This window comes from Staurois parvus, unplaced genomic scaffold (genome assembly GCF_062004578.1).
Source record: "Staurois parvus isolate SC_StPar_1 unplaced genomic scaffold, SC_StPar_1.0 ptg000947l, whole genome shotgun sequence".
In the NCBI taxonomy this organism is placed as follows: domain Eukaryota; kingdom Metazoa; phylum Chordata; class Amphibia; order Anura; family Ranidae; genus Staurois; species Staurois parvus.
The window spans coordinates 545,683-606,630 of record NW_028318743.1 but is presented as its reverse complement, the minus strand read 5'-3'; the positions used below and the strand labels follow the sequence as shown (position 1 = coordinate 606,630).

At 44.8% G+C, this 60,948-nt stretch overlaps 1 pseudogene across 1 annotated transcript; it reads right to left on the bottom strand.

The window, feature by feature from the left end:
* Window positions 1–1,275: 1,275 nt before the first annotated feature.
* LOC149441790 (proteinase-activated receptor 1-like) lies at window positions 1,276–46,676 on the bottom strand (annotated as a pseudogene). Its single transcript, XR_016307296.1, has 6 exons — window positions 46,474–46,676; window positions 41,785–41,895; window positions 37,691–37,748; window positions 30,815–30,982; window positions 28,553–28,579; window positions 1,276–2,840 (listed from the first exon to the last, which is right to left on the bottom strand). The product of XR_016307296.1 is annotated as a proteinase-activated receptor 1-like (transcript).
* Window positions 46,677–60,948: the final 14,272 nt, after the last annotated feature.

The following is a 60,948-nucleotide window of genomic DNA, read 5'->3' as shown; positions in this document are numbered from 1 at the left end:
CGATCTGGAGTCATTTTGGACCACTCCTCTTCACAAAACTGTTTCAGTGTAGCAATATTCTTGGGATGTCTGGTGTGAATCGCTCTCTTAAGGTCATGCCACAGCATTTCAATGGGGTTGAGGTCAGGACTCTGACTGGGCCACCCCAGAAGGCGTATTCTGTGCTGTTGCAGCCATTGTTTTGTTGAATGACTTATATGCTTTGGGTCATTGTCCTGTTGCATCACCCATCCTCTGCGGAGCTTCGGTTGGCGGACAGATGGTCGTACGTTTTCCTGCAAAATGTCTTGATAAACTCTGGAATTCATTTTCCCATCAATGACAACTATCCATCCAGGCCCTGAGGCAGCAAAGCAGCCCCAAACCATGATGCTCCCTCCGCCATGTTTTACAGTGGGGATGAGGTTTTGATGTTGGTGTGCTGTGCCTTTTTTTCTCCACACATAGTGTTGTGTGTTCTTCCCAAACAACTCAATCTTGGTTTCATCTGTCCACAGTATATTTTGCCAGTAGTGCTGTGGAACATCCAGGTGCTCTTTTGCAAACTTCAAACGTGCTGCAATCTTCTTTTTGGACAGCAATGGCTTCCTCCGTGGTGTCCTCCCATGTACTCCATTCTTGTTTAATGTTTTCCTTATTGTAGATGTGTCAACAAAAATGTTAGCATGTGCCAGAGATTTCTGTAGGTCTTTAGCTGACACTCTGGGATTCTTCTTTACCTCATGCAGCATTCTGCGCTGTGCTCTTGCAGTCATTTTTACAGGACGACCGCGCCTAGGGAGAGCAGCAACAGTGCTAAACTTTCTCCATTTGTAGACAGTCTGTCTTACCGTGGACACATGAACATCAAGGCTTTTGGAGATACTTTTGTAACCCTTTCCAGCTTCATGCAAGTCAACAATTCTTGATCGTAGGTCTTCTGAGAGCTCTTTTCTGCGAGGCATGGTTCACATCAGACAGTGCTTCTTGAAACCAGTGAACCCCAAACAGGTGTGTGTTTTTTAAGGGCAGGACAGCTGTCAGCAACACATCCAATATCATCACACTGATTGGAGTCAAGGTTGGCTCACTCCTGGCTCCAATTAGCTCTGGGAGAAGTCATTAAGCTAGGGCCTCACATACTTTTTCCTCCCTGCACTGTGAATGTTTACATGTTATGTGCAATTAAACCATGGCAGCATATAATGTTTGTGTAGTATTATGTTTAGCAGACTGTGTTCTTCTATTGTTGTGACTTAGATGACGTTCAGAGCACATTTTATGCCCAATTCATGCAAAACTCCTCGTAATCCCAAGGGGTTCACATACTTTTTCTTGCAACTGTAGCTCAGTGATTTAGGTGATCATGAATTGGCCCTCAGAGGGAATTGATAATCACCTAAAGGACTGTTTTTGATGCACAGATGCATCAGGAAAGACGTACAACACATTCAGTTTTGTAAGAAGGTTTTTTTTCCATTTGCAACTGCCGCACCAAATTCCCTTAGAGCCGTTCATACCTCGGCCCCGGCCTCCAACCCTTCAGATAGTGTGAGTGACGTCATCGTGCCACCCACTGAGCAGTGCAATGAGCTGGAGAATATTCACCAAGCATTTCACACACCCGGCTCTACCAGGAGGAACACGAACATCACTCACACCTCCAGGAAACATCAGAAGCCGGGGCCAAGGTAGTATATGTATTTTAAAAACTTTATTTGTAATAAGGGGAGTAAAGTGGACCTTAAGCCATTACAGATCTTAGTGACATAAATGTTATTTGAACATTTGTTCAGGAAAATGACTGTGAGATGAAATATGGAGCCGTGTTCAAATAACTCATCCCATCTTATTGGGATGGGTGGATTAGGTCTCCTCTGGTCCTCTCTGGTTGCTGCTCCTTGTGTTTAAGGGAAGACTTTGTACTGGAGGGGGACAATCTTTCTTCCAGCGCAGCAAGCTGCAGACTTGCCTCTGACTGTGGGAGGATGCAAAGTAATAGATAAGAGGATCCAGACAACAGTTGATGCTACTGATACTGGAAGAGAGGGTGTAGGGAACATATAGAGAGGCATCGTAATGCTTCGACAACTTCACATAGTGAATTAAATAGATGACGTTAGTTGGGCCAAAACAAAGGACAAACACACTCAGCACAACCACGGTGAGGCGGATAGATCGTGATCTCTTATGTGTGCGATCAAATATTGATCTGCTGAGACTGCGGATGGTTCCAATGTAACAGAAAGTCATAATGAATAATGGAAAGAAAAAGAAAAGTGAGGTAAGAGAGGTGAAATAGTAAAAATAGAAATCAAGTTCAACAGCAAAGTATTGAATAACATGACATGCTGTGATATCTAGGATATTCATTTTCCAGGATTGATCTATCATGAGAAGAGGCACAGTGCTGGCCAATGAGATGACCCAGATGACACCACACACCAGCCAGGCTCGGGTCACTGTGCGCCAGGGGAGAGACCGCACCGGGTAGACTATGGCCAGGAAACGGTCCACGCTGATACTTGTCATGAGCAGGATGGAGCAGTACATGTTACAGTAAAATGCTGCCGTGACAAAGCGACACATTCCTTCTCCAAAGATCCAGTCATTTTCTAAGAATCTGTAGACAATATAAAAAGGCAAGACGCTAACAAGCAAAGTATCTGCTATGGCGAGGTTCAGCATGTAGACCACTGCCGGCTTCCTGACCTTCATCTTCACCAGGAATATAATGATCGCTATGATATTGAGAGGAAGAGCCACGAGGAACACAACAATATAGATCGACGGGACAAGCCTGGTCACACTCCAATGTCTGAAGGAAGTACTTAACTCCTGAATTATTTCATATTCATCATCTGGAAAAAAAACACAGAATATTAGCATTAATAAATAAGATAAATTTAACTTTTCTTTAAAGCAATGTAAAACCCCCAAACTAATAATGTAATAAACTGCAGCTTACCAATCAACAGATGTGAAAGAAGCTAAAAAGATCTCATGCCCAGGAAATGATAAATCAAAGTGCATAAAATGTGTACGTTGTGAAGGGCGCGGCGTCAGACCCCAACCCTTCTCACCAAACTCGTGACTGAAGGACTAGCCAATCTAAAACCACGATGTTACGTGCGTAACAATGCCACACCCAGCTGCACCCTGCACACCGATTTTCCAGCTAATTGGACCACAATCGACGTGCCGGCAGCCTGAATGCAAATGTTACTGAGTCAGGTTAATTACGCAATTAACCCTTCACACTGCCACCACCTCCTTTTTATACAGAGAAAGAGGAAACTCAGCAATACACTAGGATGATTGGTTAATCGACAGTATACCGCTATCTCTACAGACCGGTTATACAGAGGGTTAAACACTCATAGTAGCGCTCTTCAGCGACAGGGATCCGTAAGTTACATTCAAGAACTATAGAAACAGTTCAACACTTTCAGAAAGTAAGATTTATTACTAAAAGGTCAAAAAGGGTTCAGTAGAAATATTTACAGAAAAAGATGTAACCAATATATATATAAATATACAGAGCACAACAGCACAGCAAACAGATAACAGAAAGAAGTTTAGGTAAATAAGTACTTGCCAAATAAATGCCTGGGGTTAAGCAGTTTCGAGTCTGATGAGCTAAAAAGGGATTTCTGGTCTCGCACTCGGTTTCGTTGTTGCAGCGAGATTCTCCTTTGCTTTCTGTCTGCTAGATGTTATATCGCAGATGGTCCTCACTGCTCTGACTACACACAAAACATAACAGCTTCTATTCTACGCAAAATCAGCTGGGTGTCTCTTCCCACAATGGACAAGCCAAGCCTTATTTGGCAAAGAATTGTTAGGCAGGGGCTCAGCATCATAAGCTGATTGCATTCCTGAGGGAGGGGGAATGAGGGGATACATGAAGACTTATTAATACAGGGAGAGCCATGCCTGGCTCTTGTATGCACGACTGTGACATACGTATCTCACAGAAGTGAGTCGACTCCTCACATTTATGTAAATATTTGATTCTATCTTTTCATGTGACAACACTGAAGAAATGACACTTTGCTACAATGTGATGTAGTGAGTGCGCAGCTTGTATAACATGTAAATTTGCTGTCCCCTCAAAATAACTTAACACACCGCCATTAATGTCTAAACTGCTGGCAAAAGTAGAGTACGCCCCTAAGTGAAAATGTTCAAATTGGGCCCAAAGTGTCAATATTTTGTCTGGCCACCATTATTTTCCAGCACTGCCTTAACCCTCTTGGGTATGGAGTTCAACAGAGCTTCACAGGTTGCCACTGGAGTCCTCTTCCACTCCTCTATGGTGACATCACGAGGCTGATGGATGTTAGAGACATTGCGCTCATGCACCTTCCATTTGAGGATGCCCCACAGATGCTCAATAGGGTTTAGGTCTGGAGATATGCTTGGCCAGTCCATCACCTTTACCCTCAGCTTCTTTAGGAAGGCAGTGGTTGTCTTGGAGGTGTGTTTTGGGTCGTTATCATGTTGGAATACTGCCTTGCGGCCCAGTCTCCAAAGGGAGGGGATCATGCTCTGCTTCAGTATGTCACAGTACATGTTGGCATTCATGGTTCCCTCAATGAACTGTAGCTCCCCAGTGCCGGCAACACTCATGCAGTCCCAGACCATGACACTCCCACCACCATGCTTGACTGTAGGCAAGACACACTTGTCGTTGTAATCCTCACCTGGTTGCCGCCACACACGCTTGACACCATCTGAACCAAATCAGTTGATCTTGGTCTTATCAGACCACAGGACATGATTCCAGTAATCCATGTCCTCAGTCTGCTTGTCTTCAGCAAACAGTTTGCTGGCTTTCTTGTGCATCATCTTTAGAAGAGGCTTCCTTCTGGGATGACAGCCATGCAGATCAATTTAATGAAGTGTGTGGCGTATGGTCTGCACACTGTAACAGCGCAGGGCCCTGTCACAGGATAAAAGCAGGTAGAAGTGGTCTGGTAATGGACACAGGGTTTGCACATGTGTGAAATACAGAAGTGCAGAGTGCAGATTTTGAGTGGAGAAAACTGCTGTTGCAGGTTTCTCCGGATTTTGATATTTCTGGATGGGTCTCCGTAGTTTGGAGATTTCAAAGTGCTTTGGGAGGGAAGAAAGCTCCAATCCAGTGTCCAGAGTTTGAAGTCAACCAGCAGGATGAGGGCCCAGGTGCTCACAGCCCATATAATGATGGTTGGCTAAGAGTTGCAAGACAAGTGGAGTGCACTTAGAGCAGTGGCTCCCATTGAGTGTCTCTGTGTGAAACAGTTGCTGCATGCGTTAAAGGACTCCAAGGCTGTGTGCGTTAAAGGACTCCAAGGCTGTGTGCATTAAAGGACTCCAAGGTTGTGTGCGTTCAAGAGCTCAAGGCTGTGTGTGTCCAAGGGCTCAAGGCTGTGTGTGTTCAAGGGCTCAAGGCTGTGTGTTCAAGGAGTCAAACGCTGTGTGCTGGGACTAGCCAGTGCTCTGGAAGACCCATTTTAGCAGAGGTACTGCTAACCAACAGGGCTGATAAGGAGTAACTAGGAGGCTTGGTAAGTTTTCATCTATCTTTACCATTGGAGAAGAACCCCTGTGTGGGAAAGCTTATTTTGGACTTTTGAGGTTTTGTTTCTTGCCTTTTCATAAAAGTGGCCTCCCAAGACCTAAAAAAGTGTTTCTGACTAACGTGGACTCACTTGGAAAGCATCTACCAGTAGAGCTAATCATCCCCCATGTCACAGTACTGATAGGCTGATTCCCCAACCTCTGTAGCAATGCTGGCAGCACTCATATGTCTATTTCCCAAAGACAACCTCTGGATATGACGCTGAGCATATGCACTCAACTTCTTTGGTTGACCATGGCAAGGCCTGTTCTGAATGGAACCTGTCCTGTTAAACTGCTGTATGGTCTTGGCCACCGTGCTGCAGCTCAGTTTCAGAGTCTTGGCAATCTTCTTATAGCCTAGGCCATCTTTATGCAGAACAACAATTCTTTTTTTTAGATCCTCAGAGAGTTGTTTACCATGAGGTGCCATGTTGAACTTCCAGTGACCAGTAGGAGAGAGTGAGAGCAATAACATCAAATGTAACACACCTGCTCCCCATTCACACCTGAGACCTTATAGGAAAAAATTGTGCAGCGCTAAAATGGATATATATAAAATAAATAAATATAAATACCAAGGATGTATATAGTGCTAAATATCTGAATGACAGTGCTGGTATTTAATGAATATAACAAAGTGCTAAAAAATGCCCAAATAAAGTGCTTGTCAACCTAAAAATATGATGTCATAATGGATGATATATAAATAATAAATCATGAGCGTCCAAATAAAAGTTTCAATAAATATCAGTAATCCAGATAAGTGAATCTTGTTATCCCAATAGTGAACAGATAATCCGATGACGTACAGGGTATAGTAAAAATGCACACTCACCAGCTGCGCATTTTAAGTGCGCAGTATGTAATTAAGTAGTAAACATCCAGAGGTCACCTCTACGGTAGGATGGAATACAGCCTGGGATGGAAACCCTCCTCTGTAGCTTTGGGTGGTAAGAGGTCAGCCAGAGGTCCCCTTAAAGGTGAGCTGCAATATGGCCTGATGTGAATCTCCCTCCTCTGGGTACTGGGATGGTCACCTGGGTTCCTGAGGAATTAAATGCTTGGTACAGAGCAAAAAGGATGTTGCCCATAGTGTAGTAATTCAGGTGATAAATAAAGGGTTTTATTGAATAAAGATTAAAATCCAGACAATATCCTCGTTGTAAAAAGGACATGCAGCTTAAAAGCTGCCTAATACACTGACCAGCTGTAACGGACCGCCTGACAGTACCTCTATCAGTCCCCTGATACAGCCTCCCCAGAGTGCGGAGTCTAAGTAGCCTGCCCTGCACCTGACAGGTGCCGCCTAGGTCCCAGTGCCTGCCTAGTACTGTCAAGACGACGGGTGCGCCTGGGTCCTAGTGCCCTGCTACCTGCACGTCTTAACAGACGCCTACGCATGTGTAGACCCATGCGTCGCGATGGTCCCTGACACCAGCTGGTGTGTCAAGATGGCCGCCGGCCCTCCGTGATCCAGATGCGTGACGTCACGGAATGCAGGCTCTTCCTTAACGCGTTTCGTACCATGTACATTGTCAAAAAGGGTGTGCCATTATGGTAATCTATACATTTGTCCCACATTGTCTGCCAGCCTGTTTTTGAAGGTGTATGGATAGTGGCACACATGGACATATCTGGGGGCCCTGCCCTTTAGTTAGTCCATTTAGGAAAGAGATCTTTCAAATCATATCTACACTGTTCTTTATTATAATTCCCTCTCACCCTCTTCTAGTATTGCTTAATGTACAGCCTCTGCATTTACTTGGTTGAGTTCATAGAAATCATGGGGCCCCATACAGCCTACCTGAAAGGGGCCCCCCTTCCCACCACAGAAAATATCAACGTGATATTTTGCTAAATATACACTAAAATCATTATTAGCTGACACAAACACAGCTTAAATTACAACATTTCAGCTAAATCCAAAATATAAAACTGTATAGAGGTAATAAAGTTGTGTGTGTAAATGAGGTGTTGGGGCTCATTCACATGGACCATGTGCCCTGTACAGTGGGAATCAGTGGATTGTTCATGTGGATGGAGCCACCAGGAGCTGTGTGCAGGCAGCCTATGTTACACTATGGGGACACAGCGTCTGTATGAACACATCTGCAGGTCCTAATTTGAAAGGTGTGTGGGTGCGGGTGTACGGCCCCAAACATGAACAGAGGGCAATTGGGGCAACTCACCCGCACCTTCACATCTGACAGATTAAAACCTGAAGCTGTGTTCATAGCAGCTGCTGTGTCCCCATAGAGTAACAGGAGGCCCTAGCCACATGAACAAATCACTCATTCACATGGACAGTGTACTTGTGTGAGTGAGCCATTATTTTTTGTGTTTTTTCTTTTAATTTTTACAATGTTATTTTTTTTTAACTACTACTTTTAAGCATTTTTTTTTACACCAACCCTGTTGGGCAGATGGAAGTGCTCTGTACAGAGACTGTCTGTTCATTCACAAACTGATGAACAATAAACACAGTTTACTATGTTTCAGTTATGAATGAACATGGCACATAATTGGTAGCAATCACCCACTATGTTCATTGAGGAAAGAGGAAAGGAAGGTGTTGATAAATATGACATATTTACCAACCCCCCCTCCCCATCCTGACACAACCCCCCTGTATGCTTGCAGCAGCTGACAGCCAACGGGAGGGAGAGGAGAAGAAGTTGCTGCTGTGGAGGGGGACACAGGGGGATCTAGGCTGAGGAAGGGGAGAGTTGGATCCCGGACAGGGTCAATGATGAGAACTGCAAGCTGGCAGAGGAGACAAGAGAAGCCAGCTGTGCTGCAGGGGAAACTGTTGAGGGATTAGTTTTGCCCCCTCCCCTTTCTGATTATTGATTAATAAATATCCATAGAAGAAAAAAAAATTATAAAAAATATATATATAAATATAGTTAAATGATAAAAGGTTATTATAGGTAAGGGAACGGGACTGACCTGGAGTTGAACATAGAATACGACTAGCGCTAAGACTCAAATAGGAATCCTATAATGATACTAGATCTAAGCTATAGGCAAGGCTGGTGCTTCCACTAGGCAAACTAGGCAGCCATCTGGGGCGCACTGCCACCTAGGGGTGCCTGGGCACAGCACAGGCCGACACTCTCTCTGTGTGGGATGCCACCACATCATGAATGGTCCTTCAGCTGAGAGGAGGGGTAGCAGAGGGGAGGAAGAATGGACAGAGGAAAATGCCTGGTGTCTGGGGCCAGTGTAGCAGCTGAACTGCCACTCCTTCCAGTGTTCCTCTCAGACTCAGTCTCTAACTGCAAGCCGGCTGGTGGCTGCTGATCACTGTGGAGTTCCAGCCCTTCTCTTCCCATTCATCAGTGGAGGTGAAGCTGTGCCTGTGGATGATGGTAATGTCTGACTCTGATGTCTTTGTGTGAGTGTGATCCGGCATGCTGGACATCTATCACATGTACAATGTGTCAGTGAGTGACGACATCAACACAATCCCACAGCCTGCTCTTCTAGTGCCTGCTAGGCCTGCTGATCTGTGTCAGTATTGGTGGTGGTGTGTTGTGTCGGATCTGTCACTGTGTGGAATCGCTCAGTTCAGGTGTTCTCTCTGTGTGTGTGAGGGGGCTGGGCTGCCTGCTGTCACAGCACTTTATCTTCTCCCATTGCATCATCCTCCACTCACTGCCACCCTGCCACTGCCAGCCACAGATACAGTTCGTCTGTTACACTGATTTTGTCTTTAATATTGCTGCTGATGGCAACTTATGGCAGCTTATTTTTGCAAATTGAAAGAAATTTAACAGTTTCATTGTTTTATTGATTTAATATTTTCTACTGTTTTTTTAAATTTTTGGGGTTTTTTTAGGTGGGGGAGGGGGGGCAAGTAACTGGTCTTGCTTAGGGCGCAAAATAGTTTAGCATGGGCCTTGGCTATAGGTGATAGAAAATGAGAGTCATTAGCAAGATCAGTTGGTAGATGGTTAAATAGAAGTGGTTCAGCAGTGATACACTGATTTGTAGAGGGAAATGAGTCTGTAATGGGTGATGACAGTGTAAAGGGGGAGAAGGAGCAACGTTGCACTGAATAGGGGAATGAGAGATTTGTAGCAGTTAACTGAAGGGGGAACCAGCAGGCCCAGACTGGAACAAAAAAATAGGCTTGGGCATTTTGGACTGAGCAACCACAAGCCCAGGGACCCTTTACTTGGAGCCCGGTGGCAGAAAACCAGGGCCTGGTCACCCTGGTAATTCCGCCACTAGTGTCAGTAGGTTTTTATTTTTATTTAAATTTTATACAAATTTATATTTTATTATTTTTTTACATTACATTTTCACATTATAAGAAAGAAAGAAAGAGAGAGAGAAGGAAGGAGGGAGAGAAGGAAGAAGGGAGAAAAGGAAAGAGGGAAAGAAAAAAGGAGGGAGAGAAGGAAATAAATAAGGAAGGAGGGAAAGAAAAAAGGAGGGAAAGAGGGAAAGAAAAAATGAGGGAAAGAGGGAAAGAAAAAAGGAGGGAAAGAGGGAAAGAAAAAAGGAGGGAAAGAGGGAAAGAAAAAAGGAGGGAAAGAGAGAGAGAAAGAAAAAAGGAGGGAAAGAGGGAAAGAAAGAGAGAGAGAAAGAGAGAAAGAAAGAGAGGGAGAGAGAGAAAGAGAGAAAGAAAGAAACAGGAAGAGAGATAGAGAGAGAGAAAAAAGAAAGAAAGAAAGAAAGAAAGAGAGAGAGAGAGAGAAAGAAAGAAAGAAAGAAAGAAAGAAAGAAAGAAAGAAAGAAAGAAAGAAAGAAAGAAAGAAAGAAAGAAAGAAAGAGAGGGAGAGAGAGAAAGAGAGAAAGAACGAAACAGGGAGAGAGGGAGAGAGAGAGAGAGAGAGATGGAAACAGGAAGAGAGAGAAAGAAAGAAAGAAAGAAAGAAAGAAAGAAAGAAAGAAAGAAAGAAAGAAAGAAAGAAAGATGGAAACAGGAAGAGAGAGAGAAAGAAAGAAAGAAAGAAAGAAAGAAAGAAAGATGGAAACAGGAAGAGAGAGAGAGAGAGAGAAAGAAAAAGAAAGAAAGAAAGAAAGAAAGAGAAAGAAAGAAAGAAAGAAAGAAAGAAAGAAAGGAGAAACAAATGGGGGAGTGGCCGTGGGGGGAGTATACAGGAGCCCATGGCAGCAGGAGATGAATAGGAGGGGCGGCACATAGAGGAACCAAGAAATGCTTTGTCCGGTTACTCTATGTGCCGCCCAGCCTGCCCTTCTATCCTGGTGGCCCCTGGTCCACTGGTCCAATGCCCGGTGTGCCCTATGGCCAGTCCGGGCCTCGGAACCAGACTAGGAGACAGGAGTGGGAAGCCCAGCTACAGAAACACTGAGCCCTGCTAGATGAGATAAAGGACATCTATGGCTGGGACTGTGTCAGGGAAGGGGGGAGAGCAGTAAAGAATATACAGGCTGGGCCGATGGAGGAACAGGATGGAGATCAGATGGGAGTAGGAGTACAAGAGGTACTCGAGTGAAGGACTGAGACTGCAGGGAGACCAACCTGGGCACAATCAATGGGACTGAGAAGAGAGAAAGACTGGAGCGAAATTTCAGGGATGAGAGGCGGTATATGACAGGGAGATGGAGTAGGGCAAGAATCTGGAGGGGGGTGAGAAACAAACTTACCGAGATAAATAAAAAGGAATGCAGGGAAGCAGAGCTAACATCAGAGAGCTGAGCCGTGCTGCGAGAGAATGACAGGAGGCTACGGATCAGCTGCACATTTAGCAGAAAGGCAAAGTGAGACAGATGCTTGTCAGTCCCCCTGCTGAACTTATAGGGCCTGAGCCCAGCACAGTGGTACCCCCTTATCAGTGGCTCTGGTTGAGTTTAAGCTACTTCTCCACATAACTACGGCCACCAAACAATCCATAACAAAGGCTTGGAAGACTAACTCAACATTTCTGCTTTTCCTTTGCGCCACTTTTTGCCCACCTTAGAGTCTGGTCCCCACTTGGACCCTCGGGACTCCCCTTACACTCCCCTTCCTCTTCCCTCTTTTCAAACCACCTAGACATAGGGGTTGCTTTACTAACAGCAATTGGACTGTGCACTTTGCAAGGTGCAGTTGCACTCTGCAGATGCGGTTGCTCCAAAGCTTAGTAAATGAGCATCATGTGCAAGCAAAAATGCAGTTGTTTATTTTCCTTGCATGTGATTGGGTATTCTTAGCAAAGGGAAGCTTTACTTCATTTACTAAGCTTTGGGGCAACTGCTCTTGCAGAGTGCAACTGTATTTTGCAAAGTGCGCAGTCTATTTTCCTTTAGTAAATCAACTCCATAGTCTCTTGAAAGCTTTCATTCTACAGGCTTGAATTCTCACCACTCAGTAAGAAGCATTGCTTGATGTACACTGCTCAAAAATTGAAAGGAACACTTTGAAATCACATCAGATTTCAGGAAAAATATCATGCTGGATATCTATACTGATATGGACTGGGTAATGTGTTAGGAATGAAAGGATGCCCCATCATTGGATGGAAATGAAAATTATCAACCTATAGAGGACTGAATTCAAAGACACCTCAAAAATCAAAGTGAAGAAATGATGCAGCAGGCTAATCCATCTTGCTGAAATTTCATTGCAGCAACGCAAAATGGTCCTCAGTAGTTTGTATGACCCCCACGTGCTTGTATGCATGCCTGACAACGTCCGGGGGAGGCTCCTAATGAGACCACGGATGGTGTCCTGGGGGATTTCCTCCCAGATCTGGACCAGGGCATCACTGAGCTCTTGGACAGTCTGAGGTGCAACCTGGTGGTGTTGGATGGACAAAAACATGATATCCCAGAGGTGTTCTATTGGATTTAAGTCAGATGAGAGTGGGGGCCATTCAATGGTATCAATTCCTTCATCCTCCAGGAACTGCCAGAATACTCTTGCCACATGAGGCGTCATGCACCAGGAGGAACCCAGGACCCACTGCACCAGCGTAGGGTCTGACAATGGGTCCAAGGATATCATCCCGATACCTAATGGCAGTCAGGGTGCCATTGTCTAGCCTATAGAGGTCTGTGTGTCCCTCCATGGTTATGCCTCCCCAGACCATCACTGACCCCCCACCAAAACGGTCATGCTAAATGATGTTACAGGCAGCATAACATTCTCCACAGCTTCTCAAGACCTTTTCACGTCTGTCACATGTGCTCAGGGGGAACCTGCTCTCATCTGTGAAAAGCACAGGGTGCCAGTGGTGGACCTGCTAATTCTGGTGTTCAATGACAAATGCCAATCGAGCTCTATGGTGCCGGGCAGTGAGCACAGGGCCCACTAGAGGATGTTGGGCCTTCAGGCCACCCTCATGAAATCTGTGTCTGATTGTTTGGTCAGAGACAGTCACACCAGTGGCCTGCTGGAGGTCATTTTGTAGGGAGTGCTCATCCTGTTCCTCCTTGCACAAAGGAGCAGATACCAGTCCTGCTGATGTCTGACGACTTCTAGAGTAACTGCCTGTCACTTGGAATCTTCTTCATGCTCCATGCTTTTCCATGCTCTTCAGACTGTGCTGGGAGACACAGAAAACCTTCTGGCAATAGCACCTATTGATGTGCCATCCTGTAGGAGTTGGACTGCCTGTGTAACCTCTGTAGGGTCCAGGTATAGCCTCATGCTACCAGTAGTGACACTGACCCTAGCCAAATTCAAAACTAGTGAAAAACAGTCAGAAAAGATGAGTAGAGAAAACAATGTCAGTGGCCTCCACCTGTAGAACCATTCCTGTTTTGGGGGTCATCTCATTGTTGCCCATCTAGTGCACCTGTTGTTAATTTCAATAACACCAAAGCAGCTGAAACTGATTAACAACCCCCTCTGCTACTTACCTGACCAGATCAATATCTCGGGCGTTTCATTGACTTGATACTATACTCTGATTAAAAAGTCTTCCTTTAATTTTTTTGAGCAGTGTACTTTGTTAGCCAGTAGCACCAATTTGTTGTGTTGATTCTGAACCATGTTTCTGTACGTAGCCGAGTTTGTCTTTCTTTGCCGTAAATCAATCTACGTACGTAAATCAATCTATACGAAAAGAGTGCAAAACAATCAGTCTTATATAAAAGGTTCTCATGGTGAAAACAGTGAAAATGGATTCCTCCAACACCAAGTGATAAAACATCTGAGAATGCGCCATCACTGCCACCATGGAAAAATACGCCTCTTACCAGAAGATGAGACCCTTTATTATATTGCCCCCCAACATTAGGTAACTGAAAATGGAGCCCCAGAAATTGGGACACACTGCTCTTCAGACCAACTCTCTAATGTCCACAAAACACGACATAATTCTGTATAAAAGATCTGGGATTATTTAAGAAACAAACTTACAGGTGAACAGCAAACAGAAAGCTCATCGTATTGTGCTGCTCTACATACATGTGCCGTGATGTCAGATCGTAAGCCCCGCCCTATGCTTTCATCACAACCGACATCATCATAGGAAAGAGGAGACGGGGAAAAGTTCTAAATTAAAGCTTTTCTTATTCCCCGCCCCCTTGTGTAAATAATATAAATATTACAAATATACAGCTTGGAGGGAAAGTCCTTAGGAAAAAATTCCTGCTGTGCTAGATGCTAACTGAAGAAATATTTTACATTAAAAATTTGATTTACAAAACTAATATTTAATTTAATAAAGCAAATAAATATGTTAAAACTGGATGACTTGATCTGTAAAATGCATTTTTTGGGGTAGATCATGGGACACATAACAGCCTTATTAATCTGTATTCATAGGGTTATGTGCCACCTAAAGGTGATTGGGCACTGAAAGAAAAACAGGAGATCTCCCCTTTATAACCCCTCATATAAAGTGAGGGTCTCGGTTTTGTAGCAAGCCATAAACCATAGAGGAGAGGGACCTCTTTGTCCTTTGGTTTACTCCAAGAAATGGATTTTCCAGGTACATCAGAAATCTATTTTTCTTTATTTCTACATCCTGGGACACAGTGCAGCCATATTCATTCTTACTCGTAGGGATGTTCCAAAGCACTGAATGAGAAGAGGACAATACAGCAACAAGCCCACAGGCCCCAAACAATTAAACCAGAATAGGCTAGAACCTCATACAGCTGCCTGCAATACGCTGTGACCAAGGCAGCATCCAAGCAGTAGAAAACTTTGTAAAAATACAACCCAAAGACCAAGTAGCAGCTTACAGCTTGAGCTACCGAAGTCTGATGAATAGCCCAGGAGGTACCTACACTCCTCCTCCAAAAAATGGTGGAGCTTCCCCTTTGGACCATAAGCTTGAGAATAAGCTGACAGATCCATCCAAGGATGGAAGCTATGATATGGAAGCTGTTTAACCTTTTCTTGGGCCTTCAAGAAGCACAAAGAGGAAATCCAACTGATGAATAGAACAGTCAACCTCAGTTAATCCTGACAACCCAAACCACGTTCAAGATGGGAATAGCCTTGTCCCCCAGCAACTGAGGCTTAGGACAGGAGCGGAAAACCATGTCCTGGTAGTGACTGAACAAATAAAAAACTGCCCTAGACAAAAAAAAAGGATGGCTGAGGCTATAAAATCAATTTGTCCTGGTGGAGCACCAGGGACAGCTCTTAACAGGAAGGGCAGACAATTCTGAGAAAGTGAAAGTCTAGCACTGACAAGGTATAAAGTAAAATTGCACTATTTTATTCATTATCCAAAAGACATAAAAAGAATCCATCCGGTGTAAATTATTTACACATTTCAGTCCCACAAACTCTTGTACTTAGTCATAATAAAAGCAGTTCATAACAGAACTGCTGGATATAATCAGGGGTTCAACAAAAAATGGAAACACTACATGATTTGCAGGTGTGAAAATTACATGTTTCACGTTGAAAGCAGAATTGATGTAACATTCTTGTGCTTTCACTGTGTGATGAGAAACCTAATTAATTGGCAGGAAGCCTCACTTTCCTCATTCATTGCTTGCACTGCTAGTAATACAGAGCCATGTCAGAGCTTACTGAGCTTCAGAGAGGGCAAAATGTTGGTGTCGCTTAGCTGGTGAATGAGGAAAGTGAGGCTTCCCACCTTTTAGCTAGGTGTCTCATCACACAGTGGAAGCAAAAGAACATTACATTACTTCCACGCAAAACATGCTGTCATTTTCACATCTGTAAATCATGTAGTGTTTCCATTTTTTTGTCCTGTGATAACAGGGTGGAGATCGCAGAGTAAAGGAAATCAGTAACAGGTGGTGATTACCTCTCTCTGCGGCTTCCTCCCCATAGCTGCTAGATAACTCAAATGTTATTGAGAAGCTGACACAGTGTAGCAGAATAATAGAAAATGTATCTTATCAAGATTAGGTGTCAACATACAGTGACCACACATATATAAAGAAATAAGAGGAGAAAAAGAAGAAAAAAATGGAAAAATATAATAAATTTAAGTAACAAAGTTTTAAAATGGTTTTGCAGAGGGAATGAGAAGACATCAAAAAACCAAAATCAGATAAAATACATGACTGACTGACAGAAGGACTAAGGAATATCCCAGATATTGCATGGGAATTCTGCAATACAAAAGGAACCACATTGAAGTCCCACATAACCAGCAAAGATAAGTGATGGAACAATATGATTGATTCCCTTCACAAAAGCTCACACCAGGGAGTGTGAAATAATGGCTTTCTGAAAGAACATCAAGGCTAAAGCTTGATCCTCAATCGTACTCAAGGCCAGTCCCTGGTCAACTCAGAGTTGGAGAAATGTCAAGAATCGGTCCACATTGTACGCACATAATACTCACGAGGATGAATTTCCAAGCCTCACACCATGCAAATAAGACTTAAATAAGTCATCTTCCTAACCTTCAGCTTGGTAGTAAAGACTGAACTGAACAACTGAACCGAAGGTCTCCCTCAGAAGCAAACTATCTAGGTGTCCTATAACAGGGATACCTTGGAAATACAAGAGCTCCAGCCAGGCTCTTGAGAGCAGTGAACTGGTCAAATGCAATGCCATCTATTGAAAATGATGGTCCTTCACCACCACCAAAGAACCTCTGGTAAGGTGGTAAGTTTGGGACATGTAGGAATGCATCCCTTATGCCCACTGATGCCAAGAATCCCCCTGATTGGAGAGAGAGAGGTCCAAGATGGGTGAAATTCGCCTTTCAGTTTTAGAATTGTATAAAGGCTAGAGCAGAACTTTTCTTTCTTTAGAAACATAATATGAACTCACTGAGAAGGAGGATGATCAAGAGCTTGCACAAGAGACAAATATCTTTTGCAGATTCAAAAAATATTTAAAAGCGTGAATTGTGTAGGAAGAAAGCTCTGAAATTGCAGCTTGTAGCCCAGAGCCAATGTACAGCAAACTCACTTGTCCTCTATGCCCCCTCCCTCCAACTTTGCTAGCTGGGAGGCCCAGGGCCTCTTATGGAACTCAAACTGAGTTTTCAACCTAAAAGTCACAGCCAGAGAGTAATGAAAGGAATACCATGTGGAGGAAGACACAGAAGGAGTTGCAAATCTTTGAGTCACATGCTACTGTTACATTTCCTTACTTTCCAAAATGTAACAGAAAACTGCATACCGCCTGAATACCTCTGGACATAAAACCAGTTCAGGCCCAAACAAACATTCCCCATTATTAATTCCCCAGGGATAAATAGACAGCAGCTTCTTTGCTAGGTAACTCTGCAGACCACAATCTTGGCCAGATACTTCTGGGCATGCAATTATGAAAATGCTGCTGTATATACAATAGTCCAAAAGGATCAAATTGTTGGCTGGAAAACTTCAAGGCCTTCACAGTGAAGGGGGACATGAAAGAAATCTTAAGACATTCTCTCAACTCGGTATCACTGCTCAAGGCATCCAACCCTCTGGTGAAGCTTCACCTTAAGGTTTTGGCAGACTCTGCTAGCCACAACTGCCAGCTGAAAGGCTGCACCCATCAAGGTAAAAGACAGTTTCAGCAAAGTCTGTAGATGTTTGTATCATTATGGTACTTAAGGATGTCAGCATCCATAAGTACTGTAATGGTTATCCACCGGTCACATAAGACTTTCACTTAGACAAGAGATTGTTGCATCTACAGAGGGCATATACCACTACATATTGAATTCATTCTCCAGTGAGTATTGCTGGGCAAATCTCTTCAGTGGAATGAACACATTGTCAGATGAACCCAGCTCACATAAAAACTTCCTTGAGGTGAGAATGAACAGGGAACTATGAGGACCTTGTTGTGCCTGTTATGACCCAGGGGTGGAACGTTCTGAGAAGAGAAGTGATAACTTAATATCCGTGCATGCCACATCCTCAAGAAATTGCCTGAGTCTGGCAAACAGTCCTTGCAAAACTGAATCTTCTGCCTTCATATCCTCAGGTATGCTGTAGTCCATTTCAGTGTCATCACCCGCAAGTTCTTCCTCCCCTAAAATATGCAAGGAGGGAATGAAAAGCCTAATTTCAAAAGCATAATGGTTCCTGTAGCATTCCTGCTAATGCAGGCAAAAACTCTTCTTTTGTTACAAGGAAACTGGAGGAAAGGTGCCCCTGAGGTAGCGTAAGTACCTGATAAGAGGAGGCAGCCAAAACTGCAAGGCACACATTGACCCCCCTTGGGAACAGTACTGAGGGGTGACAGCTAGGTTCTTTCCTACCTGACTGAGGTATTGGGGACCCATCCCCCTGTGTCCCCACCTCTCTGCCATCTATGAAACACATGGCCTGCTTACACCACAAATGGAACAATCCTAGTAAGTTGAGAGTACGCTGTGCAACCACCAACAGCGCACAGGTTACTCTAGAAGACTGACGCCAGCATCCCCACCATCTTCCACAGGTGTGCTCACATGACCCTGGAGGCTCAATGAGGATAGGAGTGTCAAGAATAAACATTGCTTCAAATGTATCCATACTTTGGAATAACAGTGTTAATTGGGGAGTGCCACTTCCATAGTTGAAGCCACTGCAGTCTTTTCTGTGCCACCAGGATATCCTGATGCTGTTACAAAGCAGGCAGTATTGTTGCTGCCATAACGCCCCACTCCTGTAATGGCACCCGGAGGCACCCTTCTCAGCACTGCCACTGAAACATGGTGATGGAGCGGCTTGGAAATCAGCCAGGATTCCTTAATTCCTCCTCATTGTGGTGCTGTCACATCCTGGAGGGAGCGCAGTGCAGGCCAGGCAGCCTGGCCAAAAGCAGTGACACCAGATGATACCACATCAGCAGCCACTTCTCCAACAATAAACATACAAAACAAGTAAAAACAGCAAATGATCCATCTGGGTTAATTCCCTAACCCTACTGTTCATGTACCAGAGGGCAGAGGGTAGGGGAAAGGGGCAAACTAGCCAATTACCAACAGGGCTTCAAGGGGCTACCAGTCCACCCTTCCTAGGGGAAGGGATCCAATTTTCACCCCTTATGATGAGCCTTAAGGAACTTTATCTCCCATGCTAGGATTCATTATTCTGGACCTGTATAGCACCCTACTGGACCACACTTTGGCAATAAATCAATGTGCAAGGTTCCATAAACTCAAGGTCCTCTGTCAATAGGCAACATTACGGGCTGTCCTCACATCTTGTCCTCTCCATCCAGTGCAGGGGTCCGGGTAGCATTCTCCTGAGTGATGATAACTGTAGGAATTAATCCCTATATGACAATTTTTCACATCCCAGTTGGAACTGTTGAGAATCTGGTAATATCGTGCAGAGAGCTACACAGCAGAGACCATCAACTTCTGACAATGGCAAAAAAAACGCAAACTCCTTCTTGTATGGAAAGGGTTATATAGGAAGGGACTTCCTGTTATGTTGCCAGTGTCCAATCCCCTGTAAGTGGTGTATAACCCTATGAGTAGGGATTATTATGGCTGCTATGTGTCCCATAATGTACGATAAAGAAAAATAGTTTTATTGTTAAAAAATTACCACTGATTGAGAAATATTAACAGGATGCTATAAATGATAATACCCTAAAAAAAATTATACATCCATTAAAAATACTCTTGCTATTTAGAAGAACAGAAGCAGAAAATGAAGCTTATATTAGGTGATTGTAAACCTGTCGTCCAATTGTTATGAAAAATACAGTCATCGAGGTTTATGTTTATCTATTATGTGGGGTCGTCAGGTCATCACGTTGCATTTTGCACACATGCTAATGATGTTAGTGAATGTGATGTACATAAAGCGTGAATGACATCTACATGATGATGTCATCGTGTGAGATATGTGTAACATACGTAAAGATGTTATATAAGAGCACCAAAAGGAAGTGGACCCAAAAAAGACCTATAAAAAGCAGTCATCCTAAATGTCAGTGGTCGCTATTATTTGTGTGTATGTGAGGGGTAATCACATTTTTGGAGTATGTTTATGGGAATATAGAAGCACTTTTTGTAACTTCAGAGGAAGCCAATAGACAGCGATGCAAATTGTTCATGTTGGATGAAGGATTATCAGTTGGGATGATAATACCAATGTTAAGGAACTTACTTCATGCTTCAATGTGCAATCATGTGATAAAATGGCTTTGGGGGAAAAGGTAAGATATTTTAGAGGATATTCAATTTTGGGAGAGATGTTTCTTCATGGGTTAATTGCTTGTTTTGTCCAGGGGTGCAAGTAAAATCTATACTTACCTGATCCTTCGATCCTCTGGAAAACAGTGCTTCCCCATGTCCAGCGGTGGACTGTTCCTGGCGTCCTCACATCCAGAGCTGGTCTATAGGCATGAAGATGTCAGGGACTGTACATTCACAAGACTGCTAGCTTGTGGAGGGGTGCAGAAGCAGTGGGTTCCAGTCTTGTGCTAGTAGGGTTGGCGGATTAAGTAAGTATATCTCTGCAATGCCTTAGACAAAAACTAGCAGTTTTCCACACTGCACGGGAAAATAAGAATTTTACCTGGAGCTATTCTTTTTGGCAAGGTTCACATTTGCAGGCTGGTTGTGAGTGAAGGAAATGCATCTGTTCCTGCACCCGCAACCACCTTCAGCCAAATTGCGCTGCTCTTGCAAGACACGCTGGGCTAATATTAATTCTGAATGGCATCCCCACACATTTCAGTCCACAGTGCATTTGCGGGACCGGGAGCAGGAACCAGAGGGAAACCGCATGGTCAAAAAGACAACCAACCCCAGGAGTCCAATGTTGAGGAATGGCCTCAGCCGCCATTCTGGCCACGCCCTCTGACACGCTTCACTCTGCCCACCAGGGGCTTGGTCACAGAGGTTTGCTGCTGCTGTTTCCTGTTGAGATTGAGAAGATGGACTGATGTGTCCTGTAGTCCATCACTGCCACTTAGGATACCGGAGGACCACCAAGAATAGACCCTTCCACTTTGGACTCTCACCTTTTGTTTTGTTACAGCCTTATTCCAAAATGGATTAAACTCATTTTTTTTCCTCAACATTCTACAAACAATACCTAATAATGACATTGTGAAAGAAGTTCTTTTTGAAATCTTTGCAATTTATTAAAAATGTTAAATTAAAGCTGAAATTAAAGTATTCATATAAATTGTTCAATACTTTGTTGAGGCCCCTTTAGCACCAATTCCAGCCTCAAGTCATTTGGAGTATGATGCTACAAGCTCGGCACTCCTATTTTTGGGCAATTTCTCCCATTCTTCTTTGCAGTACCTCTCAAGCTCCATCAGGTTGGATGGGGGGGTGTCGGTGCGCAGCCATTTTCAGATCTTTCCAGAGATGTTCAACCGGGTTCAAGTCTGGGCTCTGGCTGGGCCACTCCAGGACATTCGCAGAGTCAGCCCATAGCCACTCCTTTGTTATGTGGGCTGTGTGCTTAGGGTCCTTGTCCTGGTGTAAGATGAACCGTCGCCCCCGTCTAAGGTCCAGAGCGCTCTTGAAAAGGTTTTCATCAAAGTTGTCTCTGTACATTGCTGCATTCATCTTTCCTTCAATCCTGACTAGTCTCCCAGTTCCTGCCACTGAAAAACATCCCCACAGCATGATGCTGCCACCACCATGCTTCACTGTAGGGATGGTATTGGCCAGGCGGTGAGCAGTGCCTGGTTTCACATAACAAAATGTGGCAAAAGTTACAAAACCTGTAAGTCCCTGTGTGTAGGGCTATGGGACTACACTTTATAGCTTCATTACTACATGCAGTATCAGCTCATCTCTAAGTCGGAGGACGGCCTTAATGTTGAACTGTTCACATGACCGCAGTTCCTGCCTGGTATTGGTGAGCGGGCAAAAATACCCTTAGTGCATGGGCACATAGGCCCCGCTAGTACTACTGTCAGGGATGCGGGTGTGACCAGAGGTGTGTGGACTGACACAGGGAAATGTAGGCTTCAGATATAGTAAATAATATAATTTATTAAGACCAACAATACAAACGCAGTGCAAAACTAAACATAATACAGTGCAAACAAACTGAACCAAACCTCCAACAGATAACAAACATACGATACAAGAGTAGTCAGGCAGGCCGGGTCGGTAGCAAACGGGCAAACGGAGTACCAGGAGCAGGCGGGAGAGTGGTCAGGACTAGCCGAGGTCAGTACAGGCAGAGTTCAGGCAGCGTCAGGACAGCAGAAACAGAATCAGGAAACCAGGGCCAAGCAAACAGTACAACAAGGCACAGACTGCAGGTCTGGCCATCCCTTAAATACACCACCTGCAATCAGCCCCATGTGATGGCTAATTGCCGAAGTGAGCCTCTGGTTGTTGAGAGCACCCGCTGGCCAGCCCTGGTACTGCAGCCCACAAGGCAGGTGAGTCCCACCACTATTGGCAAGTCCATTCCTGACAACTACTTAGTATGAGTGTGATCAATGCATCCCTCTGCTCAAGGAGGTCATTATTTAGGCAGAGTCTGGATGTGTCCTCAATGTCACAAATGTTATAATGGAGCACTGATAGAAAAATGTTAGAGGCAATATTTGTACTATGTACATTACCCAACCTGGACCCCTGCACCATGTACATTACATACGGTACTTCAGAAATACCCGTAGCATAAAGAAAGGAAAAGAAATAGCGCAGGGCAGGCATCACTAGGCCTAGAGTGGTAAGGAAGACAGTAAAGGGTTAAGGATAGCACGAGGTGGGGTTGTATGGGATGGCTGGGACCTGATTGGTAGCTGGGGGGTGTAGGTGGGGTCTGCTACACCTTGGGGTGGGGGGTTTGGGGAGGGCCGTCAGTCAGTGTGAGACGTGAGAAGAGAGAGCTTCGAGAGCTTCCAGCTGCAGTGTGCCCTGTGATCGGCTGCCTTCCCTGGGGATACTGTGAGTGGTCAGTGGCTGCCGTTATGGAGGGTTTACTGGCCCAGCTGCTGCTTCCCGAGGGGCGGACTGACTGCAGAGCTGGGTCTGTGCTTTGCTGAAGGACCCTGGCTTGTCACCAGCGGCAGGGGGGCGGGAGTGCCCACGCGCTCGAAAGTCTCAGCCTCCGGAGTGCTTTAGCCCGGGCTCCTCCCCCAGAGCTCGGTGCCACATCGGGAGCCCCGCTCGGGACCCTCCGGCCCCGCTAGCAGGGCGCTCTCCTGCCTCTGCTTGCGGGGAGGCCGGGAGGAATCCCCGTCCACGGCGGAGCTCGGCGGGCGTGGTCACATATGGAGGAAGTCCCTCCCCCCGCCCGCATGGCAGAGAGGTCGGCATGGCAACGGCTCCTCTTCTGACAAAGCGCCTGTCAGGGAGGGGGCCCAGCGTGGGAGGCGTACCACTGCGGCCGCTGGCCTGTCTCCTACTGCGGCCGGCGGTCCCTCTGGGAGGCCTGGAGCGGCGGCTCCGAAGAAGTGCAGAGGGAAGAGCAGCGCTGGGTGGAGAGCTGCTGGGAGCGCTGCAGGAAGGAGTCCTGGGATGTCGGTGGGCGTGTCTGGTGCCGGGAGGCGGAGTCGGGAGCAGCACACCTGCGGGACCCATGGCTTATGGGACTGGGAGGCCATTCGGCCGTCGAGGTGATGAAGACCAGTCCAAGGGAGAGCTGTCGGAACCCGATGTGGGGGCGATGGCCGGCCGCTCGGCGACAGTGGAGTCTGGACGTGCGGCTGATGGGACCTCTCCTAGGCAGCCTGGTGAGCTACCTGTTTCTGGGTCTTCTGTCTCTTTTTCTTCTGCTCTCCGGGACTTGTTGGGGGAAGGTCGGGCCGCCCCTCTGCGGTGGCGGACGTCGGCGTTTCCCTGTCGGGTATTGATGCGGGTCTAGGCGATTTGCTTTCTGGCCTGAGGGACTTGCTGCGGCGACTTGAGCAGGGTGGTAGTGGGGGCTCTGGGCCTGCGTCTGCGTGGCTCCCGCCTGATGGTGGGGATGTGTTCGGGGTCCAGGGCGGGACATTGTGGAACTGCGGGGCCCGGTGGTTTCTTCTCCTCCGGGTTCTGGGCCAGGGGTGGTTGCGGCGGAGGCTGGTGCTCTTGGCTCTGCGGGCCCCTCCACGGTTTTGGGTGAGGGTGAGGGGGTTTTGGGGCCTGTCAGACTCCGCTATGTGTGAAGTGTATGTGTGCTTCGAGGGCCCGTTAGAGGTGCACTTACATCCGGATGTCTTGGAAAAGATTTGGAAAGGTGAGTATGTCAAGATCTAAACACTCTTGCCTTTGGAGTGTTTTCCTTTCGATGGGTCGCGGGTGGAAGAGGGCAGGCGGGAGGAATCTGAGAAGTGTTTTCGGTTTATCCCATGTACCTTTGCTAATTGGTTGCAGGCATTTGCGATTATGGCTAGTGTCATTGGGGAGAAGGCCCCTGAGCATTGCTCAGCACTCTTCTGTTACCTTGACGCTATTAGCGAGGCTCACAGGGTTTATGGGGTACCACCTGGCTCCAGTATGATGAACAGTTTTGGCAGCGTAGGGCTGTTCGCCCGTCTTTGCGGTGGGACCATAAGGACATTGGCCTTTGGATGCGGCTTATGACTCCAGCACGGACCCCTGGTCAGTTTTTTCAGGGCGGGGCCGGTGGTTCATTCTCCCCGGGACAATTGGTCGTAAAGTGTAGGGGTTTCTTCTGGCAGTTCCAAGAGGGTGCCTGTAGTTTTGGAGGGTCCTGCCGTTTTAAACACAAATGTTCTGGTTGCGGTGGTTCCCATTCCTTGTCGCACTGTCTCAAGCGGGGTAGAGGCCTTTCCGGAGAGCATGCGGGTAAGAGGGACGACGCCGGTGTGGGTGGAAAGGATGCAGCCTTTCCTAAATAGATACCCTGATCAGGCGGCCGCCTCGCTGCTGGCGGCGGGGTTTTCTGAGGGTTTCCACATCCCGTGTAATTTGGCTTCGATTCCTCCCTTAGCTCGGAACTTACAGTCGCCCTTGCAGCATGCAGAGGTGGCTTCGGCTAAGTTGCGTAAGGAAGTGGGGTTGGGACGCATGGGCGGCCCGTTTTCTTGTGCTCCGTTTTCGGATCTGGTTGTTTCTCCCTTGGGAGTTGTGCCCAAGAAGGAGCCCAATGCGTTTCGGTTAATTCACCATCTTTCCTTCCCGAGAGGGGGGTTGGTGATCGACGCTATCGATCCACAGTCGTGTACTGTGTCTTATACGTCTTTTAATGCAGCGGTTTTCTGGGTCCGTCGGTATGGGCGCGGGGCGCTCAAGGCCAAATCGGATATTGAGTCAGCTTTTCGGCTGTTGCCGGTACATCCGGACAGCTTTCGTTACTTGGGTTGTCATTGGCAGGGCTCGTTTTATGTTGATCGGTGCCTTCCCATGGGGTGTTATATACCCTGCGCTTTGTTCGAGACTTTCAGTTTGTTCGTTGAGTGGGTGGTGCGGAATGTCTCAGGGGTGGATTCTGTCATCCATTATTTGGATGATTTTCTTTGTCTGGGTCCGCCAGCTTCCAATGTGTGTGCGGTTTTGCTGGCCACTTTGCAACACGTTGCAGAACGTTTCGGGATTTCTCTGGCTTTGGAGAAGACGGAGGGCCCGACTTCGGTGATGACTTTCCTGGGCATTGTTTTGGATTCAGGCGCGATGGAGTGCCGTCTGCCTGAAGACAAGCTGTTGGCCCTCCAGGTTGAAATTCGTGGGGTCTTGGGCAAGCATAAGATTCAGCTGCGGGCCTTGCAGTCATTGTTGGGCAAGCTTAACTTTGCTTGTCGTATCCTGCCGATGGGCCGGGTGTTCTGCTGCCGGTTGTCGGCGGCGACTTCAGGGGTTACCTCCCCTTTACATTTTATTCACTTGACTCGGGAGCATCGGGAGGACTTGCAAATTTGGCACAGTTTTTTGGATTCTTTTAATGGGCGGGCTCTGTGGATGTCTGGTCCAGTGAGAAATTTTGACCTGGAGTTTTTCACAGATGCGGCGGGTTCCGCGGGATATGGGGCCTTTTTCCAGGGTCGGTGGAGTGCGACTCCGTGGCCTGCTTCCTGGAGGGAGGCGGGTTTTCTTTGCAACTTGGTGCTGTTGGAACTTTTTCTGGTGGTGTTGGCGGCTGAAGTTTGGGGGGAGTGTTTTCAGAATTTAAAGGTTTGTTTTCACTGTGATAATTTGGGGGTGGTTCAGGTCATCAATTGGGTCTCTGCTTCTTTGCGGCCAGTGGTTGGCTTGCTTCGCCATTTAGCGTTGCGTTGCGTTCAGCTGAATGTTTTTTCTCCATGCTGTGCATCTCCCTGGGGTCGATAACACTCTGGCTGGCGCTTTGTCACATTTTCAGTGGGACAAATTCCGAGAGTTGGCACCAGCGGTGGAGAAACGCGGGGTTCCTTGTCCCGACTGGCTGTGGGAGATTGCCTTGGGGTCGTCGCGGGCTGGATCCAGCGTTCGGTGAGTGAGGCGACGTGGTCTGCGTACTCCAAGGTCAGGCAGGAGTGGCTGGAACTGCTGCAACGGGTCGGCATTGATCCGTGGGGGCCTGAGGTGGGACGGGCGGTGTTGTACTTTTTGGCAAGAAACTTTGAGCGGGGGGTGTCGGCTGCTGCGGTGGATCACGGGTTGGCTGGTCTGGCCTTTTTTTTTAAGTTACAAGGATGTTGGGATTTCACAAAGGATTTTTGGGTTCAAAAGGCCCTTCAGGGTTACCGTAGGGCTCATCGGTGCAGGGATTCGTGCCGGCCAGTGTCCTTTGAGTTATTGGGGACTTTGTTCGAGCAACTGCAGTCTTTGTGTTCTTCGGCCTATGAGGTGTGCTTGTTTCGGGCGGCCTTTGCGGTGGCCTTTTTTGGGGTGTTGCAGATCGGTGAGCTTGTTAGTCCGTCCAAATTGGTTCTTGGGGGGTTATTTGTGGACGAGGTTGCCTGCTCTGGTGAGTGGGTGGAGGTGCTCGTCCATCGGTCTAAGACAGACCAATTGGGTCGTGGTGCGAGGGTGCAGTTTTTTGCTCTTCCTTTTTGCGGTTCGAGATTTTTTATCCCGCCGTCCGGTGGGGAAGGGGTCATTTTCCGTGCATGCTGATGGGTCCCCTTGTCTCGCTTTCAATTTGTGGCAGTTTTTCGACGGTGTTTAACGGCGGCTGGCTTGGATACGTCATTGTATGCCTCACATTCGTTTTGTATCGGGGCTGCTACGGAGGCTGCCCGGTGGGGTTTGTCAGATGCTGTGGTGAAACGTATTGGTAGGTGGGATTCGCAGAGATTTCGCCTGTACGTTTATCCGCATTTGTTGGGGGACTAGGTGGTGGGTCCCGTGTTTTGTTTTTCCCTGGGCTGGGTGGAGTTTTCTATTCTGTCTCTTTGGTGTATTGTTTGGTTGTATTGGTTTCTTTTCAGGTGGAGCAGTGTGCCTGGTGTGGCTCCTGGGTTACTCCTATGTGTTTTGGGGGCTGATGTGCGGCCTAATGGCAGGCAGCTGGGGTTGTCTAGGCAGGAAGCTTGTGTCCGCTGGATTGGTGTGCCGGGTATGTTGGGTCACGTGCTCCCTGAGGTGCAGCGTTTTGCTCGCTTGGATAGGCCACTGGATGTTCTTTTGCTTCATGCAGGTGGCAACGATTTGGGGGTTAGGTCCATGCAGGAGCTGGTGCGGGATGTCAAGTTGGACTTTCTTTGGTTGCGAAGGGAGTATCCGGATATGGTGGTTATGTGGTCTGACATGGTCGCTCGCACTTCTTGGCGTTTGGCGAAGTTGGTGGAGTGGCTTAACAAGGCCCATATGAAAGTCAACAATGAGGTGGGGCGATTCTTTATCTACAATGGGGGGCTGGTGGTCCAGCATTTGGAGTTGGAGGTGCATACTTCGGAGTGATGGGGTACATTTGAACGCTGTGGGGACGGATTTATGGTCCCTGGGTCTACAGGATGGAGTACAGCGGGCCGTTCGGGTGTGGCGTGGCACGCATGGGTAAGGGCTTACCCAGCGTGCTGTGGCGGTTGTTGGTCTTTTGAGGTGGTACTTATTTTGGAAGGTACAAATAATGGTGTGGGACCCATCGGTGGTATGGTGTGCAAAGGGGCATTCCAGTTAATTGAAGTTTAACTGGAAGGTGGTGGTGCTGCACTGCGGATGGTATGGTTGTCTCCGAGCCGGTGTGTTGCGACTGGAGGCCTAAGGTAATATGGTTTACGCAGGTGCATTTCGGCTCGGTTTGGGTGCCTTCGAAGACCAACAACTCTATTTGTTTCTGTTTTAAGGAATGTTTTTGTGTATTTAAAGTTGATTTGTTAATATAAGGCCATGTTGGCCATTTTTACTCCAATTGGTGTTATGTTTTCTGTAATATAATTCGTAAAGGGGATTGGTATGGAAGGGTGAAATGGTGATGTAGTGGGTCTGGATTAGCCTATCTCTTGTGCACTAGTCATGACTCCTGCACCCTCTATGTAGGCTCAATTACTAAACCCCTCCCACTATTAGCCCAATTCTGCTACACCTACTAATCGATGAGGTGTACTATGGTCCCACCCCCCAATCCACCCCTATTCTCAGGAATTCTGAAGTTCACAGGTATGCTGATCATGGTAACATTAGATGATATGCAAACCACCAGTTCTGGACCTAAAGTGACCCCATCTCAGGGCAAAATGTATGTCTTATAGATTCACCGGGGTATTGTTAACAAAGACAAACAAAACATGCCGACAGGACTGATGTCAGGACAGTAATGTGTTATACCCTATGTTCCTTACCCAGGATAACAAACGTAGATTCATTATCTGCAAAAGTGTAAGAGGAAAGTGTTAGAGAATCGTACAATAAGATCTACAATTCAGTTATTTTATTACACAATTGTTTTCATTTATTATTATTTTACCTTCTTCTATCCATGTTAATCATTGTTATTTGAAACTTCAAGAGTAATGAACAGTAAATTGATTGATCAGTATAGAGAACGCTTCTCCCAATCCTGTCCATAATAACATGACAGGTCCTCTTACCCCAATCCTGTCCATAATAACATGACAGGTCCTCTTACCCCCAATCCTGTCCATAATAACATGACAGGTCCTCTTACCTCAATCCTGTCCATAATAACATGACAGGTCTTCTTACCCCAATCCTGTCCATAATAACATGACAGGTCTTCTTACCCCTATCCTGTCCATAATAACATGACAGGTCCTCTTACCCCAATCCTGTCCATAATAACATGACAGGTCCTCTTATCCCGATCCTGTCCATAATAACATAACAGGTGCTCTTACCCCAATCCTGTCCATAATAACATGACAGGTCCTCTGACAACACAGAGTTCTGTACAGAGGGAGCCATCTGCCAGTTTCTCATCCCTGCTTTGCTGAAAGATCTTTTAGTATAGGCAGCACACTGTACAGACATTACGTATAGTTAGGCACACATTTAACCCCTTGATCACCCTGGATGTTAACCCCTTCCTTGCCGGTGTCATTAGTGCAGTGACAGTGTATAGTATTATCATGAGTGACGTTGGATTCACTTTGGGAGACATTTTTTTAATTTTTATTTTTAATAAAGGACTTGTCAAATACTGCCTCCTGTCATTTTTACACTTTTTTTAGTGAATGGGTAGCATAGTCATTCACATGGGGGGGGGGGGGCTGGGATCTGAGGGTCCCCTTGTTAAAGAGGGCTTCCAGATTCTGATAAGCCCCTTGCCCACAAACTCCCACAGCCACAGCCCAGGGTTGTGGGAAATAGTCCCTTGTACCCATCGACAAGCAGCACACCCCCCTATTTGAGGGCATGTGGCTTGGTATGGTTCAGAAGGGGGGGACACTCGCTCTCCCCCCCCCCTTTTCCTGACCTGTCAGGCAGGATGCTTGGATAAGGGTCTGGTATGGATTCTGGGGGGGACCCTCACGCCATTTTTTTTTAAATTATTGCATGGGGGTTCCCCTCAAAATCCATACCAGACTTGAAGGGCTTGGTATGGATGGGAGGGGGGACCCCACGTCATTTTTAAAAAAAAAAATTTAATTGTCGGGCAAACCAGATCAATTCATTTAAATTCAGCTGTCAGCGGGGAACCCCACTGACAGATGAAACATGAATGAATCTCTACTAAAATACCACATGACTTAATATCATAACTCCTGTGGTATTGTAGTAACTGAGCGTATCTTATCGCATACTCAGATGCAGTAAGTTCAGTAAATTCTTCATGTTTGAAGTTCGCGGTCAAACATTCTGTAGGTTTGAATGTTCGACCGTGAACCAAACAGGGGGGTGTTCGGCCCATCACTAATTGTTGTACATCAGCTTCCCTTCTTCAGGGTGAAATACATTGGAGGTCTCGGTTGATTTACTGAAAATGTTAATTCTCCTACGCTAGTTCTGACCTTCGGACTTCCTCCAACACTGACTTAGAACAAACATGTCACAAGTTTATAGTAAGGACAAAAGTCCTGATCTGGAAACTGTTCAGGGTCCGTGGAGGAGGGTCAGCCTGGTAAGAAGAATATGCAAAAGAAAGGCCATTAATGCCCCTTGCTCCAGGTCTCCTCTGGATGGTGTAGACCAGGGGCGGACTGACAACTTATGGGGCCCCCGGGCAATAGGGGATCATGGGGCTCCTGTGTCCTTGCCCAAACTCAAAAAAGCCTATGAAAAAGGTACCAGGGGCATCTCATGGGGCCCCCTACTGACCCCAGGCCCTCGGGCAGTGCCCGAGTTTCAAAATGGTCAGTCCGCCCCTGGTGTAGACAGTAAAGAGGAGAAGGTTAGGGGAAGGTGAGAGAGCCGAGACATGACCTCTGTATCAGAAAATGCTGTGCCCCTGACATAGGAAGATGAATGAAATGCACAGAACGCTGTTAATAAAATAAAGGGAAATGTAAGAAACAACTGGATGAGATGATTCTGCAGAGTTTGGTGATCCCATCTGCAATGGTGAGGTCAGATCCCCATGAGGTAAAGGTTCAGGTAAAATGCTACATAACGAGAGTCAATATCATCATCCCGGTGTGGCTTACCACTTGTGAAATTATGCCCTTCCAGTGTAAAGACCTGAACCTGGACATCTTGGAGCACAACGCTCACTTTAGGACCAATCCTCAATATCACTTCTTCAGAAGTTATTGAATGTCCAAGTGGGGTAACCAAGGATTTCAGAAACAAAAACTCTTCTCTGTAGGTCCCATCTGTAAACCAAAAACACATAGATTACATGTGAGCATGCCTGCCAACTGTAAGAAGACAAATGATGTATCATCAGAGGATGGTATGCATAGGAGACAAGGCTGGACATGGCTAGAGATGGTATACAAAGAGAATGATGCTATACCTGTATAGACTAATCTACTGTACAAGGCAGCCCAGCTGAGCACCATGAGGGCCATTACCCAAACTAACAATTAAAAAATATAAGCAGGGTGAACAAGATCAATGAATGGATACAGGGGAGGAGCCTAAACATGGCGGTGACGGAGAGCACTATGTGAGTGCTCTCCGACAACCTCCGAGCTGACTACCCCGAGAACCCTCAGGACTTACATGGCGGAGCCCTACCTGAGTGAGGAGGTCTCCTAAGGGTGAGAAGCCGGCGCGGTGAAGGAGGAGGAGAGCGAGTGCGGGCACGGAGCTCCGGGAGGGGATTACGCTGCAGAGACCCGAGATCAGCTGTCGGGTTGCCGGGGAAACGGAGCAGTGCGGCGGGAGCTCGCTGGTGGCCGCAAAGGAGCTCTGGGAAGCAGAGACGCCGGCCGGTTCCCTGACAGGAGAGGGGAGACGCCAGATTAATCCCTAAACCTGCTGCACAGAAGAGTAAAACACAGGACACATATCTACAAGCAACAGGAGACCCTGCAGGAATCCCCCAGAGATACAAACCAGGAGAAATAAATGGACGGCTGTGACTCGGGTCGACTCACTCGATGAGCAAGTGAAGGAGGGTGAGTGAAGAAGCCAAATGTAATTGTATATGTGTCCTGGACTGTGGGAAATGATCTTAAGTTGCCTATAAAAGAGTGAAGGGGGATTCCCAGGGGGATCTGGAAAGTGAAAAAAATTAAAGAAAGAAGAGAGAAAGAGAAATTGTTAAGTAGTTTTAGAAGAGAAGAGAGATTTGACTAATATCAATACCCCAATATACAGCCTAAAGTTTCCCTCTGGTTAAAGAGTACAGCCTGCACAGGAGGTATGAAGAATAAAAGCGTTAAAGGAAGCGGGCTTAAAGGGTCCCAGACGGGTACAATTAAAAAATATACCTCCCAGGGGAACGCGACTCCAGAAAGGGCCCATAGTGGAAATGAAAAAGGGGAAATGGAAACCAGCATGGAAAATAGCCCTAGAATGTCATTGGGCCCGAATTGTAGCAGCCAACAGTCGATAGAAAACCCAGAGAGGAAAGATCTTGAAAAGGATTTACAAGTGCCGAATAAAAGAGAGATGGCCGAAATGTTTAAAAATTTGGAAAAAAACTTTTAAGCAAGAAATGACAAATATACGACAGGATCTAGGGCACCTGCTAATGAGAATGGAAGAAATGGAGGAAAAAATTAATAAACATACCCAATTCATTTCAGACCTAGAAAAAAGGTCCGTTATGATGAGGAATACGCAGAAACAATTGCTGTATAAAATAGAAGTACAAGAGAACAGGAATAGGAGAAGCAACTTGAGGATAAGAGGAATCCCAGAAATTCTGAAAGGGAGAGAACTGCAAGAAATAGTCTGTAAAATGTTAAACTCCATTATGGACAGATCTGAAACAGAGGTAATTAAATTGGATGGAGTATATAGAACAGGAAAGTTCCACCAAGGTAATGAGAAGGAAAAACCAAGAGATGTGATTGTTCAGCTGCATAAATATGGAGATAAGGAAGAGATTTGGAAAAGGACTAAAGGAAGAACAACTATTAAGTATGGAGATATAAATATTCAGATATTTGCGGACTTATCGTATGAGACATTGTGGAGAAGGAGATCCTTGAAACCCCTATTAGAGCAGATGAGAACACGGAATGTTCAATATAGATGGGGTAACCCAGAGTGTTTAATCGGATGGAAGAATGATGTTACAGCATATTTGAGATTTCCTGAGGACTTAAGAGACTTCTGCGATAGACTGGAATTGCATAGAATAAGGATTACTGGGTGGGAATCAGAGGGAGAAATAGGCAACGGGGGAAAAGAGGAATGGCAGACAGTAGGTAGGGGGGAGGTAGGGAGGAGTTAGAGGGGATAACGTGATTTTTTTTTTTTTTTTTTTATATTCCTCTCTATCTCTTCCAACCGCACCGCTAAAGTGGAAAGAAATAAAGAGAACGAGGGTAATCGGGGGTGGTTGGAGGATGGGAAAGCCGTACATGGGAGGAGTTCAACCCCAAGGTTTAAAAAAAAATCAAAGGTGGTCTTATATCCACAAATGATTGATAGGCAATTTGAAGGCCTAAAAAATGGGGGGTTGAGGGGGGGTAGAGGGAGAGGGAGAGGGGAGGGGGGGAGGGGATTAGCGGGTGAGGGGGGGAGGGTTATGGTTAGAAAGACGAGAGGGATAGGAGGGGTTTTAGAGATAATACTCTGCACGATAGAAGGGGGAAAAAAATACCGATACAAGACGTATGGACAATTTACGATTTATAACATATAATGTAAAAGGATTGAGCTGTCCTGGGAAGAGATTTAAATTATTTAAGGAGTTGCAGCATAGAGAAGAAGGTTTTTTTGCAGGAGACTCACCTAGAGATCAAGTCAAATGTAAAGTTGAACTCGAGAAATTACCCAACATGGTTCTATGCAGATTCCCCGATTAAGAGAGCTAAAGGAGTAGCAATAGGGTTTGCACAAAACATAAGGTTGGAGATTGAAGAGAGAGAAATAGATCCTGAGGGGAGATTTTTATTTTTGAAGGGTAGATTACAAGAACAGAAATGTACAATTGTGAATATTTATTGCCCAAATAAGAGACCGGAGGTATTTCTGAAGGGAGTCTTGAGAAAACTGATGGCCTTTAAGGAGGGACGTTTGATAGTGGCGGGGGATTTAAATTTCTGTATGGACCCACAGATGGACACGACCTCTTCTGTGCAGCGAGAGGGAAGTAGAGCTTTGAAAATTTTGAAGGGGGTGATACATGAGTGTCAACTGGTGGATATTTGGAGAGTGATACATGGAAAAGAGAGAGACTACACTTACTTCTCTAATGCCCATGGGATGTATTCCAGATTGGACTACATATTGGTAGACCATCAGCTTATAGAAATGGTGGATAAAATAGAGATAGAAGCGACGTCTCTCTCTGACCATGCCCCTGTTACATTGAAAATGAGGTAGGGGAGACGTTCGACCGGAGGGACAGGATGGAAGTTGAATGAAGCTCTTCTTATGGACCAGGAGGTTGACCAGAAAATTAGAGAAGAAATTGATAGATTTTTTCAGGAGAATGAGACAGGTGAGGTGTCGGTGGCTACAGTGTGGGAGTCCCACAAGGCCTACATAAGAGGTATATTGATTGCGTCCGGGGCAAAAAAGAAAAGGGAAAGAAGAGCGAAACTTACCGGGCTGTTAAAAGAAATAAGTGATCTAGAGCAGATACATAAAAATAAAAGAACAGATGAGATAAGACAGAAGGTAGTAAAAAAGAAAGAAGATCTAGAGTTATTGATGGAGGAGGAGAAGAGAAGAGCCTTTAACAAAGTAGCAAGTGAGAGGTATAGATGGGGAGATAGACCAGGAAAATATCTAATGAGAGCCTTGAGGGAAAAGAAAAATAGGAACTATATAGAAAAAATAAGAAACCCCAAGGGAGAAATGGTTTATTCTACCAAAGAGATCACTAAGGTGTTCAAAGAATACTATAGTAAGCTGTATAATATTGCCTCCCAAGATCCAGTAAATGGAAATGGAAAAGAGAGTAGAGAAAAAAGAAGGGTATATTTAAAAAACGCAGGACTACCGAAGCTAAGTGAGGATCAATTGAATTCCCTTGACTTGGAAATTACGCAGGAAGAAATAGAAAGTGCATTAAAAAGTACCATAAAGGGGAGAAGCCCAGGTCCAGATGGGTATACAGTGAGGTACTATAAAAAATATAGTGACTTATTACTACCTAAATTGGTGAAATATATGTACGCCCTGGGAGGAGAGATGGAGATGAGAAGGGAATCTTTACAGGCCCATGTGGTACTAATCCAAAAGGAGGGGAAGGATGCTACTCAATGCTCTAGTTATAGACCGATATCACTCTTGAACACTGACACAAAGTTATTCGCAAAGGTTTTAGCAAACAGATTAAAAGATTTAATGCCAGAATGGATCCAAGCGGATCAGGTGGGATTTGTTCCAGGGAGGGAGGGTAGAGACAACGGGTTGAGAACTCTGTTGCTTATCCAGAAGGCTAGGAAGGGGAAAACTCCAGTAGTGGTGCTTTCGATTGATGCTGAAAAGGCATTTGATAGACTGAACTGGAGCTTTATGATGGATACTCTGGAGATCTTAGGATTGGGAGCAAGAATGAGAGAGTGGATAGGAAAATTGTATAGGGAACCCTCCGCGGTTATTATGGTCAATGGAGAGAGGTCGGAAAATATAGGAATGTCTAATGGAACCAGACAGGGATGTCCACTGTCCCCATTGCTGTATGTACTGTCGTTGGAACCATTACTGGCAACAATTAGGAAAAATATAGATATAACAGGGGTGCAGATAGGAGGAGACGAACATAAGGTGGCAGCCTTTGCGGACGACCTGTTGTTCTATGTGGGAAACCCTAGGATAACACTCCCGAATTTAATGAAGAGCTTAAAGGACTATGGGGAGTTATCAAACCTAAAAATCAATCCAACAAAAACTGAGATCTTAAATGTAAATCTTCCAAATAGCGAAAAAGAAAAAATACAAAAAGAATTCCCTTTTATATGGAAAAATAGAGAGATAAAGTATTTAGGGGTTAAACTATCTGCTTCGTATACGAACTTGTACAAATTAAATTATATCCCACTCTTAAACGAGATTAAGGAGGAACTAAGGAAATTGGGAAGAGGTAATCCATCTTGGATAGGGCGTATAAACCTGTTAAAAATGGTAATTGTACCTAAAATCCTGTACAAATTTCAGATGATCCCAGTTAAAATCCCGGAGGTATTTTTTAAAGTAATAAAAAAGATGTTAACAAGATACATATGGAAAAATAAAAAATCTAGAATATCATATGACTTGCTGAGCAGAAATAAGGAGAAGGGAGGTTTGGGAGTGCCAGATATCAAGAGGTACTATAGAGCAGTAGTTCTAGCGAGAATGTACGATTGGACACATAACCAAGAGGGGAAAAGGTGGGTTAAGATTGAGAATGAATTAAGTGCAACTACTTTGAGTAAAATTATATGGGTACCAGCAAAATATAGAGGTTTAAAAGATACCACGAGTGTTTTTACACTGAATGTTTTAAAGGTTTGGGATAAATTGCACAAATTTATGAAATGGGATTTTAATTCACAACTAATTTCACTTAGGAACACGGACTATTTCCCTCCAGGTAGGGAGGAGAGTATAGGAAAATGGTTAAAAAAAAAAAAGAGGATATTCAATTGAGAGATATTATGGATGGTCAGGAATTAAGGACACTTAAAGATTTGGAAAAAGATAAAAGGGAATTTTTTTTTAAAATAGACGAGTGGAGATATCATCAATTAAAACACTTTGTTAGAAACCTCCCGAAACCTTTGAGACCGAGAAAGGATTGGAATTTGTTTGAGAGGTTATTGGATGCACGAGGAGATGGGAAACGGGGCACGGCAAAAGTTTATAAGATTCTCACTGAGTTAGACACACATAAAAAGCCAATGTATATAGCAAAATGGGAAAGAGATATGGAAATAGAATTAGATGAAGATAAACAAAGGAAAATATATAGATTAATACACGAGAACATAAGTATGAGAGAGGTGGAGGTAAATTATAAATGTTTAACAAGATGGCACATTGCATCGAATGTGGAACACAGGATGAGTGGGGAAAATACACCAGAGTGCTGGAGGGGATGTGGAAAGATAGGTACGTTATATCACTTATGGTGGGAGTGCCCAAAGATCCAAGGCGTGTGTGTCTACTACACAGTACAGATTTATCAGTAAATAAATATAAGGACTCTGGTATATGGCACTACCTGAATGCGGCAAAGGGTCTGATTCCTAGGTTTTGGCACAGACCAGAGGCGCCGAGGGAGGCGGACTGGGTAGAGAGAACGAATCAGATATGTAAGATGGAGAAACTATATCATACGCAAGAAGACAAGATGGGGCTATTCTATAAGAAGTGGAGAAAATGGGAAGAATTTGTAGCGAGTCATACAAAGTAGTAATGTCAAAGAGGAAGAAGTATTTGTATACACGTTTTAGGAAAAGAGTTAATAGAATAATTCAGACTGGGAGGGTTCATGAGTGGGGAGGGTGGGTACTCTGTGGGGGGTGGTGGGGTATGAGATGGGGACTAGGGAGGCAATGGGAATAAAAGATAGGAAGAAAAGTAATTAATGGGTTGGAAAATGATTTCTGTATGAAAATAATAAGGAATTGTATAATTTATATGGAAAATAAATAAATATTTAAATGAAAAAAAAAAATGCATGGATACAAGGCTGAGCTCAGCTAGGACTATTATACCAGGAATCCTTCATAAAGAATACAGCAGGTATACAGACCAGGAAACTCAACTCAGGGATGGTGGGAGACCCTCATAAATGGGAAAACAAGTGTACAGGTTCCGGAGCTCATTGCAGGGATCTCACCAATAGGCTCTTTAAAAGACAGAAAAGACTGCGGGGTGTAACACCACTAGCTTCCACCACTGGTAAGCTGAGTAAACGTAATGTTTAATAAATATTAATAAATTAGGATAATTTATTGTATTACCTTCTTCCTTTATGTTAGTATAAACCTTCCCCAGGTAAAACGAACTCTCCGTCTTGTTCTACAAAAGAATAGTACAAATGGTTCCATCAATACAATTGTTACTAGTTGTGTCCCACATATTATATGTATTACTGCTGGTGCAATGCATTGTGTCATGCTTTCGTACACCTTTGCAACCCATTTCCATGAATTTCCCCCCCCCCACACCCCAGGACAGAGGGTGGAGTAGGGGGAGGAGCTAATAGCGGTGTGATAAGTAGAGCCATTCTCCAAGCTTGTCCTTCAGGAGCCGCAGGAGCCAGTGATGGCAGAGAAATGGATGTGGAGAAGATCTGTAAGAGCCGCCGTACAGTGTTCTCAGCCCTCCTGGAACTATGAAGCTATTGTACACTGTAGACTTTGCAGAGATAGCGAGTAATAAAAGTTCCAGAGTAGAGCAAGTCAATCTCATCACTCTGCTGGCATTGATCACTTTGTAAGCCCCCCATGTGATGACTGTAGGACCCTCACTAATAGGAGGACCATCTGGGAGAGGAGAGAGGACATATGAGAAAGACTAACCTCCCTCCACCGGTCATGTCTGCACCAGTCAGTATGTACTGCTCTCCTACATGGAGCCTGGACCTAATGGGTGCACAGTGCTCTGCAGGGGAGTGGACAGCTCAGTCAGCACAGAGAATGGAGGAGCTGACTGAGATAGGGAGAAAAGTGGGCGGGCATTGTAACTGACAGCAAGAGGAGGAGGGGAGCTCCAAAAATGGACAATGCTGCTTGTCCTGGATCATCATCATTTCCATTGAGCCATCCACCAGCACCATAACAACCATTGAGACTATGCAGCCAGGCTGCCTGCACCCAGCAATATGTCATGTTGTGTGGCCCAGATGCCTGCACCCAGAAACATGTGATGTTGTGTGGCCCAGATGCCTGCACCCAGCAATATGTGATGTTGTGTGGCCCAGATGCCTGCACCCAGAAACGTGATGTTGTGTGACCCAGATGCCTGCACCCAGAAACATGTGATGTTGTGTGACCCAGATGCCTGCACCCAGAAACATGTGATGTTGTGTGGCCCAGATGCCTGCACCCAGAAACATGTGATGCTGTGTGGCCCAGATGCCTGCACCCAGAAACGTGATGTTGTGTGGCCCAGATGCCTGCACCCAGAAACATGTGATGTTGTGTGGCCCAGATGCCTGCACCCAGAAACATGTGATGTTGTGTGGCCAGGTGCCTGCACCCAGAAACATGTGATGTTGTGTGGCCAGGTGCCTGCACCCAGAAACATGTGATGTTGTGTGGCCAGGTGCCTGCACCCAGAAACATGTGATGTTGTGTGGCCAGGTGCCTGCACCCAGAAACATGTGATGTTGTGTGGCCAGGTGCCTGCACCCAGAAACATGTGATGTTGTGTGGCCCAGATGCCTGCACCCAGAAACATGTGATGTTGTGTGGCCCAGATGCCTGCACCCAGAAACATGTGATGTTGTGTGGCCCAGATGCCTGCACCCAGAAACATGTGATGTTGTGTGGCCCAGATGCCTGCACCCAGAAACATGTGATGTTGTGTGGCCCAGATGCCTGCACCCAGAAACATGTGATGTTGTGTGGCCCAGATGCCTGCACCCAGCAATATGTGATGTTGTGTGGCCCAGATGCCTGCACCCAGAAACGTGATGTTGTGTGGCCCAGATGCCTGCACCCAGAAATATGTGATGTTGTGTGGCCCAGATGCCTGCACCCAGAAACATGTGATGTTGTGTGGCCCAGATGCCTGCATCCAGAAACATGTGATGTTGTGTGGCCCAGATGCCTGCACCCAGAAACATGTGATGTTGTGTGGCCCAGATGCCTGCACCCAGAAATATGTGATGTTGTGTGGCCCAGATGCCTGCACCCAGAAACATGTGATGTTGTGTGGCCCAGACGCCTGCACGCAGAAACATGTGATGTTGTGTGGCCCAGATGCCTGCACCCAGAAACATGTGATGTTGTGTGGCCCAGATGCCTGCATCCAGAAACATGTGATGTTGTGTGGCCCAGATGCCTGCACCCAGAAACATGTGATGTTGTGTGGCCCAGATGCCTGCACCCAGAAATATGTGATGTTGTGTGGCCCAGATGCCTGCACCCCAGCAACCACTGACACGTAAAGGCTAAGTTCACCTTTTCAGGCAGATTTTGGCTTTTCATAATAAATAGAAGCCTTTTCTAATGTCTTTTTTGCCCAAACCATCCTAATGTGCTTATCTCTCACAGTCCATGGAAACAGCATTGTCATTTTGACCATGGGGTTTCCATGTGGTTCCCGCACTCACAATCATACTGCGATCGTGCTGTGGGGTGAGATGCATGGGGGTCCTTATCAAGTGATGATGTCATTGGTTATCAAGATGCCGGCGGCTAGAAGGTCGCAGTGGTGCACAATGAAAACCTGTGGCTTTGTGTAACTAAACGGCAGGCTTGTTCCACCCGCTGGCTTGTATACAAGTTTTGGGCAATTTGCAGACATTTTTGCCAAGGCACCCCTGAAGACACCCCCAGGCACCCCTGAAGAAACCCCAAGGCACCCCCTGAAGAAACCCCCAGGCACCCCTGAAGAAACCCCCAGGCACCCCTGGGTACCTGGGCACCCTGGTTGGGAATAGGCTGTGTTCTCCTATGCACATGTTCTCCTGTCATTTTATTGTGCTGCATTCTGACCTCAATATCTGCAAAATATCAATCCACTCTAAACTGTGTGTGAGTCTAGTTTATGGTTTTATCCAGGGGGTCCTCCTGGTCCAAGGTCTAGGGTGGAGTCAGTGGGGGTGGGGCTTTCAAGGCAGGCTCAGAACAGACAGGGAACCCGAAAAATACTCAAGGGGGTAGTGCTACATGTACAATCAGGTTGCATAGTGTGTGGCCAGCTTTATACAAGTACATAGGAGAGAGCGGATGGAGACACTCGGCGGTCATTGTCCCTGTGTAAACACACCAATTTCACTTTCAGGCCCCATCCACACCTCATGTAGTGGGGCGCATGTTCTTGGGCAGAGTATTCCCTTGACACTCATAGGGCAGCCCATTGATTTCGATGGCCTTCTCTATGAGCAACAAATGTGGCAAAGTAGCTCTTGGGACATTTTGCATTGTTGCGGTTTGCACATTTTTTACTGTGTTTTTGGCACACGTTTTTTCACTCGGCACAATGTGTGTTTGCTTCCATGTTTGGAGTGTCATTAACAATTAGTGCCACTGAAAGGGTAACTAGGTAATTTTAGGTGTATAAATATGGTCATACACTATGCAATCTGATTGTATGATTTCTGTACAATCATTAGATCTCTAAAACTATATAATAGGACACAGCTATCAATCCAATCACTCTGTGTCCAATCAGGCAGGCCCTTGCGCTACATAGTTGATGATAGAGCTAAAGGAGATTGTACAATCAGATTGTATAGTGTATGATGAGCTTTACAGACTTCCAGGGACACACTGTGGAGCAACTTGGTAGTTCATTAGAGCTTCCTGTCAGAATATCTGCTTGACTGTACATCCCATACATCCCGTACATTCCATACATCCCGTACACCCCATACACCTCGTACACCCCGTACATCCCATACATCCCATACAGCAAGCAGGTATTCTGACAGGTCTGCAGGAGACCTGCATGACATCAGCAATCTACTGATCTCTGGTGCAATGCTTTCCAGGCTCTTTTGGACAAAAATAATAAATATACATTGTTTTACCTACAAAAAAATGTGCATTTATTATTTTTGTCCAAAAGGTGAACTTATCCTTTAAGCTGTCTTTGGATCCTGCTGGGTTAGTACATTGCACACGGGGATCCTGTCCATACAGACCGGGTCACGGCATAAAGTGGTATTTGAAACAGACCATTGCTACCTAATACAAAATTCCAAACTGTCCGCCTCATATTGTCTGATATCTGGAGATCAATCTCTCCTTTCATTACAAGCAGCTTCCCATAATACTGAGCTGTGGTCCCCTCTGTACCCCCTGGACAGCCTGGGGGTCTTTAGACATATTGTACCCTCCATGTCCCATCAATACACCCCTCCCCCAGCCTGTGCCCACCATACCTCTTTTAATAACAGGGTAAGCTCTCCTTCTGGAAAGTACAGGCTCAGCCACGCTTCCTCATGTCTACAAAGTCCATAAACCTTTGTGGTTGGAGGTGATGGGATGGTGATCTGTGGAACACAACAAGCACACGGATCAGTGTGAGACAGATCGGGGCCATGACCTAAAAATGCTTTTATGTCAAATTGCATAACATTTGTGTAGCTCCCTCCTAGTTTGGTGCTAGGTTTACATAGTGAGCTGTTGCTTGGTATTTGATAGGTAAATGTAATATCCCACTGTAGTCTGAGTGGCTGTAAAAAGCATGGTCAGATCTCTGTAGTTGGTGAGCTGTGATCACTTAGTTAGGTCTGCTCTGTGTGCTCAGCTGCTACCAGTCTGCCTATAGCTTCCTCTGTATCCAGGAGACTGTAGACGTTTCTGGATGATAGGTATGGCATTATGCAGAAGGTAACATGAATATTGATAGAGCCCCAACCTATTGACCAGGGAGAGGCTCTGAAGGCATGCTGGGTAGCAGGATTTATTCAGTGAGCACTGAAGTTCTGGGTCTTTCCTGCATAGGATCGTCCAAGCCTGAGAGAGGACACACTGCCCTCCCAGACATCTACTGCCATGTGGCTTCAGGTGGGTGACCTGAGGGCCTGAATGCTAAGTCCCAGGTTCTGCTGTGCTGACTGAGGGGCCGTCTACTGAAGATCTGGTCTGGTATCACGGAGGAAGGCGTTCAGCTACTCTTAGGCCTTGTGAGTAATGACACCCCTAAAGAATCTCAGAGACTGAGTGCTGGTTAACCCCTTCTGGTGCTGGGGAGTCAGGTGCGGGTCTACCACAGGACTGGTGTCCACCTGGCCAAATTTAAAGGGGCATTGCTCTGGGGCTCTAAAGAAATTACTGCTACTACTAGTGGTGCACCAAAATGAAAATTCTGGTGCCTAAACCGAAAACGAAAATTCAAAATGCACTTGGCCGGCAGCCGAAACCGAAATGTGCAGTTTTTAAAAATAAATAGATATTTTATATATAAAAAAACTGCAGTACTTAAAAATCTCCATGGGTAATGCTTTAAAGTTTTCTACAGGTTGGTAGTATAACATTACAGAGGAGGTCTAGTGCAAGAATTATTGCTCTCGCTTTGACATTCGTGTCGATACCTCACATCTGTGGTTTGAACACCATTTACATATGTGGGCATGGCCTACATATGCATTCACCACTAAGTGTGAGCACGGGGGGACGAGAGCACTTTAAACTTTTTTTTATTTATTTATTTAATTTGTTTTGTTTTGTTTATTTCACTGTCTCTTTAAAAAAAATTTTAATCACTTTTATTTTTGTCACAAGGAATGCATGCATCCCTTGTGATAGAATTATTTAGTGATGGGTCCTCTTTATAGAGAGATATGGGGTCAATAAGACCCCACATCTCTCCTCTGCAATGTAAAGCATTAGATAAAAAAAGCATTGATCTAGTGCTTTAAAAAAAATGGCCGTAACCGGAAGTGACATCGCTCCTGTCCTCCAAGGGCATAGGGATGAGTGGAGGCCATCTTTCCTTCACTCATCTCTATGCCCAGCGCTGGGATCATTTGATAATTTCTCAATAAGGCTGAGAACTATCAAACGGTGGCCGGGCGGTAGCGGCGGGTGGGCAGCGGCAGCAGCGGCGAGGGGCAGGGTTTTTTTGGCACCTGCGTCGGTTCTTTTTTTATTCATATTGGCAGATGGCTGAAAGTGGTGTTTTCAGCCGAAACGTTAAGGCCACAGCAATTTCGGTGCATCCCTAGCTACTACCACTGTTACTGCTACTACTACTGTTTGATTCAAGCTGAAACTCTGACATAGCTTGCACTGAAGATTAGATAAAGTTCTCAAGTGTACATAGATCCTGTTTTTGGAGTATCCCGCTCATCTCCCTCATCCCTATCCCCAGTAAAAAAACAACACCCCTAGACTGGTTATTGGAGAGACCTGTGAATGAGTCCATGTGGCTGGCTGCAGGGCAAAGTAACTGGGAAGGAACTGGACAGTATGCCCATCAAAAAAGGAACAAGAACAGATTGGGGTTTTCATGGTGCTGACACCTTCTCTCAGAATAAAGTCAACAATGCTTTAAAACAAATCATCAACTTTAATTACAAAATTAGTTAAAATTGAATTTGGAAAAACATTCCCCTAAAAAATGGTAATTTCATAAAGGACTCAAAGAATTGAACCCTCATATTTGTCACTAGTAGACACAGTGTGAAAAGCATTGGGACTTGGCACCCCCTCCTGCAGATCGATATGCTGTGTCAGTTACTGTATTTACTACATCATTCTGTGATAAGTTACACTAGGAGGGGTAGTGCACTCTGGGGGGTTGTGATGCTAATGACAAATATGAGGATATGATTCTTCGAGCCCTTTATGGACTTACCATTTTTAGGGGAATGTTTTACCCCATTCAATTGTACTAATTTTGTAATAAAAGTTGATGATTTTTTTAAGAGTTGTATTTGTTCTGAGAGAAGGTGTCAGCACTGTGAAAATACCAATCTTTTTTTGTTAATTTTTTGACTGTTTTTCCTTTTCTTTCTTTCTTTCTTTCTTTTTCTTTCTTTCTTTCTCTCTCTTTTCCTTCTTTCTCTCTCTTTATTCTTTTCCCTCTCTCGTGCGAAACACGTCAGGACTTGGCACCCCCTCCTACAGATCGATATACTGTGTGATTTACTGTAGTAAATAATGTACATTATTATGTAATAAGTTACACTAGGAGGGGTAGTGCACTCCGGGGGGGTTGTGGTGCTGATGACAAATATGAGGGTTCAATTCTTTTAGTCCTTTATGGACTTACCATTTTTTAGGGGACTGTTTTACCCCATTCAATTCTAACTAAATTTGTAATAAAAGTTGATGATTTTTCTTTAAAGAGTTGTTGTCTTTGTTCTGCAAGAAGGTGTCAGCACCATGAAAATCTCAATCTTTTCTTGTTCCTTTTTTGACTGGTTTTTCATATACAGGGATTTGGTGGCTGAATTTACCAACTGGACCTGGTATTATTTTCTATTAACGGACAACATTCACATGGCTCCTATGGGAGTAGAAGTACATTTGTAAACCATGTTCATTGCACCTCCCCCCAAACTCCACCCCTCACTGACATGTTTCACCCTCTGTCAAGGCTTTGTCATGGAGGAAAAAGATTTAGAGAGCGGTGGGGGGCATTAATATGCACAAAAAGTCCCACAATTAACAGCCATGAAGGTACAGCATATTAATGATAACATTGTTCTTTCTGCAGCTTTAAACAAGCCCATAATGATCCCCCGTCTTCCTCCAACTCCTCCATTATCATACTTCCCCTTTATAAGAAACCCTCCATAATAATAATGATCCTTGGCAGTATATTCAATTAAACCGCATTTAAAGCACAATTATCATTGAAATTCAATGCTGGGAGATGCAATTCATTATGTAGAACCTTTTTATGTTTTCAGCCACTATTCAGCCAAAATTAGAGCAGTCTACGTTTTCCTGGGAACAAGAGAGAGATACAAAAAAACTCCTTTGCCTCTATGACTAAGCCCAGGTTCTAACTAGACTGAGAGACCTGAGATCCGTGCGCTGCATTCAAAACGCACTGATCTGCAGTGGGTATCAGTGCAATGTTAACGACACCCCAAATACAAGTCGCAAACACCGTGCCTCTGCCTGCATCAAATTGTATGATACAAAATGACCATGTGATCCGGTTGCTGCGTATTTCCGAAAAAAGTGCATACACAACTTTGGTGCAATGCGGTGCAGTTTGAGCCCATTCAAAATGAATAATCACACCACACTGAATCGCAGGAAGTTGCTGCAGTTCCTGTGCAATTCATATACAATTCCCAGTATACAGATCCTAGGCTAAGCCCTGAAAGAGGGTGAAATGCATTACAGGGAGCAGAGTTTTGGGGGAAGATGCAATGAACATTGTACAATAAAGTTTAATGAAAAGAGAGATTACCAGTCATGCAGCTTTTACTGTATCTGTATTGCTGGAGTGTTTCTGGGGAATAGATGGTCCCCATTGTTGGATACATCTCTAACAGCTGGTGAGTGCAGCCGGGCAAACCAGGAGTGATACCATTTCCCTGTGTTGTTTAATTCCCAGAGATAACTGGAGTAACCGTCCAACTAATCCATACATTCATCAACAGTGTGATGTCCATTTATTAGAATTTCTCCAAATATCATATGACCCTCTAATAGTTATTGTATGGCTATAGCTATGAGCTGAGAAGAGAAGGAAACTGTTACTGCAACCTGACAGCAAAGGGCATCACAGAGCTAAATGAACTGTAGATATTAAAATGCAATACCTAAGATAAGGCCCAGCAACAGTGTGATGTCCAGTTACTGGATTCTCTCCACATTCCCTACAACCCTTCTCTTAGCCTCTGTATTATAGCTATTAGCTGATAAGTGTTGGGGAGTTTCAACTGTTACAACCAATGATAAGAGCACAATGTTGTAATATTTATGGCCATTGCCCTTTGCTGGTCACCCTGTCTGTGACCTCAGAACTGGATGCCATAGAGTCATTGATCTGGTAATCATGGGATTTGATGGGACAATCTAAAACACACCTGGATTCAATGTTCTTCATTGCCATCGGCTCTTGGGCCTTTACAACGTCTAGATTATATTCAGGACTAACTTACATTTCTGATCTCGGTGGTGTTCACCATTACTTTGAAGATTGCCTTTATTCTTAGACAGAATCCTAATATGCCTTTCAGAATATATTCTGTGGGAGAGGGTGGAGGGGAAGGTCCTTGTGTGGTATGATTGGTGGGTAGCACAATGGTACGATGTGTGGTGTGGTGGTCAGTCTTTTTTGGACATTTATCACAATGCGGAGTCGTTGTATTCTGCGTAGTAGTCGGTCTAGGTGAGACGGCTTGAGTGCCTCCGATGTACTCTGCAATAAAAAGATGAGATGTAGACAGATGAGTGACATCTCAATGACGGCTACAGCTGAAATGGTTTTTGGTGAATAAATCAACAATCAATAGATTTCTTTTCATGGATCATAAACGATGACAGCTTGTAAAGATATTTTTTAGACATTTTGGGGATGTTTATTATTTACAACCAAATATATGACCTGAGCTTTCTATTACACAGGTCTGCAAAAAAAAATTTTTCAAGAGCTGTTTTTGTTATTCCATGTAATCTTTATGTTTTTTGGTGCGCTGAATCCGAAAATGACCTCCATTTTATCATAAGACACCATGTTTCCTGACAATTTAGGTAACTATGTTAAACAAGGCGATACCTCAAAAAAATTGAAATAGACTTAGAAAATTAAAGTTTTATTACAATTTTTTCATGAAAATCCATTTTTGAACTGAAATGAGCTCACCTACACAAACTAAACTCAATTCTTCTTCCCTGTGAGGCTCCTCTTGGTGCATTTACGCTTGTGAGTAGTATCTGGAATGTCTCTCTGAAGCATCCAACAATATTCTGCCATCATTGTAATGCTCCATTTTCCCTGGTATCTCCTTTCCATCTCTTTAATGTCTTGGTGGAATCGTTCACCTTGTTCCTCACTCACAGCTCCCAAATTTATTATGTTTTATACATGGAGATCATATCCCCCCTTATGTATTATACATGGAGATCATATCCCCCCCTATATATTATACATGGAGATCATATCCCCCTTATGTATTATACATGGAGATCATATCCCCCCTTATGTATTATACATGGAGATCATATCCCCCCTTATGTATTATACATGGAGATCATATCCCCCTTATGTATTATACATGGAGATCATATCCCCCTTATGTATTATACATGGTGATCATATCCCCCCTTATGTATTATACATGGAGATCATATCCCCCCTTATGTATTATACATGGAGATCATATCCCCCTTATGTATTATACATGGAGATCATATCCCCCCTTATGTATTATACATGGGATCATATCCCCCCTTATGTATTATACATGGAGATCATATCCCCCCTTATGTATTATACATGGAGATCATATCCCCCATTATGTATTATACATGGAGATCATATCCCCCCTATGTATTATACATGGAGATCATATCCCCCTTATGTATTATACATGGAGATCATATCCCCCTTATGTATTATACATGGTGATCATATCCCCCCTTATGTATTATACATGGAGATCATATCCCCCCTTATGTATTATACATGGAGATCATATCCCCCTTATGTATTATAAATGGTGATCATATCCTCCCTTATGTATTATACACGGAGATCATATCCCCCACTTATGTATTATACATGGTGATCTTACCCCCCTCATGTATTATACATGGAGATCATATCCCCCTTATGTATTATACATGGAGATCATATTCCCCCTTATGTATTATACATGGAGATCATATCCCCCCTTATGTATTATACATGGAGATCATATCCCCCCTTATGTATTATACATGGGATCATATCCCCCCTTATGTATTATACATGGAGATCATATCCCCCCTTATGTATTATACATGGGATCATATCCCCCCTTATGTATTATACATGGAGATCATATCTCCCCTTATATATTATACATGGTGATCATATCCCCCCTTATGTATTATACATGGAGATCATATCCCCCTTATGTATTATACATGGAGATCATATCCCCCTTATGTATTATACATGGAGATCATATCCCCCTTATGTATTATACATGGTGATCATATCCCCCCTTATGTATTATACATGGAGATCATATCCCCCCTTATGTATTATACATGGAGATCATATCCCCCCTTATGTATTATACATGGAGATCATATCCCCCCTTATGTATTATACATGGAGATCATATCCCCCCTTATGTATTATACATGGAGATCATATCCCCCCCTTATGTATTATACATGGAGATCATATCCCCCCTTATGTATTATACATGGTGATCATATCCCCCCTTATGTATTATACATGGAGATCATATCCCCCTTATGTATTATACATGGAGATCATATCCCCCTTATGTATTATACATGGTGATCATATCCCCCCTTATGTATTATACATGGTGATCTTACCCCCCTCATGTATTATACATGGAGATCATATCCCCCTTATGTATTATACATGGAGATCATATTCCCCCTTATGTATTATACATGGAGATCATATCCCCCCTTATGTATTATACATGGAGATCATATCCCCCCTTATGTATTATACATGGAGATCATATCCCCCCTTATGTATTATACATGGGATCATATCCCCCCTTATGTATTATACATGGAGATCATATCCCCCCTTATGTATTATACATGGGATCATATCCCCCCTTATGTATTATACATGGAGATCAGATCCCCCTTATGTATTATACATGGAGATCATACCCCCCCCTTATGTATTATACATGGAGATCATATCCCCCTTATGTATTATACATGGTGATCATATCCCCCTTATGTATTATACATGGAGATCATATCCCCCCTTATGTATTATACATGGAGATCATATCCCCCTTATGTATTATACATGGAGATCATATCCCCCCTTATGTAATATACATGGAGATCATATCCCCCTTATGTATTATACATGGAGATCATATCCCCCCTTATGTAATATACATGGAGATCATATCCCCCTTATGTAATATACATGGAGATCATATCCCCCCTTATGTAATATACATGGAGATCATATCCCCCCTTATGTAATATACATGGAGATCATATCCCCTTTATGTATTATACATGATGGTCATATCCCCCTTATGTATTATACATGGAGATCATATCCCCCTTATGTATTATACATGGAGATCATATCCCCCCTTATGTATTATACATGGAGATCATATCCCCCATTATGTATTATACATGGAGATCATATCCCCCCTTATGTATTATACATGGAGATCATATCCCCCCTTATGTATTATACATGGAGATCATATCCCCCCCTTATGTATTATACATGGAGATCATATCCCCCCTTATGTATTATACATGGTGATCATATCCCCCCTTATGTATTATACATGGAGATCATATCCCCCTTATGTATTATACATGGAGATCATATCCCCCTTATGTATTATACATGGTGATCATATCCCCCCTTATGTATTATACATGGAGATCAGATCCCCCTTATGTATTATACATGGAGATCATACCCCCCCCTTATGTATTATACATGGAGATCATATCCCCCTTATGTATTATACATGGTGATCATATCCCCCTTATGTATTATACATGGAGATCATATCCCCCCTTATGTATTATACATGGAGATCATATCCCCCCTTATGTAATATACATGGAGATCATATCCCCCCTTATGTAATATACATGGAGATCATATCCCGCCTTATGTAATATACATGGAGATCATATCCCCCCTTATGTAATATACATGGAGATCATATCCCCCCTTATGTAATATACATGGAGATCATATCCCCTTTATGTATTATACATGATGGTCATATCCCCCCTTATGTATTATACATGGAGATCATATCCCCCTTATGTATTATACATGGAGATCATATCCCCCTTATGTATTATACATGGAGATCATATCCCCCCTTATGTATTATACATGGAGATCATATCCCCCATTATGTATTATACATGGAGATCATATCCCCCCCTTATGTATTATACATGGAGATCATATCCCCTTTATGTATTATACATGGAGATCATATCCCACTTATGTATTATACATGGAGATCATATCCCCCCTCTTATGTATTATACATGATGATCATATCCCCCCTTATGTATTATACATGGAGATCATATCCCCCCTTATGTATTATACATGGAGATCATATCCCCCCTTATGTATTATACATGGAGATCATATCCCCCCTTACAGTTGTGGCCAAAATTATTCAACCCCCAATGCTGTAAAGGGGTTTAGGGACTATAGTGTACATTTGGAATTGTATTCAGAATCAAATCCTACAAGGACGTTGTAACTACCCAAATGCAACTAAAATGACATCAATTGTTTATGTAATACAGTAGTAAATGGTTCTTATGTGGTTTCTTCATTGCCACAATTATTCAACCCCTTAAAGACTACCACTCTGAAGAACAGAGGTTCATACAGGTGCTTTCCATCAGGTATTGAAAACACCTGTGGATGTCACCGAGCAGCAATCAAGCATAATAAGCACCAATTAGGCAGCTTTAAAATGACTGTGATACTCAGCTCCTTCTAGACATTTACTGGTGTGGTTACAAACATGGTGAAGGCAAGAGAATGGTCCAGGAAGACAAGAGAAGAGGTGATTTCTCTTCACAGGAAGGGCAATGGCTATAAGAAGATTGCAAAGATGTTAAACATACCAAGAGACACCTTAGGAAGCATCATTCGCAAATTCAAGGCAAAGGGCACTGTTGAAACGCTACCTGGTCGTGGCAGAAAGAAGATGCTGACTTCGACTGCTGTGCGCTACCTGAAGCGTAGAGTGGAGAGAAGTCCCCGTGTGACTGCTGAGGAACTGAGAAAAGATTTGTCAGATGTGGGTACAGAAGTTTCAGCCCAGACAATAAGACGCACACTGCGTAATGAAGGCCTCCGTGCCAGAACTCCCAGGCGTACCCCCTTGCTGTCTCCAAAGAATAAGAAGAGTCGACTGCAGTATGCCAAAAGCCATGTGGACAAACCACAAAAGTTGTGGGATAGTGTTCTGTGGACTGATGAAACAAAATTAGAACTGTTTGGGCCCATGGATCAACGCTATGTTTGGAGGAGGAAGAACAAGGCCTATGATGAAAAGAACACCTTGCCTACTGTGAAGCATGGTGGAGGGTCAATCATGCTTTGGGGCTGTTTTGCTTCTGCAGGTACAGGGAAGCTTCAGCGTGTGCAAGGTACCATGAATTCTCTTCAGTACCAGGAGATATTGGATGGAAACGTGATGCAGTCCGTCACACACCTGAGGCTTGGGAGACGTTGGACCTTTCAACAGGACAATGATCCCAAGCATACCTCCAAGTCCACTAGAGCATGGTTGCAGAGGAAAGGCTGGAACATTTTGGAGTGGCCATCGCAGTCACCAGACTTAAATCCGATTGAGAACCTCTGGTGGGACTTAAAGAAAGCAGTTGCAGTGCGCAAGCCTAAGAATGTGACTGAACTGGAGGCCTTTGCCCATGAAGAATGGGCGAAGATACCCGTAGATCGCTGCAAGACACTTGTGTCAAGCTATGCTTCACGTTTAAAAGCTGTTATAACTGTAAAAGGATGCTGTACTAAGTACTAAGATTGAATGTCACTTGGGGGTTGAATAAAACTGATAATGCTGTGAGCACAGAAAAGACATTTGTGGTTATTTCATTATAACTGTTATGTTATATTTGTCTGACCTACAAGTGCCTCTTTAATGTAAATGTAAGCAAGATGACTGAATGATCAAAAGCAATGTCAAACTGGCCAAAACACTCAATTTCAGTGGGGGTTGAATAATTTTGGCCACAACTGTATGTATTATACATGGAGATCATATCCCCCCCTTATGTATTATACATGGAGATCATATCCCCCCCTTATGTATTATACATGGAGATCATATCCCCCTTATGTATTATACGTGGAGATCATATCCCCCCTTATGTATTATACATGGTGATCATATCCCCCCCTTATGTATTATACATGGAGATCATATATCCCCTTAATCTCCTCTTCTCAAGAGAGAATAAATTCAGTTCCTCTAATCTTTCCTCATAGCTGATCTCCTCCATGCCTCGTATCAGTTTGGTTGCCCTTCTCTATACTTTCTCCATTTCCCCAATGTTATTTTTGTGAATTGGTGCCCAAAACTGAACTGCATATTCCAGATGAGGTCTTACTAATGATTTGTACAGGGATAATATGATATCTCTCTCTCAGGAGTCTATATCTCTTTTAATACATCCTCCCCCTGTCTTGCCCCGACCTGGCTATGACTGCCTACAACAACGCGCTGTCAACAGCCCTTGACTCACTAGCGCCTTTAACCACACGCAACATCAGACCCCGACCGCTCCAGCCCTGGCAGACTGATCACACCAAAACCCTCAAACAACACAGTCGTGCCCTGGAGCGACTATGGTGCAAAACCAAATCCCACCAAGCCTTCACCCGCTACAAATCTGCCTTCCACACCTACCCCTCCTCCCTCCACGCAGCCAAACAAGCCTACTTCCTGACCCTCTTCAAGGCTCTTTCCTCCAATCCTCGCCGACTCTTCTCCACCTTCATCTCTCTACTCTCGCCCCCCACACCTCCACCCAGCACCTCACTCACCGCCCTTGAGATTGCCAATCACTTCAAAAACAAGATTGACACAATTCGCAAAGACATTGCCGCAACTCACACGCCCTCTCAACCCGTCCCCTCTCACACAGCTACCCCCTCATCCCCCCTCCCCCTCGACATAACCCGCAGGGACTTCGTCGCTGCTCAAACTCACTCCAACCCCGTTCCCCCTCACTCAGCTACCCCCTCATCACCCCTCTCCCACGGCCCCACCACTTCTCTGACCTCCACTTCCACCCCACCCTACATTCCTCATACTGAAGCTCCCCCAACACTACGCACCTTTGACCTTACTACCATCGAGGAAGTCTCCAAGATCCTCTCTGATGCCTGCCTCACCACCTGCCCCCTCGACCCTATCCCCTCACAACTCCTACAACCTCCCTCCCCCTCCATCCTATGCTCCCTCACCCACATCTTCAATCTCTCCCTCTCCTCGGGCACTTTCCCCTCCCCTCTGAAACATGCACACATCACCCCTATACTTAAAAAGCCCTCCCTGGACCCCAATGACCCGAACAACCTCAGACCCATCTCCCTGCTCCCATTTACATCTAAACTCCTCGAGCGCCTCGTCTACACCCGCCTATGCTTTCACCTCAACGACAACCTCCTCGATCCCCTACAGTCCGGCTTCCGTCCCCTACACTCCACCGAAACCACCTTACTCAAACTCTCCAACGACCTGCTAATCGCCAAAGCTAATGGCCACTATTCAGTGCTCCTACTCCTTGACCTCTCCACGGCCTTCGACACAGTCCACCACCCCCTCCTCCTCAAAAAACTACACTCCCTCGGCCTCAGAGATTCTGCTCTCTCCTGGCTCTCATCCTACCTGTCACAACGCTCCTTCAGCGTTACCTATAATGCTACCACCTCCCCCTCACTCCCCCTCTCTGTTGGGGTCCCTCAAGGCTCTGTCCTCGGGCCCCTTCTCTTCTCCATCTACACCTCCTCCCTTGGCCAACTCATACACTCTCACGGCGTCAACTACCACCTCTATGCCGGCGACACACAAATCTATCTCTCAACCCCCCACTTCACCCCCTCGGTCTCCGCCCGAATCACACACCTACTGAGCGACATATCAGACTGGATGTCGCTCCACTTCCTTAAACTGAACCTCTCCAAAACTGAGTTTCTTGTCTTCCCCCCAGCCCAGACACCACCCCCCATTGACTTCTCCATCACATCCAACAACGCCACCATCAAACCTGCCCCGCAGGCCAGAGTACTTGGTTTCATTCTGGACTCCAACCTATCCTTCCAGTCCCAAGTCCAATCTTTAACAAGCTTGTGCAGACTCCACCTCCGCAACATCGCCAAAATCCACACGTTCCTAACCCCGGAAACCACTAAACAGCTCATCCACTCCCTCATCATATCACGACTCGATTACTGCAACTCCCTCCTCACTGGCCTGCCTCGCCACTGGCTATCCCCGCTTCAGTCGATCCTGAATACTGCTGCCAGACTCATTCACCTTTCCAACAGCTCCGTTTCCGCCACCCCCCTCTGCCAATCCCTCCACTGGCTTCCGATTGCGCAACGGATCAAATTCAAAATCCTAACACTGACGTACAAAGCCGTCAACCATACTGCCCCGAACTACATCACTGACCTAATGTCCAAGTACCGCCCAGCACGCACACTCCGCTCCTCACAAGACCTCCTTCTCTCTAGCTCCCTGGTCTCCTCCTCCCATGCCTGCCTCCAGGACTTCTCCAGGGTGTCACCCATCCTCTGGAACTCCCTGCCCCAACCCATCAGATTATCACCTACTCTCCTCTCCTTTAGACGCACCCTGAAAACCCATCTCTTCAGGGTAGCCTACCCCATCCTCTGCTAACTTGCCGACCTCCTCCACTCTTCCTACCACTCCATCCCACACATCTTTCTCCTCCTGTACCACTATCCCCTCCCTCCTAGATTGTAAGCTCGAAAGAGCAGGGCCCTCAATCCCCTCACGTTTGGCATTGTATTGTTATTGTACTGTCACATGTTCTGTCCCTCTTTGTAATGTACAGCGCTGAGCGAACTATTGGCGCTTTATAAATATTGTATAATAATAATAATAATAATACAAGAGAGGATTTTGCTCACTTTAGAAACCGCAGCTTGGCATTGCATGCCATTATTAAAGCTTGTGATCTACCAGAACCCCCGGATCCTTCTTCACCATTGATTCCCCCAGTTGTACCCCCCTAGTATGTATGATGCATGCATATTCTTAGCCCCCAAGTGCAGAACCTTACATTTATCAACATTAAACCTCATTGGCCCCATAGTCCCCCAATTACACAGAGCATTGAGGTCAGCTTGTAAGTTGGAGACATCCTGTAAGGACGTTATTCCACGGCACAGCTTGGTGTCATCTGCAAAGACTGAAATGGTTTTAATCCCAGACCCTATATCGTTTATAAATGTATTAAAAAGTAAGGGTCCCCCCACTAAACCTTGGGGTACCCCACTAATAACACTGATCCTTGGGGTACACCACTAATAACACTGATCCTTGGGGTACACCACTAATAACACTGATCCTTGGGGTACACCACTAATAACACTGATCCTTGGGGTACACCACTAACAACCCTAGACCATTCAGAGTATGAATCATTAACAACTGCTCTCTGAATATCATCTTTTAGCCAGTTTTAGCCAGTTTTCTATCCACTTACATATGGATGTTTCCAATGTTTCCAAGTTTCCATTACCTTACACATTAGCCGTGTGTGGGGGACTGTGTCAAATGCTTTTGTGCTTCATAATATAACTCATGCTGGATTTTAGTAACTAAGCGGTATCTTACCAAATACCCAGATGCATTAGGATACCTCTCAGTTGTTTGGTTCGTGTTCGAAGTGCACGGATGAACATTCTGTAGGTTTGGATGTTCGACCACAAACCGAGCAGGGGGTGTTTGGCCCAGCTCTAATAAAGATACTTGAAGGTTCTGAGACCATTGGGCACAGTAGAAAGGCAATACCTGTGTTAGATGGTCACTAATGGACCCATAAATCAGAGACAGGGTGCCTTTAGTGGCTGCAGAGGATTTACAAATTGGTTCAAATCTTGTAAGAGTCTTTGGAGAGGCAAGGTTTCTCACCAAGGGTTCGATGAAATGATGAAGTTGAAGATACCAATAGAGTTCAATAAAGGGAATGTGATCATTATCATGGAATTGGGCAAATGTTCGTAACCCTTTCACTGTCAGCATTGAATAAATAATCTCAAAGCACTGGGAAATCCACCAAATGTGGGACTTTTTTCAACCTAACTCTGTAACTATAACCACCATCTGGTGAGTTATATCCTGAGCCACAGTCCCAATATCAATTTGTTTGAACTTATTGGGGGAGATTTACTATAACTGGAGAGTGCAAAATCTGGTGCAAGTGTGAATGGTACCCAATCAGCTTCTAACTTCAGCTTGTTCAAATAAGTAAAAACAAACCAAATCATTTCCTTTCACTGGCAAAAACAGAAAATAAATAAAGTCAGCTGCATCCACTATACAATAGATACTAGATGTAAAACAACTAGTTCAAAAATGGGCACGCTGTCTCTTAAAAATTCCAAAGTTCAGTTGTGCATTCAATATAATTATATCAAACCATATTATTATAGAGAAGATTGATGATGTGAGCTCAATATATGCAAAAACCTAAATATAAACATAAAATCACAAATAAGGCTGTGCCAAAACACCATACTCAACTTTCAAAAACATAAAATATAAACCTAGACGAGTGTATATCCGTACAGATGGACAAATGTGTGTATGGACAATAATAAGCTAAATGCCTAAATGTGCCAAACACATGCAAACATAAAAGGTGAATGTGATAGAACCCAGTACTCCACTCTCAAAACAGAAAAAAAACATTAAAAAAGTGTCTATGCATACAGACGGGCAAATGTACATGTGGAGAAAAGTTAAATGGACAAGCATAAATAAAAATATATTATTCAATATTGCAAACAAAGTTGAAGATGAAAAAAGCAACCAAATGTGCAAAATGTCCGCACAGATGAATAAATATCCTGGTGAACAGTTTAAAATCAAGATGGAAAATCCCAAAGGAAAAGAAGACGCACTTCAAAGTGTAGGATGAAGAACATTGAGTGCTGCAGGAATAGAGGGAGCCAGGAAATCCCACCACCCACATGTAAGGTGAACTCCTTCCTGGAGACATTGATCCCACATAGAGATCATGAAGAGCCTCGCTGTCCCACAGCACAAAATATTCACATCTAGATACATCCTGTGTAAGTGTGCTCAGCACAGAGGAGTTCAAAACATGAAAGGACCACCATAGTGCCGTATGGTAACACCAAGGGCTTATAATATGGTAATGTGCTTACAATAAGAAGACAATCACAAGCATACAGCCAACGATGAGCATCACCGCATTCCACCAGCGTGCATAATAGCATTATGTGTTTGGCCCTGCCCTAACGCGTTTCACTGTAAACAGCATCTGCCTCTGTCCACTGAAGACGCTGGGTTATTTTTCAAGTAGCTCTTTAATTAACCGCTTGCCCACCGCCCTATAGAAGAGGTACTGCCAGGGCTGTGCAAAATCACACATATATATATATATATATATATATATATATATATATATATATACGTGATTTGCATTTCCAGGTAGGGGCGCACGCCACCTTACCAGCGCCGCTACTGTCGACTAGAGGTGTCAATCACATATACAGTATATTGTCATCAGAGCAGCAGACAGTAAAACACACACAGCACACACTTAACCTTTTGATGTTAACCCCTTCCTGCCCAGTGCCATTAGAATAGTGTCAGTGCTTTTTATTAGCACTGATCACTGTATAAATGTCACTGGGGATGTCAGTGGCAGTTAGTCAGTTCCCACCCAATGTCAGAATGCCCCCCTCCCCCCGCAGTCCCGCAATAAGTCTCTGATCATCATCATTACTAGTATAATAAATAAATAATAATTCCAATATATATACCGCCATCGCCATTTGTAGATGCTATCACTTTCACATAAACCAATTAATTTACACGTATTGGGATTTTTTTTAGCAAAGATATGTAGCAGAATACATTTTGGCCTAAATTTATGACAAAATTAGATTTTTTAAGTATTTTTACTGGACATGTTTTGTAGAGAAGAGTCAAAAATATTGTTTTGTTTTTTTTTTTTAAATTGTCGGACTTCTTTTGTGTATAACACAAAAAAATTAAAACCACAGAGGTGATCAAATACCACTGAAAGAAAGCTCCATTTGTGGGGAAAAAAGGACTTAAATTTTGTCAGTTAAAGTAATGCACAAAAAATGGCCTGGTCAGGAAGGGGGGGAAATCCTCAGGAGGGCAAGTTTTTATGTCACATAGTACTCGTGGAGCAATTTTTCAAAAGCAAATTAAAATAAAAACACTTTTTACTTTTAATGCACGAAAATACAATATTTTGGCCAATTATTTGGAAAACTATAAAAGATGATGCAATGCCAAGTAAATAGATACCAAACATGACATGCTTTAAAACTGTGCATGCCCCGTGCAATGGAGAATACATTTTTAATATCCATAGGCAACGCTTTAAAAGCCTTTACAGGCTACCATTTTAGACTTACAGAGGAGGTCTAGTGCTAGAATTACTGCCTTTGATCTGACGTTCATGGCGATACCTCACATGTATGGTGCAACTGCTCTTTACATACTGGCACGGGGTCAATGCTTGCACAGGCAAGTGCACGGGCACGGGGGGACAAGGGTGCTTTTTTTTTCTTAAAGTTATTTTGATTTTTTTAATTTATTTTACACTGTCCCTTTCATTTTTTTTTACCACTTTTAATGCTATCATAGGGAATGCAAACATCCCCTATAACTTCAATGGGCATTGTCATATATCCTTTTTGGAGAAATCTGGGGTCTATCAGACTCTACATCTCTCCTCTGCCCTTACATTATCTAATCAAACCAAGATCGGTGTGATCCGATGCTTTCCCAACTTACAAATGGCGCTGTTTATATCCTGCGAAATTGAAGTGATGAATTACTCATAGCTTCCGATTTTTTAGACTATAGAGATGATTGGCAACATTCCAGTCTCCAATCAGCTCTATGGTCAGCTGGCAGATACACCAACTGCATTCTCAGGTTCCCCTGATGGCTTGGGACTGCCTGAGAAGGCTGTGGAAGGCAGTGGGGGATGGGGGGCATCTTCTTCCACTACTTGTAAAAGCAATCCGGCAACTAATTAGCCACTAGGATTGCTTTTACATGAACATCCATTCGCCAGCTGAAAAAACGATACTGAGATGATGCCTGCAGCTGTAGGCATCATCCTGGCATAACCGCTCAAAGTCCAGTGATTTACCAGTGCGTCGCTGGTCCTTGTTGGGTGTATATGCTATGTTCTTTTTTTTTTTATGTGGGCTGAATGAAAAAAAAAGGGAAGAAATCTCTGCCAGAAATTAGAATATACTGCCCTGCATCCACCCACTTCTAATGGTGGGCACACGTGAAATGTGGCAACAAATATTATAAAATATATATGTCAAAGCATAGGGGCCATCCACCCACTGGCCACCCCAGACCCCCATGCTTCAGCATATATGCTCTTTTTTTAACTGCGGATGAAAAATCTCATACAACAGCACAACACACACCTACTGTGAGGGACCGCCGAGCGGCACCACTAGCACTCCACCGGTCAGGCGTGCCCAGAGCGCGGAATCTAAGCCCCAGGGTACTTGTTCACCAGGGCCCCTGATGGTGGGGATGGACTTGTAGTACCCTGAGACCAGGTCGCCTCTACTGAGCACACCTGTCAGTGGTAGGGGTGTCCGCCAGGGGTTCCAACCAGGGAGAGCCAAATGTGAGGAGGTCGGGTGACCCTGATGGGATGGATGGATGGATGGCTGAGCAAGTGCGTAGTCAGACAGGCCGAGTCGGTAATGTAGAGGACGGTGAGGTACAAGGGAGCAGGCAGAGAATCGTCGGGTCACACGCCAGGTCAGCAACAGGAGGTCAGATCTACAGAGGGGCATCCAGGGAGAGAGGTCAGGCAAGCAAGGGTCTGGGCAGGAGAAATCAGCAAGGTCAAGAGCAATCCGGGTCAATAACTTACAGTATACAGGTTCACAGGATCAGGAATGCAGGTAAGACCAGAAGGCAACGAAATGACAGCTCAGGGACCTTTAAATATCCCGCCCTGCGCTGCCATTGGTGCCCAGCGGGCGGCCGCGGCTTCTACTGCGCATGCGCGAACTCGAACGCCGCGGCCGGCCCGGACCTAGTGCCCGTGTACTGGGAGGAGCAGTGCGCCTGCGCCGGGACCATCGAGGGACGGATCGCGGGGATCCCTGACATTGCCCCCCCCCTACGGGCAACCTCCGGATGCCCACCCGATCTCTCCACCACGGGTGATCACAAAGAAACCTCCGGACAAGCCTAGGTGCATGGACATTATGGGCTGGTTCCCACGAATTGTCCTCAGGGCCGTAGCCCTTCCACTTGATGAGAAATTGGGTCTGGCCCCCCCTTCGACGGCACTTCAAGATTGCCTCCACCTCAAATTCCTCTTCCTCTTCAACCGTTACGGCCTCCGGGGGCCTGGATTCCCGTTCCGGGAAGGCATCAGGGACTACCGGTTTCAACAGGGACACGTGGAAGACAGGGTGGATCTTGAGTGTGTCAGGGAGAACAAGTTCATAGGCCACCTCATTGACCATCCGTTTGATGCAAAAAGGGCCTATGAATTTAGGTCCCAACTTCTTCGACGGGCAAAGCATCCTCAAGTTTGACGTAGCCAGCCAAACCTTCTCTCCGGGCTGCAACACC